This window comes from Sabethes cyaneus, chromosome 1, assembly GCF_943734655.1.
Source record: "Sabethes cyaneus chromosome 1, idSabCyanKW18_F2, whole genome shotgun sequence".
NCBI lineage: Eukaryota > Metazoa > Arthropoda > Insecta > Diptera > Culicidae > Sabethes > Sabethes cyaneus.
In genome coordinates, this window is record NC_071353.1 from 10780540 (window position 1) to 10852354 (window position 71815).

The 71815-nt window shown below is 41.3% G+C and overlaps 5 protein-coding genes across 5 annotated transcripts in view; 2 read left to right on the top strand and 3 right to left on the bottom strand.

Annotated features, from left to right (window-relative positions):
* The first annotated feature begins 13741 nt into the window (after nt 1-13741).
* LOC128732483 (F-box/LRR-repeat protein 7) lies at nt 13742-15534 on the top strand. Its single transcript, XM_053825741.1, has 4 exons — nt 13742-13834; nt 13964-14288; nt 14345-15335; nt 15399-15534. Exons 1-4 carry the CDS (start codon nt 13742-13744, stop codon nt 15532-15534), a joined length of 1545 nt encoding a protein of 514 aa, XP_053681716.1.
* Nucleotides 15535-22250: 6716 nt separating this feature from the next.
* LOC128743074 (WD repeat domain phosphoinositide-interacting protein 3) lies at nt 22251-23997 on the bottom strand. The gene is made up of 4 exons (XM_053839596.1): nt 23607-23997; nt 22791-23413; nt 22510-22732; nt 22251-22446 (listed from the first exon to the last, which is right to left on the bottom strand). The coding sequence occupies exons 1-4, from the start codon at nt 23671-23673 to the stop codon at nt 22340-22342; spliced, it is 1020 nt and encodes a 339-aa protein (XP_053695571.1). The 5' UTR covers nt 23674-23997; the 3' UTR covers nt 22251-22339.
* Nucleotides 23998-28455: 4458 nt separating this feature from the next.
* Nucleotides 28456-40664, top strand: LOC128733068 (unconventional myosin-Ib). Its single transcript, XM_053826653.1, has 19 exons — nt 28456-28786; nt 29104-29321; nt 29385-29500; nt 29559-29865; nt 29931-30500; nt 30574-30637; nt 30718-30731; nt 31124-31208; nt 31274-31368; nt 31431-31578; nt 31638-31987; nt 32053-32306; nt 32369-32701; nt 32767-33133; nt 33192-33278; nt 33349-33729; nt 33795-33947; nt 37453-37580; nt 37651-40664. Exons 2-19 carry the CDS (start codon nt 29217-29219, stop codon nt 37772-37774), a joined length of 3681 nt encoding a protein of 1226 aa, XP_053682628.1. The 5' UTR covers nt 28456-28786; nt 29104-29216; the 3' UTR covers nt 37775-40664.
* Nucleotides 40665-52946: 12282 nt separating this feature from the next.
* Nucleotides 52947-54994, bottom strand: LOC128744136 (nucleoporin Ndc1). The gene is made up of 3 exons (XM_053840942.1): nt 54859-54994; nt 54485-54798; nt 52947-54426 (listed from the first exon to the last, which is right to left on the bottom strand). The coding sequence occupies exons 1-3, from the start codon at nt 54871-54873 to the stop codon at nt 53034-53036; spliced, it is 1722 nt and encodes a 573-aa protein (XP_053696917.1). The 5' UTR covers nt 54874-54994; the 3' UTR covers nt 52947-53033.
* A 14575-nt stretch (nt 54995-69569) lies between these two features.
* Nucleotides 69570-71815, bottom strand: part of LOC128737576 (uncharacterized) — a 24359-nt gene continuing 22113 nt past the window's right edge. The window contains 7 exon segments of the mRNA XM_053832251.1: nt 69570-69793; nt 69850-70123; nt 70180-70461; nt 70517-70997; nt 71070-71285; nt 71365-71582; nt 71696-71815. The exon segment at nt 71696-71815 is cut by the window's right edge and continues 16 nt beyond it. Coding sequence (XP_053688226.1) covers nt 69570-69793; nt 69850-70123; nt 70180-70461; nt 70517-70997; nt 71070-71285; nt 71365-71582; nt 71696-71815 — 1815 coding nt within the window.

Consider the following 71815-nt stretch of genomic DNA (forward strand, 5'->3'; position numbering starts at 1 on the left):
GATGCCGGATGAGAGACCAGCGAAAACAATATTTAGCAGAGAACCCGACAGAGGCCGTCGGCTTCGAGGCAAACTCCATACCCGTAGGATGAGCGCTGTTGACGAGGATGCTAGAACAGCGGGTATTAGGGGCGACTGGAGAGTGGCAGCTCAAAACCGAGAAATGTGGAGACGGATCCTGAGTCGGCACCCAGATAACACAAAATCGTAATAGAAGGTTCACATTAAATCGTTTTCATGTCTATTTCACATTGGAATTGTACAATGATTAGAGTATGTCAAATCGAAGTGAACAATAAGTTGTTTTGCAGTCGTGCGTGTCATCATATACAATTCATGACTGTAAATTATAAAGCAGGATAGACAATTGCAATATTTGATTATTGCCCCTTTTATGACTATTTAGACTACTGTGATAATCATTTAATGCAACGTACCGCATTTTGCACTGTTAATCTGACACTAAAGTGGCTTTTAGTTTGATCTTCTAATGAGTATGACTTCTTTTTCCTTCTTCCCCTTCTTTTCACTTCATATTCTTTGAGCGAAATCGTGTGCGAGATTCGACTGTGATAATCGTGTAAATCGGGGTAGTCTAAATAGGGGCAAATGTCGCAATATATCTTAATCATATATTCAGGAGTATTTAGTTGCGTGTTATAAAAACTGCGCAAAATAGAATTACAAGTAGTTGTCAAAATTTTCGCACGTATATCGCCTCCACTTTGGTACATATATGTTCTTATATGGCGTGAAATATAACTTTTTCGTTCAGATATGATTTCGTATATCTCAGTTGTAATCGAGATATACAAACCAAATGATTTACTGGGCATGGATTCGATAAGCGGATTGTCGCCGGAAAAGTAAGTAAGTCAACCAGCGAAAGCATAATCGGTTTTATTGCTGGTTTCAGCAGAGTGTAATAAACCTGCTTGGGCTTATGGTCTGACTCTTCAAGAGGTTATAAAAACCTTTTAAAGAGTGGGCCTATTGGTCAAAAAGAAGTTTTATAGCGGTTATCAGAAGGTTCTAGTGCAGCTCATCCTTTTATTAGTGGTTTTATGTAATTGATCATGAGTTTTCATCTATAGGATCTTCATCTGTTGAACTATAGGAACATAAAAAAGCAAAGCCTAGATTCCTACATTTCGTTATCGAAACTTTACCTTCTGTTTTTATACGACAGACCTAACAAACATGTTCGTTGAATAACAGCTTATTAAGCGCATGGTTTCCCGGTAATTAGCTGTGCAATGGTCGAACAAGCTACTATTCAAGAAAAATGTTTGTTGGGTTCGCAGCCAGGAACATAATAAAAATGCTACTTGGGATTTTTCTACTTTTCTTACCATAGATTCCCAATTAGAAAGTTATTAATTCTACCAAAACAAAACTGAAGAAATAGGGGTTAGTGGTACAAAACGGGTAACTTCTCGTCATTTCCGTGCGTTCAGATCATCGCCAATCGATTTCTCGTGGTTGTTTACTCAAGAAAAGTCAGTTTTTACCCTTTACACACGGTGGCAAAGTTCATTTTTTTCGCTTAGTTAATATTTATAAGCTCTCCCTTCATTTACTTGCAGGGCTGAAACAGTGTTGTAAAACACTTTGGAAAAACTTGTCTAATGTTGTTTCTCGTATAGAACTACGTGTATGAAATGAAACTCGATGTTCAAGAAAAAGTAAACATTAAAAATGTAGGCTTAACCTAGGGCTCAACTATCAACAGATCTAGTGTGCATAGTTTCCTATACTTTCATATCACACTGCTAGCAGTCGAGTTGCGACTTACCGAACACATTAGCAATTCCGTCATCTGCCGAAACGGCGACAAATTAGATGACGTGAAATTCAATACTGCAACACATTTCGTGCCCAACGCCGATCGGTCCACGGACTTAAGCTCGCATTAGCGACTCATCCATCCGTCTTGGTTTAATTTAGTCGTTCACTTAACCACTTCGTCACCTACTGAAATGCTTTAAGAATGTGTATAATGAACTCATTACAGCAGTGCTGTTTTCCGAAGTGAGACCAGTTGGACAGGCGAGTAAATTTAAGCTACTCTTAATTGGCGATCAGCTGACGAAAGAAATCTGCAGGAAAATGGACGCTCTGTTAGTGAATCACAGCCGGCTCCGGAAGTCGTCACAGGTAGGCGTTACGTTCCTTCTGTAATTGTTTCACCTGTAATTCTGTCAATAACAAAAAAAAAAGCATGCGTCTTCACCTCAACCGAAGTATTTAACTTAAAGCTGTTTTCCGTCAACGCCGCACACACTAATGGATGTCAGTCGGCTCCGGATGCGCGATTCAAGATACAAGTTCAAGTGCTTATCCTGTCACTAATGGCAGTTTTGCAAAACGGGAGGGAGCTATCAAATTAAGAATATGTGGGGCAAAGTAACGGGATCTAAATTGCTGGTTGTTATCTACCTCAGATGCTGTTTCAGTACGACAAGTTTCGGACAGTTGACCCTCAACACCCTCATTGTTTTAGCATATTGATTTAAAATTGACGTAGAATACGACCAACAAAATATTTTTTCAAATACCTGCAATGCAAAATGTCATTGAATTGACAATACCAAACATCATTCATTTACGATTTGTGATAATTCCCAAATCCAAACAAAGTAGTCGATTTTTAGAAGATTAAATCTAAAACCGTAGACAATCGACATGCTTTGATTATAAGCAATTCCGATCCGATCTTCTAAAAATCGACTACTTTCACTGAGTGATCGGAATGGGAAGTTGTTTGGAATTACGTGTGTTCACGGTAAAACTATTTTATTAAATTTTAAACTATAAAAAATTTCCCGTGACACCGATTTTACTACGACTTTCTGAACCATTTTGTTTTCAGTATTTACACTAGATTAGTAGCAATGATGGTAAAAACAATTTACATTATATAAAATTGAAACGTGTTCTACGCAAACCGCCAAAGGTCTTGCAAGCCAACGATTATTCACATTCCGCGGTCGAAACCGAAACAATCGTATAGACCAGCCGTCGATAGAAAGCGCAATCTGCTGCACGAAAATAAATAAATCCCAAACGCTTTCTTTCAAAACGACGTAGGAGCGGATAAAATTGAGAAATAAATTCGACCGCCTACATTATACTCCTTACGACCAAATGAAATGTCGATCCAACAAAATCAAACCCGCATTCACGCCGCACACTATCTCCGCTCCACACCTCCCCGGTGCTTATTTCAACCGATTCGATCGAAGATAGCCAAAACATGTTCACATGTGATTGTACAGTTTTCTCGGCGGAAATGTTTTTCTTATTTTCAAATCCACAATTTTGCATTTATCTCACATGTGTATTGTCTTTTTTTTTTCGTTCAACCGATCGAAATCCTGCTGAGATTTTTCGAAGCTAGTTAGTATTCGGCAGTGAGTGCGTCGCAGTGCATACGATCAGTTGCTAGATCTAACTAACCTAGTCCTAGTAGTCGATCGGGTTCATCCTCTCGTTGTGGAATTAATCATTGTGGCACCCCGTGGTTTTAACGGTTAGTTCCATAAAGTGTAATCTGTCGTTGCAAAAACGAACAAGTGTAACTAATGCCGCCGGTGATTTACGAGGCACGTTGGCTAGATTCTTTCGTGTCCTATCACATGTCGCATAATCTGGTACACGCTAGCCGTCGTTGGGTTAAATTGGTACATGATGAAAAAAAATCAATTATTTTCACCGAATCACCGTCCACGCCGATGATTTCATCCAAATGGATGACCAAAAAACGCGAAATCAACCATTTTTTTCCGCTGACGTCATCGAAGTTTCCTTGCGCAGTACGAAAGAAGGGCACACCCTCCTGGCCGGGCAATTATCGGATTAAACAAGATATATTTTACTACATTCCAAGTGTGAGTGGAATCACTTAAATGATCAGACAGGCATCTGGAAACGAGCCAAAGCAGTGGACAAAAATATGGAAAATCGCGTTTTATCCGTGCTACTAGCGATAATATCTAGTTGGGTGGACAAAGAGGGGAAACTATTTAGAATATGTTTATTACTCCGCATGTCTATGTCTAGTCTCTATGTGAAATAGGAGCTCGATCGTACATTATTTAGTGGGTGCACATCGTGATCATAATCGAAATTTTTTGAATTCAGATCCTACGACAGAACGGATGTTTGATACACAAAAAAATGGTTTTTTTGCAGAAACTTCGTATAACAGTGGAAATTTTTGAAGATAATGCATAAGTTTCTTAATGCCTCGTTCATTGAAGTCCTGCAAGCAGAGTCTAATTTATATCTCGTGGTGAGATGAAAAATCTATGCAAGAATTTGCTTGCAAATTGTATTTAGCAAATAAAAATAAACTTTGTGGATCATACTTTATTGCTCACATTTTCTTTTGAATTATTCTGATTGAGTAACAAGCGAAGCGTTTAATTTTTCATCAACATGAAAAATGACTTTCACCTTGCTTGCAACAGATACGCGATTCAGATACGCGATCTAGCAAAATCATAGCTTGCGGATCGCATACATATTCATAAACTCGTGAGGAGAAAAAGCAACTAGCGGAAAGTTGACATTTTAAGTTAATGGTTATAGCAAAGGTTTTTTCCGCCATGTTTAATTGTGACTGGTGAATTTTTAATTTCACAAATATTATGATAATGTTTTACGTGGCACTGACTAAACTACCTTACAATTATTGCACTTGGATACGTTTATCACAGACTAACAGACGTAATACTGGAGCATAGTTTCATCGCCAACAAAAACGATCGTTTTAAATTTCCACCCAAGCCAAGACTCCAACAACAGTCGCTGTGCGAGAACGTCGTTCAGTCGTTTGTCTGCGTTGGCGCTGCTATTATATAAAATACAAGAATTTTTTTTTTCGAGACGCTTTGCGTAGGGCGAAGACTCCACCAGGTAATGCGAGTGTTTTTTGCGAGATTTAGAACAATCATTTGAACGACGTTTCGCTAGATAATTTGTTCGAAATATTATGTCTGTTAGTCTGTGCGTTTAGGTTTAAGACTAGCTGATTGCCCGATCTTACTTAGGCCCCCTTTGTCTCTCAACCACTTGTAGATATCTGTTATTGTAACGAAAATTGTCATAACGCAAGAAACAAAACTTTTTCTTTATTTGAATGTCAGCCACTTCATTGTCAGCTCCCCCTTGCTGTTGTGCCCCAGCCTCTTATAAATCGTTCTTCTTTTCAGTAATGAAGTAATTTGCGGTTTCGTCACCAACGAGAATGACATTTGCTGAGGATCGCTTATGTAGGAGTGAGAGGGGAGCAAACAGTGGAGGAGGGGATCCGGGAGTTTGGAATTTGCTGTTGTTGATATTACTCCTACTGCAAACAGCCTCAGCGCGGGCCTCAGCTAATGTCAAAAAATCTTTATATGTGTGCGTGGTGGAATACTTCATCCCTATAAAGCGAAACAAAGCCTTTTTTATGTATTTGAACCTCTCACTTGTCAATGGTCACCGTGTTCCCGTTTTTACGAATTCCATTTTATTGTCCAACCACTTTACAACTGCTATCGTTCCATATGCAAGAGAAACGCACCCATTTACCCATTTGAACCTTCCTCTCCCTTGTAAGAGACCGCCACCTCCTTTTGTCAATCCCCTTGCGCTGATTCTTTTATGTCAAAAAACATGTGGGCCAAGTTTGATGAAGAATCGTCCAGGCTTTCCAGAGGCATGGTATAACATACATTCATACTCACGTTCCTCGTCCTGTTAGCTCCTTCCAGGTCAACTCCCACTTCTGTAACGTTTTTGTTTATTTGTTTATGTGTCCATGTCATGGCAGAACAAAGGGATGAAATCAGAGATCTCCCCTGCTGACGGTTACCCGCCATGGCTTTTACCTGTCGCCAGGACAGGTTCTCGTCTACAGCCCGGATGTCGTTGGCTAAGCTGCGTCGCCATGAGCCTCTGGGTCTGCCTCTTCTACGCTGTCCTTGTGGATTCTAGTCGAGTGCTTCTCTGCAAACCTCGTTCGCTCCTTTCCTCAAGGTGTGTCCAATCCACTTCCACCTACGTTCACGAATTTCTGTTGCTATCGGCCGTTGATGACATCGACGATGGAGTTCCTCGTTGGATATCCCGTTATCACGTCACCAGGCACGAATGGTATATCGCAGGCACCGATCAATAAATACCTGCAGTTTTTGCGTTGTTTCCACTGATACGCACCACGTTTCGCAGGCATACAGCAGTATGGATTTAACGTTTGAATTTAAGATTTGGATTTTCATACGTAGAGTGATCTGGTTTGAGCGCTAAATGTTTCGCAGACCTGCAAAGGCACCCCTGGCCTTCCTGATCCGTGAGGCTATATCAGTCTTGGTACCACCATCGGGCGTTGTCTGGCTACCAAGAAATTGAAATTGCTGTCAATTGCTCCAACTAGGTAACCGCTAAGGTAACCGCTAAGCACTGAATTAAGCTTGAAAGCTGCTCTATATTTGCAAGTTACATGCTGCCAGATATAATTCAGCATTGTCAAAGCATAGCAGCTTTAAAATGGCATTCTCAATGCTGAACTAAAATTTACTTGAAGCACTATGAAAAGCTGATTAGATGCTCTAAGCAAGCTTTATTGCCGTTACCGGCATCAAAAGAGATTTTGAACACTGCTCACACTTGCAGGAAATCTCCTTGCGAACGTACGTGTAATAACAGAAAAAATGCTTCCCTCCCTTTTTATCTTACGCAAAATCCTGCACCGCCAATTGAATAAACATCAACACGAATCTATAGGGCATATGCATACGGATAATATGCAAGAAATATTTCTATACATGTATGCCATCACATAAAAAGAAAATAAAAGGTAGGTAATTCTCCCAAAGCGCAACTGATGGAAGAAATGTGAAAAACAAAATCTTTCCCTCCATTCCGCCTTGATAAGCAAATCAAACATCCGAGTTAAGAATTTCGGTAATTTAAGTAGAGCTATTGGCAGCTGACTTGCAACTACCGTTTACAGATCAACTGGTAAAGGCGTTGCCCTACTCCTCCACTCCAAGCCACGTAATCAACAGGATTGGCTGGCGGTTCAATTCTAAAGGAAAAAGAAAATAACAAAAAAGCAATCTTGAAACGTCAACAAAGTACGCCATATAAGCATAACAGAGAGGGAAGATAAAAAAAGGATGTACAATATATTTTTCGCATTTTTTTATGTTGACGTTTTGCCGTTACGCAACAGGCGTTACGTTTTATGACATTTGTATATCTCCAAGCACTAATGTAGCCGGATATTTCGCCAAAACCGGCTTTCTAGCAGCTTTTTAGAGGCATATTGAACTATGCTGCACGATATGGTGTGCACCATAGGCTAATAAAAAGCTAGATTTCTGCTTCTTTAAGTGCTCACTGGTTATTTGGGTATCTCAACGATGAGAAAAGAAGCGGTGATAAAATGCAGCCCTGTCTCACACCAGCAGTAACCCTTATGGGGTCGGACAAGGCGCCGTCGTGCAAAACCTTGCACGAGAACGCCTCGTACTGAGCCTCGATGAGATGGACTAGCTTATATGAAACTCCTCTACGCCTAAGTGCGCCCCAGATGTTTTCGCGATTGAGTCGGTCAAACGCCTTGTCGAAGTCAACGAACACCAGCAGAAGAGAGTCCTGGAGCACGTTAATCTGCTTCAATATAATGCGGAGCGTTGTGATATGGTCTACACATGATCGTCCAGCACGGAATCCAGCTTGCTGCCGCCGGAGAGTAGCGTCGATTTTCTCCTGGATCCGGTTGAGGATTACCTTACAGAGTACTTTGAGAGTAATACAGAGCAACGTGATGCCACGCCAGTTACCGCATTCCGTTAGGTCTCCTTTCTTAGGGATATGCCAATATGCCCTGCATCCAGTCCATCGGAAAAGTTGCGGTTTCCCATATATTGCTGAAAAGCTGATGCATCATCTGGGCTGACAAAGATGGGTCAGCTTTGAGCATTTCGTCTGAAATACAGTCTATCCCTGGCGCTCTATTGGATTTCATACTCTTGATGGCTGCTACAATTTCATCCAGCGATGGCGCCTCTGGGTTGACGCGATTAATTCGACGAACTGTAGACGTCACACGCTGCTGGATTTGTTGGTCTCTAACATTTGAAACTCGGAAGAGTTGTTCAAAATGTTCAGTCCATCGCTTGAGGTCAGTAGCTGACCAGCTCTGTCCTTTAGAGGCGTCTTTGTATTCATCCTGGCAAAGGCGGCGAGAAATATCGGCTCTCTCGGCCAGGCTCTCTTATCCCGTCGACAAGCACACTTAACAGCCCACTCCAGTTCGGCGTATCGTTGACGGGCAGCTGTCTTAGCCGATCTGGTTCGTGCTCGTTCAATGCCGGCTTTCGTCTCTCTCCGCTCGTCGATCTTCGTTCAACTTTCATCCGAAATCCACTCCCTCCGCTCGCTGCGTGCTTTGCGATCAAGTTGTTCGATCACCTCAGAATTCCCGACTTTCTCCTTCCGTCGTTGGACTAGATGATGGTCGGATGCGATATCAGTGCTGCATTTGTTGCGTACCTCGCTCAACCCCAGGTTTTCAAGCTTCAGGCGGCTAGCTTCCCTTGCAAGTTGAACCAGCTTGCCCTGCTGGGCAAGGGTCAGTATATTCCATGTTCCGATTCGTGTCCGTGTTTTCATACTAAAGGTCGTTGCCAATAATCCAGAGAGATTTCTTCTACCATTTTCATTAACTTTTTGTGTTCCGGTACAGTAAGCTGTTAACCTAAGGTCCTTATCTCGCTGACGGGGCTGCCATCTTAATGTGGGCGGGAGCCACTGTGCCACCTTTCCTGTTAGTGTACGACAACCGAGGTTGCGTACCCCAGCTGGCACCACGTGGAGGTAGGAATACGAGTTAGTGAACAGAGGTTATGGAATGCACATGTTCTCCCTTTTCCAGCCAACCTCTTTAACGTACCCAATGAAAATCCCTGTAACGGAAAACCCACCAAGCTTTTCTTTCACATGTCACCCCCCCCCCCCTTTCCCCCTCCCCAAAACCACCTATGACCCCCACACCTTCTTGTGTCCCAAGCATCTCAAAAAGGCCTTTTTACAGTGTAATTTATGACTGCTGTCGTTGCAGACATAATGTCTTTTCGTGATCTGAATCGCATTGCGTTCAAGCGCGCAACGTGCTGCAGCACTGCTGTGAATGAGCTTGTGGCAACACAAACTGGAGCATTCCGTATGGCAATTTCCAAATTAGCTGGCCCTTCAACGCTTAACTTCTATGATTCCTAAATCATTTACTTCGTCGTCCTCTGCGTTGTCGTCGTCGTCGTCGTCATAAATATAGAGCCGCAGTTCGTGCTGTTTCAAGCAGTTACCGCCATTTTACTTGATCTTGAGCTACTCGCCAGCAATTTCCTAGGCGTCTCAGAAGTTAAAGATCTCAGTCGAGCCATCTCGCATATTGAGCTCCTCTGTTACTGGTGCCAGTGAGATTGCTACTTAGAGAGAACCGTTTTCATCGCGCATCATCCAGCATCCTTACAACGTGTTCGACCCAGTGCCGTAGCAGTTAGCCAGATTGGCCCCCGCCAAGGGCACGCAAGATGAGACACTTCGTGTCCACTGGACTGGACGGAGCCGATCATCTCCCTTCTGAAGATAGGCGAAAGCATTAAACGTAAGCCTGGTTCCGGCTGCCTGACGGTGCTGCGCGACAGGAGAGTGCAACAGAAGTTGGATAGGAATACCGAGAGGAAGGTGGCCATATCATTCCGCGCTTTGGACCGAGCAAGCTTTGGAGATCGGAGCAAGCGGCCAAACGGTGAAGCTGGTCAAAATGGACATTTTTAGATGGAAGTCGGTGTCTGAACAGCAGGAAATCACCCAGAAGGTATTTGTGACAAACAGCTTTCTAGTGAATCGCAACGTCATGGTCATAATGGGTGACGAGAACTTCTTGACACTAGACGGAAATGATTGACAGGGGATCGAGTGCTTCAGCATTAAGTTTCCGAAGAAAGTCGATTTATGGTTGATGGTATATGGTAGAATGCAGATGGCAGTATGGGTGATAGCACGCCAAACCTAGCGCGGTTTGTGTCTTAGGTGGTGTGGTCATTCTAACAAGGAAGCTTTCAATGAATTCATCCCGGCCACCCAGAGCAATATGGGTGATATCACGTCAAGCCTGGGCCGGTTTGCGTCCTGTCGGAGTGGTCACCAGCACCACTAGTTGTATGCTCACAGATACAAAAAGAGAAGAGACGATTCAGGCATTCAAAACCACGGTTCAGAAAATCATAAGAATGGTTACCATTACAATAGGGCATTGTTGATGTTCGGAGATACTTCGTCCCCGAAGCTCAGCTCCTATGTTTAGGGAGTTTTATTCTGTTGAAACAGCAAACGACAGCAGGCCGTGTCGAAAAGTAAAAGTTTGTACGTTTGTTAAAAGTAGTGCAAATTGTATTGGCTCTGAATAGAGAAGAAAAGTCTAGTGTGTGGAGAAAGTAGCGTTCTAAAAGTGTCAAGAATTGTTAAAAGAGACGACACAATAGCCACTACAGTTAATAGTGGTTAAAAGATAAAGCAAAAAGGTCCTAGAGGGGCCTTTTTTATCTTGGTTCTAGTTATCCAACCGAAGACGCCGTTTGAACCGGAAGGTTATTTCGGCAACTTTATAACGGCGTTCTGGAGAGGGCAGCTTTTGGCCCGACAATTAATTCATCAGCCAACGGACAGCTTTTGTCCCGGCCAGCCTTTTTTCCGGCCAGCACGTCAGTCATTATTTCATCGCGGACAGCTCTTGTCAATTGTGGTTTCGGCCCACAATTCGTCAGCAATTATTACCTATGGTGACAAAGGTTATCGAAGTCATTGCTACGTGAGGCCAGCGCGGTGGTAAGCCGGTTAGAAATCGGCATTTGCGGAAACGAATTTGTAATCATGACTACGCCGGCGAGCGTAGGTCGATTAGGGATGGGCATTTGCGGTGATACATCGCCGTGATACAGCCGTGATACGCCGTTGCGGCCTGTACAAAATTAGTCACAACACCAGCACAATAAGTAACCTTTAGATTAAGAGAACACTAGCCAGTAAGAAGAAAAGCCAAAGCCGGAACAGGAAGGGAATAAAAGCTAAAACTGTAATTCACATCTTTTTCCTCAAATCAGAGACAGTTCCTTTTTGCACCATTTCGTGATTTCGTTTAATTAACTCGAAAGGAGTTCTTAGTTAGTCTGTTAGTTTGCCTACTGTGGTATAAAATTCACCTTTGCATAGAGATTTTGAGCTAACTGCGTGGACTGGTCCGTAATAATTCTGTCTTAGGTTGTTGCAGTTGTTGCACTGCATGAAGATTCGCTTTCCTTTGTTCCCTATTCGCGTACCGTGAGTACGTGGTGAGTTGCAGTTTAGCCGGGGTTGCCACCCGAACCTTCACTGTCCGCCCTCCCTCACCTCTCCACCGCTAGGTAGCTCTGGACAAGTTGCGAATTTAGAAAGTAACAGCCTATATCAAGAAGTATCACGTGAAGGAGGGTGTGGTATTTTGTTCGGACCAGGTCTCGGCCAATCATGCCAAGAGATCACTGGAGGAGATAAATCGGTTGAAGATAAACGTACCGAAAACCGCCAACTATCCCAACGTTCCTTGACTGCGACCGATAGAAAATTTTTGACGAAGGAATTAAAATAAAATCCTACAATCATAAAAATATAGCCATAACGCAGAAGTAGCTGATCGCCAAAGCCACGATTCCGACGTCTACCTTTTCATCGACCTTGACGAAGGTTTCTGTCAATTGCTGTCGAGCGAATGTTCGCTATCCTATCGCTGTCACCAGCATTTATCGCAAAGGTCAGCAACCATTGATGATACGTGCTACCAAGGCGAGGGAGGAGAGGAAGCGAGGGAATCGAGGGATCAAGTATTAGAAAGACGTTTAAACCCAAAGTTTTGCTTTGCCAGCAATGTTGAACACGAAAAAAGCTTTCGAAAACTATCTAAGTTAAACCTTCCACTTGGCGTCGAGAATTGACACTGGTCCAACAACCCCGTCGTTGCAATCGGTCGATGCCACGTCTGTTGAATATAGCGGGAGGAGTAAAATTTCTAAATCACAGTTCTCCAAGTATGTTTGATCATTATAACAATGGTTTTCGGAATAATAAAGCATAGTCTCGTACCAACTAATTGTAGGTAGCAGTTTATAATGAATCGGCTCCTTTTGATCGCATCAGCCACTAGGCATGGCACGATCACTTAGTTTCAATTTTGATTCATTTGACTGTACCACCTCAGTTAAACGTAATTTGAAAGATTTATCCATAGCGTATTTGTAGAGCTATTTATTATCTACAATATCGCTGGAGATCTCAACAAAGCTTTGCTGCATCTTTCGTGTTTACGGTGCATGACGGAGAAACATTCTTTTTTTATTCACAGGATGGACCCTTAACACGATTGTCTGTGTCACGCCTAATGCTTTTGCGAGCTCATTTTGCGTCCAATACAAGCCTTTACCTAGCAAGGTGTCCGATTCTCCAATCGTTCCCTCCTTGCTAAATATTAAAATTGCCGTTTTCAAAGTGTTAGCGCCACTCAAAACAATGTTTGGGTAGAGCATTGTCGTCATAAACTGAGATAATTTGGGGATGCTTTTTAATCAGCTTTTTTGAAGATTCTGTTTCTGAATTACTTACCAATTTATCATATAGAATTCGAAGCAAAACTTATGTCAGTTAATCCTTTTCCTGGTGCAAATCACCCCAACAATTAAGAAAAATAAACTTTGTTTATTAACTTGTTTCTACAGCCATTCATCTTCTCTAAACTAAAGGTTTTGCAATCGTCCTTTGTGTTCTCAAAATTGGTACCTAATCTTTGTGGAACTGCATTTTCGCTCTTTCCTAACGACATTGTTCGTCCCAACCAGTAAATACAAATCAGCCATCATTGAAACGAGCAAGTGCCATGGATTCCTGGAGTGCCATAGACATGTCGTCGAATTTGATCCGAGATGAAAGCTTTAGCAGCAACGTTCGCCGAAGCCGAACAGTAAGTACCTCCTAAGCCGCTCACCGTTTGCACAGCGAAAATAGCCAAATACTTACTGCTACCAACTGCCAGTATTTCTCACCCACCATCAGCGGTTAGCCAATATGGCCGCGAAATCCATGCCCTCCGTTGCGGTCAATGTCGTACCAACTTGTTGTGTTTGTTGTTATGATGTTTCGTTGTTGTGTTCGCCACTTAATTCCTCAACGAGTAGAAACTACAAAAAATGTTTATCTCTCTATTTCCAGCTCAACATCAACTTCCGCACGGTAAACAAAACGATGTGTATGAAACGTTCCCATGACAACACGCCCGCTGTCTCGGGCAACCGTGCCTCATGATACGCATGCGCTCTCACGTGACAGGAGTGCTCTCGTCAAACCGCACGCGCGTGAGGTTAAATTTAGGCCATATTCTCACAACGCACTACAAGCCAACCGAACATTGTAGCGCCAATTGCGTTCTGGTTGGCGTCTTAATTCATCTTCCCAAAACATTATTAATATTAGCCACTCTCAGCAGCTCAGCTTGCGAGAGATGCGGAAAATTCTGTCAAAAATTTTCACACTCACACTGATCCGAGACTTTTCCACGACAAAGTTTCCCCGAACTGTTGCCCGAAACCTTTCTGGACGATAACCGGGTCATTGTTTTCGCTTGTTCCTGCTTCAAAACCGTGTCTAATAGTGCCGAATAATGGACATTTCAAGTGACGTGTGGAATCAGGTTGCCCTCGAAGCATCGCAGCTGTATTTTACCGAGGATGGCAAGAGCCCCTTCGCCAATACGGTCTGTGTGATTGACACTACAGTTTTCAAATTGCTTTTTATGGACTAAAATACGTTTCTCAAATTATATAAGATTATTTGAAGCCAATTCATTGTGTTCTGTACTAATTGTACCACGTTCTACTTTCAGTCTATTGAAAAACTTCCGGATAAGGTAATTTTACACATCTTCTCCTACCTGAGTCATCTTGAGATATGTCGCATGGCTATGGTCTGTCGTCGTTGGCGTACGATCGCCTACGACACCAAGCTGTGGAAAAACGTGTCACTGCGCCCGGAAGTATCCGGATTGCACGTCGGTTCGTTGGATTCTCTGCTCCATATGGTTTCCGTCCGCTTCGGAGCTTCATTGCGTTACATCGAACTGCCGATTGAGTTGATCACTCACACCGTACTGCACGAACTATCCAGCAAGTGTCCCAATCTGACGCACATGCTACTGGACTTTTCAACTGGTAAGATGTCTTTGACATTTTCCTCTGGAATTTTAACTAAATTTCACTGACTCTAGCTATGCAGCTTCACGACTTTAGCGAGATGCAAGCGTTCCCAGCAAAACTGCGTTACATGTGTATCTGTCTGTCGGAGGTCATCTTTATGGAGGGTTTCATGCGTAAAATCTACAATTTCATCAATGGTCTGGAAGTACTTCACTTGATCGGTACCTACGAAAAGTGCGAAGAAGAGGAAGAGGAAATCTACGAGGTCATCAACGTTCATAAGCTAAAGTCCGCTACGCCAAATCTGCGTGTCATCAACTTGTACGGTATTAACTTCATCGATGACTCGCATATCGATGCGTTCAGTTCAAACTGCATCCAGCTGGAGTGTCTAGCCGTCAATTATTGCAACAAAGTCGTCGGATCAACTCTTAAGGCTCTATTGGCTCGTTCCAAACAACTCAAATGTTTGCTAATGAATGGCACCAATCTAAAATCCGAGTTCGTCATGCAAGCCGAATGGGACAAGTGTTCGGTTCAGGAGCTGGATATCTCCGGTACCGATTTGAGTAGCGAAAGTTTGATCGATATTTTGACCCGCATTCCTTCACTACGATTTCTCAGTGCTGGTCAAATTAATGGATTCAACGACACCGTACTGAAGACCTGGGCCGAAGGTGGCAACCCTAAAAGCTTAATCGCACTTGATCTAGACTCGTCAGACAATATTTCCGATGAAGCTCTGGGACGTTTCATCACTCGCTACGGTGGCCAACTGCAGGCATGCGTACTGTCCGGAATGACCCATATCACCGACGCTCTGTGGATGACCATTCTGCCTACGTTGGCCAATGTGAAAATCGTCGTGATGGGTACCACCGAACGGTTGATTGGCAACGTTCACGTTGATCAACTGATGGATACAATCGGATCGTCCTGTCCGAAACTGGAACGGCTGGAGCTACGCTGGGATCCGGAGAATCTCCGCTTTTCGGACAAGAGCCAAAAGGCAATCGATTTACTACGTGTCAAGTGCCCGAAACTGCGCTGCATGGTGCTGAGGTAAGTCTTGTAAGAGTCATGCCCAAAAAGTTTGGCGTTTGAAGGAGCTCGTTTTTCTTTCAGTGATGGTCGATACTACGAAACCGTGAAGGCAAATTTCGAACGTGCCGACCGAACCACAGTGGTGCGAACCACAACCAGCTGCCGCGTTTCGGCTTATCATGTGCTTAGCAACTATAATGATTTGATTTTCAATTGAATTGTTGATTATGCTCTGTGCAAAAACTAGTTAATCAAAATGCACTGGTTTATTTTACAATGTAGGGACGCAGATTAAAAAACATATTATACAATGACAAATGAACGTTATACGGAAGCGTGGAGGGAAAAATATATTTTGTAGTTTTTTTGTGTAAAATAGTGTGTAAATAAATCGGAATGTTATTCAGAGCTTCTCAACATTTCTATACCGAACTGAAAAACTACCACAAATGGTCACCAAGGATCCCAAATACAGCAGCTCGTCGACTACCTCAACTTGTTCAACTAGTTCAACTACTACTACATCCGTGGCATACCAGAGGTGGCTCGTTGATAGTTATCACTTCCGGGTAGAGGTTGTTATGTTTCGCTAGTAGGCTACTTCTCCGTCGAAGTTGCTGTTTAATCATTGTCTACCATCATCTACCAGCACGCAGCCGGGGTGGCTCTTGCCGCATCAGGAATTCCTCCCCACTATACTCGGTCCTGGACTCTTCTTTTTCTTCTTATTTGGCCTAACGTCTTATGACAAGGCCTGCGTAGCATAATTCCTTCATCTATCATGGCACCTGGTTTCCGGAACCAGCAGTTCCGCGGGCACCCAATACTCGCCGGATCTCGGTCCATCTGGAATTGTCACCTTGCTCGCTGTGCCCCTATTGGTCTTGTTCCTACCGGATCCGATGCGAAAGCCATTTTTGTAGGATAGTTGACCGGCATTCTGGCAACATGTCCTGCCCAACGTATCCGTCCAGGTTTAACCACTTTCTGAATGTTGGGTTCGACGCAGAGACGCACAAGCTCGTGATTTATTCTTCGCCTCCATTAGCTGTTCTCTTGCAAGCCGCCAAGAATGGTTCTAAACATCCGCCGTTCGAAAACTCCGAGTGCTCGTAGGTCCTCTTTTAGCAGTGTCTATGCTTCATGCCCGTAGAGGACAACCGGAACAGGCGGCTGGATATGAAATGCTGTATCCCGCAAGCTATACCTAAGATGGCAGACCCATCGGCGGGATGTAGGTATCGTAACCTCGGTGAGGTAGTATCTTATCTTATCTTATCTTATCTTATCTTATCTTATCTTATCTTATCTTATCTTATCTTATCTTATCTTATCTTATCTTATCTTATCTTATCTTATCTTATCTTATCTTATCTTATCTTATCTTATCTTATCTTATCTTATCTTATCTTATCTTATCTTATCTTATCTTATCTTATCTTATCTTATCTTATCTTATCTTATCTTATCTTATCTTATCTTATCTTATCTTATCTTATCTTATCTTATCTTATCTTATCTTATCTTATCTTATCTTATCTTATCACACAATAACGCAGCTAGTACTTGAAGGCATCCTGGAAAATGACGATTGCATGAATTGATCATTTTTCTTGTTAACGGCCAGGCCAACTGCGCAGCATGTACCGCAGAGGGAATTCTCAAGAATCAAGTGGAATTAGAAATGATAGCTAATTCCATTCAACTCATTGAAATCAAGCAAGGAAGGAAACGTACCAAACCAAGCGTACCTTCCGTACCAAACGCTTCCCTTGAAGATATTGATCAATTTACAGATTACATTATGCAGTATGCAGTTGTTACTCCCAACTCTTTGCTAGTAATGGTTAAATGATACTCCGAGCCCTCGGGGATGAACTCATGGTTTTAGACCAATAACCAGACTGAATAAAAGAGAAAGCAGATACTTAAATTATCCATGCGATACCAGATGCAGCCATTCGCGACCCCGGTGAGGCAGTATACTGAAAAACTCAATTACCACGAATAACGAAGAACAAAATTCAGGACGGAAGAATCGGTATAGGACACGGCAAGGGACCAGGAAACGATTAAGGGATAATGATTGGAAACTTGGTACCTGGAATGTCCGAACTCTCCATGAACCGGCACGGGCTGGCCCGCTTGCTCGAGAGCTGCAATAACGCGGAGTGGAGATCGCGGCTATTCAGGAAGTTCGGTGGCCAAATTCCGGAGAAAGGGAGTTCCGTGCAGTAGACCCTATTGCAGGCACTTCTTTCAAGTACCACATCTACTACATTGGCGGTAAAAAGACAGAACATGGAGTCGGTTTCGTAGTGTTGGGAAAACAAAAGCAACGAGTTATCCGGTGGAGACCCGTAGATAATCGTATATGCGTGTTGAGGATTAAGGGCAAATGCTTCAACTACAGTCTAATCAACTTATACGCACCGACAAATTATAAATCCGATTATGCTAAGGACGAGTTTAACGACAGGCTTGAGAGGACCTATAGAGAGTGCCCAAAACACGACGTAAAAATCATCATCGGAGATGCAAATTCGCAGATCAGGAGGGAGGAGTTCTTCCGTCCAGTCATTGGAACATAGCCTTCATCTGTCGACCAACGATAACGGTCTGAGGCTCATAAATTTTGCCACGGCCAGAGAAATGGCCATCTGTAGCATCTACTTTCTACGTTTGAATATTCGGAAACACACCTGGAGGCATCCAAATGGAGACTCTAGCTCTCAGATCAATCATGTCTTGATTGACGGTCGACACTTTTCGGATGTTATCGATGTACGGTCTTTTCGGGGACCAAATATCGACTCTGACTACTAGAGGCCACTCGTAGTGAGTAAGATTCGCTCAAGGCTGTCGAACACGGCGAAAGCTCGCTTTGAAAAAAAAACACTGGAGCCTAGCTCCATCGCCGACAAAAAATATCATTTCAAATTTCCCTCTAGCCAAGACGCAAACAACAGTCGCTGCGTGAGAACGTCGTTTGCCTGCGCTGGCGCTCCTATCAGATAAAATACCAGTAAATTTATAGCATAGCTGTTAGTCTGTGGGCAGACGGCGTAACAGTGGAGTACGCCTGGAAGCTTGACCAACGAATCGTAGAACAGCAGGTAGAAGGAGAAGATATAAATGGGCTATGGAGGAACCACAGACTAACAGACGTAACACTTCGAACAAATTTTCTAGCAAAACGTCGTTCAAATGATTATTCGAAATCTCGAAAAAAAAAACAGTAGCTCCACCTGGTGCAGTCTTCGCGCTTTACAAAGCGAATAGCTATAAATTACGCTATGCTATAAATTTACTCGTATTTTATCTGATAGCAGCGCCAGCGCAGGCAAACGACGTTCTCGCGCAGCGACTGTTGTTTGCGTCTTGGCTAGAGAGAAATTTGAAATGATAGTTTTTGTCGGCGATGGAACTAGGTTCCAGTGTTACGTCTGTTAGTCTGTGGAGGAACATCCAAGGTGCCATCGAAACAGCTGCGAGAGAGGTGGTAGGCACGACGCGTGGAAGACAGTGTAACAGCTGGTTTAATGCCGAATGGCAGAGTGACAGATGAAAAGAATCAGGCCAGGAGTCGCAAGCCCACTGCGGCAACGCGTCAAAACAGAGAGAAGTACAGAGAAACTAGAGCTGCGGAAAAAAGAATCCATCGTCTAAAGAAACGCGAGTACGAGGAGCACGTGCTCGCCGGCGCAGAGGAGCGATACGCCAGCAACGACACACGGAGTTTGTATAAAACGGTGAGATGCAGGAATTTTGCCATGCCTGTGCTGTGCAATGATAGTGCTGGCAACGTGCTTCCCGACAAAACGGCGGTAGCAGCCAGGTGGAAGGAGCACTTCCAGACGCTGTTGAATGGAGAGGTAAATGCGGAGATCAGCAGGGACAGGATAGGAATTGTAAGCGATGGTCAAGATGTGGAGCCACCAACACAGGAGGAGGTTAAGAAGGCAATCAGTGAGCTGAAAAACGGTAAGGCTGCTGGAAAGGACGGTATTCCGGCTGAACTTCTAAATGCGGGGAGCGAGCGGCTGTACGAAGCAATCCGCCGGATTATTGTCAGGATCTGGGCGGAAGAACAAATGCCGGAGGAGTGGTTGGATGGCCTCATTTGCTCAATTTTCAAAAAGGGACATCGACTGGAGTGTAAAAACTATCGAGGAATTACATTGCTCAATTCTGCCTACAATGTGCTTTCCCGTATCCTGCAGACTGCAGACTGAGCCCGTTAGCGGAGTCCTTCGTCGGCGAGTACCAAGCTGGTTTTCGTGAGGGTCGCTCCACGACGGATCAGATGTTTACCCTGCGTCAGTTGCTAGACAAGTTCCGGGAGTACAACTTGCAGACACACCATCTGTTTGTGCACTTTAAAGCGGCGTACGATTCAGTTAAACGAAATGAGCTGTGGCAGATAATGCTAGAACATGGTTTTCCGACGAAACTAGTTACGCTGATTCGTGCGACGCTGGACGGATCCAAATCATGCGTTAGAATAGCGGGTGAGACCTCAGCTGGTTTCGTGACGTTGATTGGACTGAAGCAAGGGGATGCACTCTCTAACCTGCTATTCAACATTGCCTTGGAAGGTGCATTACGGAGGGCAAACGTGCTCGGAATGCTCGGAATCAACCGTAGAGCAGTGGAAGAGGTCTTCAGGCCCTTTAAAAGGGAAGCGGCGAGATTAGGACTTACCATTAACACTGCCAAAACGAAGTACATGGTTGCTGGTAGGGAACGTGGGAGCCCAAGTGGTGTTGGTGCCGAGGTGGAGTTAGATAGAGAACGATATGAAGTAGTGGAGAGATCTATATATCTTGGTACACTCGTGACATGCGACAACGATGTAAGCCGCGAAGTGAAACGACGAGTTGCAGCCGCGAATCGGGCTTTCTACGGATTATGTAGCCAGCTGAAGCCCCGTAGTTTGCAAATTCTCACAAAACTGGCGCTCTACAAAACACTAATCCTCTCAGTGGCCCTTTACGGACACGAATCATGGACGCTAAAGGAAGCTGATCTGCGAGTGCTTGGGGTTTTTGAGCGGGATTTTTCTGCGATCTATACTTGGTGGCAAAATGGAAAATGGAGTGTGGCGCAGACGCATAAATCACGGGCTGTACCAAGTATACAAATATGCTGATATAGTGAAGGTAGTGCAATGTGGCAGACTGCGGTGGGCTGGACACGTGGCCAGAATGCCCGACGAAAGAGTAGCCAAAACTATTTTCAGCAGAGAACCAGGAAGAGGCCGTAGACTCCGAGGCAGACTCCGCACCCGGTGGGTGTATGCTGTCGAAGACGATGCACGTTCAGCTGGTGTTCGTGGGGATTGGAGAACGGCAGCCCATGACCGATGGTACTGGAGCACCATAATTTGTTCGGCGCAGGATCGGTAACGGACCGTTGCCACTAAAGTAAAGTAAGTAGGTAAAGTAGAATAAGGTGAAAATTGCTTCTAAGGCTTTGGTTGGGGTGAAATGGTGTATTTCCTCTTGTGTGTAAATGTTTCCGAAATGTTTGATGTTTCCGAGCCATTTATATTTGGGACCTCCTGTCTGCACTATTTAATTGTGAAATTTAACGCAGACTGCATTCTATTGGATATTACACTATCAAATTTCCCTCTAATTACTACATCGTCCGCGAAACAAATCACCTCAAAGCCTTTGTCAGTCAGGTTTTTAAACAGATCGTCAAAGACTAGCGACCACTAAGGTCGAAAGTATTCCACCTTGAGGGCGACCTCTAGATGTTTTGCTTGTTTGGGACATACCTCCAAGCAGGGCAGTAATTTCTCGAGTAGCAAGCATGGCTTGAATCCAGCTGATTATTTTGTAATTAACTCCAGGCTTTCTCATTGCCTTTTCAATTGAATAATGTGAAGTGTTGTCAAATGCTCTTTCAATATCAAGAAAGACTGCTTGTGAGATTTATTTAGTTGCTATAGAGCTTTCAATTTTCCCCACCAACACTTGTAGTGCGTCAATTGTAAATTTGTTATTTTGATAAGTAAATTGAAATTTACTTAAAGAATTAGTAATTCGATCCTTTGTTTTAATTTAGCGGTCAATTAATTATTCATTACTTTCAAAAATATGGACGGTAAACTGATTGGTCTGGATGACTTTGGAAGTGTCTGGTCGCGCCTTCTATTATTTGGAACGAAAATTACTTATGCGTTTTCCTCCAACTGTTAGGAATATGGTTTAGTATCAAGCTTGCGCGACAAACCTCAGTAATGAGGAGAACGACAAGCTGTTTACTCTTTTGAAGCATGATTGGAACAATTCCATCCATCGTTAGGGATTTAAATGGCAGAAGTCAATCACCTGAATATCTGTCCTAAACGCGACAGATCTAGACGGTTACGCGCGGCGTTTCCTGAGAGTCTATGGTAAAAGTTCGATTGCAATAACTGCTCACCAGAGTAAGCCATCAAGCACTAACGAGAAGTCTTTCTACGCGAATCGAAGTAACTTATGCACTAAACCAGATTCATTCCTCCTACCACACCAATAAGGAATACTTTCGTAATAAATCTAACACGACTGGGAGGCTCAACAAAAATATATATCGAAATAATCTTACTCCAATAAACTCTTTTGCTTCAGAATATGACAGATACAATAATTCTACGGTTAATTGCTAGATAGCTCTAGTAGGGTTAAAGATTAATGGTTATCATTTGTCCCGGATATACCGGGTATCTAAAGATATAGATATAGTATTCCATTTCATTCATCACGTTTGCAGAAATAGACAGTGTTTTAACCAACAGAAAAGGTCTCCAAAACAATAAAACTGTTTCCTTTACAGTTGCTAAGAGCTGCTGTTGTTTTGTTGCAGTTAATATATATATGCATATACCGTCAAACTATTACTGCTTCTTTTTTTTTTTTTTTTTTTTTTTTTTCATTGAAGACACCATTATTTCGCGACAATCACTTCAGTCACACAGTCTATGTAGCAGTTTTTGACAGTATTCTCACTGATAGAGAACGAGTTTTGGATTAAGTATGATCATCGGTCATTTCCAGGAATTGCGCGCACACTTCTCGACTACACTCTCCTTTGCTGTTGTAGACAAATTTATAGTAATGACCATCCGCACATATCACTAGAAAAAAAAAGAAAACGTTTCGAACACAAGACGAGATTTTCTACAGTGAATTACTCTCACCTATTACTGAATTGTTTTCAGAGCCGAATGCGCATATGCACGGTGGTCCTTGCGGGATCGAAAACTTGCAGAAAGACCATTGGCTGGTGAAATACTTCGTCAGCAGACTGCTAGACTCTTTGCTTCTTGGCTCATCAAGATTAAAAACATGAATCGTTCCATGATCCGAGGAGACTACCACGGCCGTCGATTGGTGGTTGAAATTGATACAATAAATTTTAGCCTGTTAAAAGAAATAGAACATTAGAAAGTTCACTTTGACGAAAATGTATCGATACTACCTGATTCGAACCACGTCTTAGTTCGGCCATTTTGTTTCCATTAGCCGTATCAAAGATCCTTATGAGCGTTCCTCTGTCACTGGCGGTAGCCAATCTGGTACCTTGAAGATTCAGGGCAATGCAACTGATGGCGGTTTCGTGAGCGACAATTTCCTGTGGTGCTTTTTCGGTGTTGGCTAAATCCACGATCTGCACATGCCCAGTACGGCGACCCGGGAATGCCAGCAGTGATTTGTTACTATTCGGACAGAGCACACACAGACCCTGTGGGTTTTGGCTCGTTTCAAACACGTGCAGCTGGGTTGGCGTTTGGGTGAACGTGTACACCTTGATTATGCCTTCCAGGACCACTACAATTCTATCTCGTCGCAAACGTATGGTTTTCACGGGAGCATTAAAATCCAATGAAATAGCCGGTGCCTTTTTAAGATCGTCCCAGACGAGCACTTTGTTGGGCGGATACAATGGCCGAATCCCTCCGCCAACAAACGCGAGATAGTTGCAGCGAAACAGCATCTCCACATGCGATATGCCGCCATCTGTGAAATACTGACGTTCCTTTTCCTTTAGGGGATCGGTATTATATATGCGGAATCCATTGTCGGTGGCGCAGGCGAAGCAACCTGTGGTGGATGGTACTTTTCATTATTTTCAAATTTCCAGGAATATTAAGGTTTCGTCAATTGAAACAATCGTGCAAAACCCGTTTTTTTTCTAATGTTATTAAACATCAAAATCTCCAGAGGGAGAACTCTGATTCGCCCATTAAATTTTTGTAAACAAGGCACCGCCACCTCCCGGTTGTTTGGCACTTACCTTGATCTTGGTTGAATCCGACATACAGTATCCCGTTGCCATACGTGTTACAGTCCAAAAGATTCATTCTATCCGTTCCGGGTTTTTTCCACTGCAATTTTTTTCTACCTGCACAAACGGAATTACTCCTACTTTTGGGCAGCGCTAATGACGACGGAATAAAACTCGCTTATCATATTTCTCGTACAGCGAAATTATTTCCAAACTTCTCAGGCGAGAATATTCAATTGCTTGACTCGATGCACTGACTAAATAGATGATATTTAATCTTACGACCCGCAGTTCCAGTAATCAGGAAAACAAAACGTAGCTACCGCTTTATTTCCAATTCAGTCGATTAATGATATCAACCAAAGAGATGATGCAGGAGAAAGTAATCTCATTTATTTATTCTGTCTGCCCGCCTGTAACGACAGCGAGCGACGTACCTGTACGCAATGCTGCCATATTTTCTTATAACTTTTCAACATAATTCGAACAAAATTCTATGATATCTGAAACTCGCATACAGATTCTGTAATGCTTCTGTATGCGAGGCTTATTATATGCTGAACATAAGCTGAATGAAAATAACTTTTGTTATGTATCATGTCCTGCCTGCATTCGCTATGTAAGCACAAATTGATCTCGAAATAAACAAATATAAATAAACCAAAATAGGGAAACAAAATAGAAATAGCTAAACAAATCTGGAAGCTCTGCTGCTTGGGCTAAACCAAAGTACGTTTAACTCAAGGTAATATATTCGCAGCTATAATTTTAAAGTCCCATAATATAGGGTAACCAACATAATTTGAACCCCATCAGTTACAGAGACTGATGTATTACAGAGGCGACTACTTAGACCAGTGTCAAACTGCGGCCCGCGGGCCACAGTCGCTGCGCGAGAGCGCCGCTCGCCTGCGCTGGCGCTGATGTCAGATATTAGACAAGTAAATTTATCCAGCTTTCCACGAGCGATAACGGTGGATATTGAACGCAAGTGGGCACAATCCTTTGACATTCATTGTAGGAGCGTCGAGTTCGCCCTGACAGAGTTACTATGTACCGTGTACCCCCGTTGGTATGACCTTCTTTAATCTGAACATTTTTAATCTGTACCCCGGTGGTATGAATGCGTTCACATTAAAAACCGATCAAGCGTCAGACACAATTGACGTTAAAGTGGACCGGTAAATTAAAAAAAAAGCAAAAAATCTTAATGCGTTTCCTCTTGCTCAGGAGCTTTGGCAATATAGCTCATATGCAACTTATCTCTCTCCAGCACTCAAAATAGACCATTTTAGACGAAACTGCGGAGCCAATTTCGTATTACACAAACCGAACCTTTAGAATTCGCGCATGTTTGAGATGTTTTCAAAACGTTTGTTTTCGTCAAATTAAAACAACAAGTTCATAGGGTACGCGTCTTGCGCGTGTGTGAAAATGAATAGAGTTACCAAATATTCAGATTAAAAATGAACTCGCCCAATCTGAACGAGCTGTTTTTCATATTAGCGGGGGTTGAGTGTATACATCACGGGGCAAATCACTTCAAATTTATTAAATATATTAAATATATTTATGCATATTTACATACTTTTACCCGGGTGCTAAATATATTTACCGGCATTGATGAATATTTTACGAAAGTTTCCACCTTTTTCATATCGATCTTGAGCTGTAAAGTCCCATAGAGCTTGCTAATTTGCGATTGTGTTGGTGATTTGTTTTCCCCCAGTTTGAAAAACGTCATGGAAAAACCAACATCAGCAGCAACAAATCGCGTGTACGTATACGCGGCATAGTATGCGTACGGTAGCTGTCAGCAATCTCAATAACAGTATGTGGCAAGAGTTGTTATGATGAGGTAGCGACAATGTCAAAATTGGAATGATAATTATCTGTCAGTGTCATCTTCTCAGAGAAGAGAACCGCACACGACGCTAACAGCGTCGTCATAGAAGAAACAGCGGACAACAAAAGTTTAGTGTTTTTTAATTGACTATAAATATTGTTTAATCTAATGATGGCTGAGTAAAAACAGTAAGCCGAAACGTAGTTTAAAAAAAAATTATAAACTTGAATTTTCACCGAGAAACATCAACCCGAAAGCCACAACATAAATATACGGTGATCAAAAAAAAAATTAAAACAAATGCAGTTAATTTAAGCATATAGGTATAGTGGTGTACAGGATTAAAAATACTAGTGAGTTGATTTTTCCAAATAAATTTATACAAATTTCAAACAAATTTTGCACATCAATGGATGCTCTTTTCAATCAATAGATACTACTGTGTTACCTGACTCACTGCGCATAGCGTTGTATTCGCGGTATCGTGTTGGTTCGAAAGGTTTCGAAAAATATCGCCCTTGTATCGAAAATATCGTTGATTTTGATCACTAAAAATAACGTACTTAAATGTTATATTGCAAGTGCTAGTAGTACGCAATAATTGTATTGTGAAACTGAATTGTTATTTATGCAACTTTTTACAAGTTAAATGCAATAACAAAAGCACAACTTACAAAAAATCGGTTGCTATCGATATTAGCTGCATTTGCGTTATAAACGAATAAAACGCATGGTGACAGATGTCATAAACAGATGTCTTATGTCATGTATCATGTTTTAATAAATAAATAAAAAATGACAAGCACTGGAAATCATATCGATTATATTTCCCATTCTCAAGCATGTTTGTGGCGCAGCTTTTGCATTATTTTTCGACCTCGTCTTGTTTTCCTAACCCACTAACATTGTAAAAACGATGCGATCAAGCTAATGACTTTAAAAGAAGCTTAAGTTTTAATTTTTATGCAATAATAATTATCTGAAGGAGTGCCAGCTAAGAAAAAGTTCAATTTCTCTTTTTCATATCGAATGCTCTATTCAGTTATTTTTTTCTGATTCAGATATATTGCACAATTGAAGCCAAGCAAACTAATAGTAAAATTTTGAGATTAATCATTTTGTTGTCGATATCCTTTTTCTTCAAAAGTGAAGTATAATAATAATTTTTCTGAACTCTTGTTTTTCAAAGATGCTAACTTTTGAACGCATGGTATTAATATCAAAAAATCTGCTATGAACACATATTTCATAATGTCAATTCAAAACAAATTTCGCATGTGGCTCTGAAGCCCGAAAGTTAAGGCCGACCGATTATAAAACTAAATAATCAAGTAACATAAATGACGCTTACAATTATTTCTGCACCCAATGAAAGAAAATATAATTATTGTACGCAATACGTTGTGAATTTTACTGGCAAATAAAGATTTTGAGGAATACAGAACGGATATTTAAAAATATACTCAAGTTAATTATAGATGTTCCTGAGAAATTAAATAATGATTATTCTGGCAGTAGAAAGGCTAGGTCACGCCACTAGGTGGATTAATTCGGGGTTTATCTATCAAATAAAAGCAAATGAACATCAATAATTCATCCAAATTTAACTCGGACAGAATAAACAATATTTTCATCCTCATCTTATATGCTCTCATTGAGCAAAAAAAACTATCAATCCACCAAATATGAAATGGTTCGCATTCTGAACTGATTTTAACCACTCGAGGAGAAATAACCATCGAACTGTCAAATTTTAACTAAAAAGTTAAAAATTTCGCAAAATGGTTCACAGCCTAAATGTCGACCAACATTTGAAAGGGGCGGATAAGCCAACTGTCAAACAGACCGAGCGAGAGTTATTTTTTGCTGGAGCAGCATAGGAAAATGAACTCTCACTTGTTCTATTTGACAGTTGGCTCACAGAAAACAGGAACAAATTTTTCGGGTATTCTTGGATAAAATTTCAAATTAAAATCATCTAATATGCTAGCGTCACCACCACTATATAGTAGTTTCCCAACTAAATGATTCTTTTGATTTGCACACTGACAACCTTTGGCTCTTCTGGCGCTAGTATATATGGACTATAAGCGTTATGATAGCGCCAGAAGCTGGCTGTTGTGAGTTTAGGGTAGAATTTTATTCGCCTTTAGCAACATCATCACTATAGTTTCCCAACTAATGTGACATAAGTTTTATCCAAGTGGGGACCTTTCGCTTGGATGTCTGTTCTCTGTGGTTGGCTTTTCCGCCCCTTTCAAATTGAGATTGCTGACAGCTACCGTACGCACACTATGCCGCGTATACGTACACGCAATTTGTTGTTGCTGCTGTTGGTTTTTCCATGTCGTTTTTCAAACTGGGGGAAAACAAACCACCAACACAACCGCAAATTAGCAAGCTCTATATGTTGGTCGACAAATATCTAGAATGGTCCACTCAAAATAATCCGCACATATAAACACAATCCGCCCAGAAGTACACATGAAAATCATATGCATGATATGAATAGTATGTGCAAATTTTAAAGGTAAATTTTAAAAACACATAAATGGTAACTGTTTGGCACATGAAGTTCATTTACTGGGCATATGGAAAAAATCTATGTGTGAAACACATGTCGACCAACATTTGAAAGGGGCGGATAAGCCAACTGTCAAACAGACCGAGCGAGAGTTATTTTTTGCTGGAGCAGCATAGGAAAATGAACTCTCACTCTTTCTGTTTGACAGTTGGCTTATCCGCCCCTTTCAAATGTTGGTCGACACATAGAAACTATTACGAAAAGTTTTCTCAGTGTCGGTCAAACTTCCGACGTCAGCCGCCTGGTTAGAAAAGCAACAAAAAGATTGAACACAACCCTGAATGTCAGTAGCCTCGTCCTCGCATCTCGCATCATGTCACACGCAATTGTCAAAATAATTTTCACATCAGAGTGTGAGGGGAGCGAGCAAACGTCTGAGCGCAGCAATGAAGAAAATTTAATAAGATTGGATTGTTCACCTTGAAAATTGCTGTTTTTGCCTGATTTATCACAGCTCAGCTATTGGAACTGCTGTTTATTTTTCTTCTTAAAAGGTTCAGTGATAGTGCAATGGAAGTCACCAACGCAGGAACAAATAATTCAATAGTTTTCACCACTAATCGCTCCTTGTAAATAGAGCGAGACTAATCATAAATGCAGAAAATACTATCAGCAGAAACGAAGGGTGTGAATCGACGTCGGGATTGCATACATTTTGGGGCTGCGCTTTTAGCCAAGAAAATAGTTTATCAGCGTTCGTGGTAGGGTCCCAAGGAGGATAGCGGACATCAGAAGCTGGTACCGCTGCGGAATGTAATGGTAAGCGTTATTTCTGCGGATATGGTTGCAATACCAGCATTGACTAATTTGAGCATCAATAAAACGCTAGTCGACAAACAGAGCGCACGCTAAAAGTTATGCTAATTTTATGCATCATGTAATCGAAAGACACATACATTTATTAACATTTCTTCGGCCTCAGGATCAGAATCAGCTCGATTCCCCTAAATCTCTCCTCTTAGGGGTGGACACTGTCAAAGAAATAAGCAAACGGAAAAATGTACGCCAATTCTTATCATAAACGAGCTTTTCTTTTCCAGTGATACATACTTATCTGTTTTCTTGTGTTTTTAAAGCTGCAAACTGAACTGACGGAAGACAGGAACGGAAACGTCTCACAAAAGCGGAAGTGAGTGAGAAGATAACTGATCGACTAGACCTTCGCTGGTGGCGTCGCTTAGTCGAGACGATGGAGCAGGAAATTGGAAGCTGGGATTCCGTATTGCTGGAAAATCTATCGGAGGATAGCTTTATCAATAATTTGCACCAGCGCTACAAGAGAGATTTGATCTACGTAAGATAATCATTTGCTGATATCCTTTCTTGCTATTAACGTTTGATACTTGCACTCTTTCAGACATATATCGGTACGTTTCTAGTGGCACTGAATCCTTTTAAGCCATTGGCAATCTACACGCCAGATTTGGTGCGCAAATATGCCAACAAAAGCCTTTTTCAGCTGCCTCCGCACATGTAAGTTCAGCAGTGACGAGCTGTGAATTTCATCTTAGAATCAACCCTCTTTTTTCAGATTTGCGCTTGCCAATTCTGCCCATCAGTTTCTGCTAAATTACAATGAGGATCAATGCATCGTTCTGTCGGGCGAAAGTGGAGCAGGCAAAACCGAGTCCGCCCGAATGATTGTCCACTTTCTGACGCAGCTGTCTGAAGTTAAACGCAGCCGAACGCCAATTTTTTCCCTCAAAGGCATCAGTCCGAATTCTCGGCAATCGACTCCAAAGCACAGCACCATCAATCGGGTGGGATCATCTTTCGAAAGTAATAGTAGCTCCGGAACAGGCCGCTTGGATAGCATCATGAAGTACAACACAAGCAGGGTGAATAGGGTTTATGTTTGTTCCACTTCAAGTCAGTATCTAAACAGCATGTCTTTTCTTTTTAGAAATGTTCTCACGAAAAAACGGTAGAATTCGATCTTATCTCGCATCACAAAAGCTCGGAAAATTTGGCCGCCATGATGAGCGGTACCGGCGGAGGTGGGAGTTTTTTGGCTAGTGTTGGAAGTACGCCCAAATGCTTAAAACATTCGAACCAGTCGATTAGCCGTTCAACCGAGGCAAATGAATTTCCCACAAAGTCTACGCTCAAGTCGGCCTTTGCGTCGTGTCCAAAGCACAACTGCACTAGCAGTGCCGGAAGCAGCCACATGGATCTGCATCGAATGTGCGGCTATTCGCCATCGCTGCAAAAGCGCTGCAGTTTCAGTCGATGCTGCCATCAGTGCAGCAGCAGTAGGTCGATTCACAAATCTTCCTCCTCGATTGCCCTTACGTACGATCACAGCATGTCGCCCTCCGTCCACCGTAAGCAGATCCTGAAGTCCATCTCGAAGGAAGTGTATCTGCGCGATTTGGAGCTAGCCAAGATGCGCGAACGGGTGGCGCATGCCGAGTTTTTCCTGGAAGCAATGGGCAATGCGAGCACGGCCAAGAATAGCAATTCCAGCCGCTTTGTGAGTTTCTCGGTGTTCTCGCTATTTACGGTGTATTAAGTCAGTGATGTGTTTATTGTTTTTGTTTTCGCAGGGTAAATTTTTTGATATCGAGTTTGACTATAAGGGTGATCCAGCTGGCGGACATCTGACCGTATGTAAGTATGTTTTGAGGTTGGGCTTCTGTTTTCGAAGATTAATGTGGGTTTCCTCTATGTTTTCCTGCTTACGAATCAAGATATGCTGGAAAAGGTAGGCTAATTTTAGAATTTTGGGATATTTCTAAGCAGATGTCGAGTTACTCGACTTACGCGTTGTATTCGTAGGGAGTTCCTACGGAAGGCGTAAAATCGAAAGATTTGAATAAGGAATCCAAATCATACTCGAAAAGTTAAATTGGCTATTATTCAATCGAGTGCTGTTAATTCTGCACCTGGGACTGAAGTAGCCATTTTTTCAGAGCTAACGGTTGCTTAGCAACGTTTCACGTGTTAAGTCAACAACCGTCATGTTTTATGCTGACTTTTAAATTTAGTTGAATATTTCAATATTTCGATTTTAATTCTATACCTACCTCCACCGATTTAAACCTTTAATAAAAAATGTTTCTGTTTGAGTAAAAATTAACTTTTCCCCGTTCACAGTCACGAATTACCACGCGAAGCACTGGAGAACGCAATTTCCATATATTTTACCAACTGCTGGCCGGTGCCGACATTCATTTGCTCAGTAAGTTTAGTGATTGCTTTCATTACCAGAGCCCTAGCAGCTAATATCACAATTCTTACTTTTAGAATCCCTCAAACTTCAGCGAAATATCGACAAGTACGAACTGCTGAAGTACGGTCTTACCAGCGAGGATGACCGGACAAATTTTGGATTTACTAAGGTACGTTACTTTTAAATGTTAGTTCTTGGTCTAAATAAGATTTGATTTCGTTCATTCAATAGCGTTCCCTGGAGGTGCTAGGATTTAGCCAGGAAGAAATCTATGCAATTTTTACTGTTCTGGCAGTGGTGCTTAAGCTGGGCAATCTTGTGTTTATTCCAACCACCAACATCGACGGTAGTGAAGGTTGCGAAATTTCTAACGAGTATGGTAAGCAGATGCTTGTTGAATTTTTACCGTTTAAGTTAATTTTCCTCTATTTTGCAAAGAATTGGACGAAATATCTAAGCTGCTTGAAATAGACTGTCATTTACTGTTCAGTTGCCTGACCCGGGTCGGTGAAAGCTGGGACCAGATCGAAACGGACGGTTCAGAACTGGATGCAACGTGTGCCAGCAAGATTAAGTTTGTAATTTGCCGCACATTGTATGGGCGGTTGTTCACGTTGATTGCTGCCCGAATCAATGAACAGTTGAAACTCAAACCGTACGGATGCGGTGCCGGAAGTACGGTTCGTGGCAAAGCTGTTGGCTTGCTTGATTTTTATGGGTTTGAAGTGTTGGAGAAAAATTCGTTCGAACAGTTGGCGATTAATTATTGTAACGAACGATTGCATCAGGTGCGTATCAGTGGTTGGCGACCATTTGGGAGCATTGGTAGCTTTAACGAATTTACTCTTTGCAGCATTTTGTTAAAAACGTGCTCAAGTATCAACAGGACCTCTATGTAGCCGAGGGCTTGGACTGGATCAAGATAGAGTACTTCGATAACCAGGCAATTTGTGAACTTATCGACAAACCATGCTACGGAATCTTACATTTACTGGACGAGCCTCAAGTTACTAATGATGGGATTTTGCTCACTCGGCTACACCAGTGCTGTTCTGGTCACACAAATTTTCTGGCTCGTGATCCCAGCTTGCCTTCTACCTGTTTTCAGTAAGATACTCTTTCTTTTCTTCATTGGTAATAAGTTTACAATCTACTTTTTTAATCCATAGAATTCGTCACTTTGAGGGACCTGTGTTATACAGCAGCCAGGGATTCGTTGAGAAAAATCTAGACGTATTACCGAAGCACATCAGTTCCTGTTTGTATCAACATTGCGAGCTACCGATTGTAGCCAGTCTGTTTCCGGAGGGAAATCCCAAACGTCACAGCACTGGTCGCAAGCCGACCAGTTTGAGTACAAACCTTCGCACGTCACTGCAAACTTTGTTGAAACAGTTGGAACAACGTTACAATCACTACATTTTTTGCATCAAACCAAACGAACTTAGACAACCGAAAATGTTTGAGCTGGGTTTGGTGCAGCATCAAGTGCGGTACATGTGGTATTTATTTTATTATAACTTTTATACCAACGACTATGTTACGACAGCTAACCACTCTTTCACAGCCTCATGCCATTGATAAACCTATGGCGTAATGGTCACTACTTCAACATGGCTCATGCACGCTTTGTGCAGCGATATAAGCTGCTCTGCCAATACACGTGGCCTCATTATAGTGGACCGACGATCGACGGTGTGGCGCTGATTATCCGAAGTGTTCCTTTGCCTGGGGCCGAATTCACGATCGGCCGTAAAAAGGTATTCATCCGCAGTCCGAGAACAGTGTACGAGCTGGATGAGTTTAGGAAGGTTCGGCTGAACGAGCTGGCGGTGCTAATTCAGAAAACCTACCGGTGCTATACCAAGCGGACACACTTTTTAGCCTTGCGTCGAAGTGCGCTAGTGATAGGAACTTTCTGGAAAACGTGGAGGGTAAACCTTTGGTTGATCGTTTAATCGTTAGCGTTGTTCAATTTGATTCTTATTTCAGGAACGGGAAAGGATACGAGTAACGGAGTTTAAAAAGCAAGCCCACTGGGCCGTGCAGGTTATCGGACGATTTTTTGTTCTTATTAAAGTAGGTTGAAATATTTTGAATTGATGATTAAGTTTATCCCGTTAATACTCTGAATCTGACGCTATTTTAGACTCGCGAGTTTTTGCTAACGTTGTTGCTCCGCCTACCGCACGATAACATGAGTCCCATCTGTCACGAGTGGCCATCGGCACCATCCTTTCTGGCGGAAACATCACAGCTGCTGCGGAACATATTCCACCGTTGGCGATGCTACAAGTACCGAAAATCCTTCGACCAGCCAGCTCGAAATCGAATGCGCGAAAAAGTTACTGCCAGCATTATTTTTAAGGATAGAAAAGTATGCTACTCTAGGACAGTGGCTCATCCATTCCATGGGGACTATATACGATTGCGGCAGAACGTCCAGTGGAAACGGGTTAGCTGCGAACATAATGACCAGTATGTGGTGTTTGCCGACATCATCAACAAAATCGCTCGAACCAGTGGAAAGGTAGAAGAAATCTAACTTTAAAATCACGGCAAAAAATAACATCACAATTCTGGCAATTTCTACAGTTCGTTCCCATCCTCTTGGTTTTGTCAACCAACTCGATGCTATTGCTGGACCAGAAGACAATGCAGATCAAGTACCGCATACCGGCGTCAGAAATTTACCGTATGTCGCTTAGTCCCTACTTTGACGACATCGCAGTGATTCACATACGAGCCGTAAGTTTATCATACCTATGCAGACTTTCAAGCACAACCACCATAGAGTGCGTTAGAATTAGCATTTCACGTTTTAGTGCTAGCTTTGAGACACGATCGGGCAAATAGTTGAATGATTTTTTGCGTGTGTTTTCTTTCCCGTACTGCTTGCGAACTCGCGCGCGACCGTCACCCGCTCGACCCGTGTGTGCGTGTTTATTTGTATCCCTGCCCCGTATTTGTACATTGATCCCTTATGATAGGACAATTACAGTTCTAACATGTCGGATCGATCCGAGTCGCCCACCGGCTGCCTATTTCAGGTAATTCAATTTTTCGCTTTGGTTAGGTTAGAGTTTGCTTCGATTTTATTCACTTTAGTAGATGCATGTCTTTCGCAATTCAGAGTGAGTCGATATTTATGATACAAACACACTCTCTTTCTTTGTTTTCTGAAAAAAAAAATCTTTCTGATTGCACAATAATGCATAATAAAGTTTACTGCATCCTTAGTGTTTGGGACTTGTTTAAGTAAAACGAAATTGGGGCCACCAAAATAAGGTTATTTGGCATTTTCCAATAAACCTTTATTCTAAAAAAATCAAATTTTTAATTTATAATATAATTCATTGTTCGAAGCAGCAATTACTATGCTTTAATACGGATAGTCTATCTTGCAAAATTTAAAATCTTATAATGCTCTTCTATGTATTGAACGCGAAACGTGCGGGGAAGTTTCTATTGAAAATGATGTTTTCGATGTAAAAAAGGAAACTAAGTGGCACTGCGAATAAGTGGCATGTCAAAGAAAGAAGAAGAGAGGTCGCTGCAAGAAGGGTAGTGACGATTCCAGCGTCAAATCCGACCGTTCGACATCTCTGGAGAACAAGCTGAAAGCAATGGAGAAGAAGCAGAAACGAACGGAGCAGGTGCTGAAAATGGAGGTGTTAATTAAAACATTAAAACAAAAGAGATGGAGTTCAACCGGTTCATCGAGATGAAGCGGATGCTGATGGAAAGGCAGTTACTCGAAGAGGAAGAAAAAAAAATTAGAGAGATGCAAGAAGCCATTCTGTAAGCGCGACAGGAACCGCTAGACTGGATGATAAAGGAGTTGCAAAACTCATTTACGGACAAAATGAAGGCGATTAATGAAGCGATTGAAGCTATCCGCCTTGAAGAAATCCGTTCATACCGGTGAAGTAATGTCAGGAATAGGTAAAAGGCGGGGTCCGAAGGTGAAAAGCTGACAAAAGAGAATCTGGGCAATCTCGAAGAAGTTTATGAAGAAGATCACGCAGAACACGCAGTGACAGCGAAGAAATTCAGCGCGAGACGCAGATTCGGAAAAAGTAAGGGTATGAAGAAGAGTACAGTCTTAGCTTAGTGAAGTCCGATCGATTGAGTCAACACATGCAAGGGCAGGCCCAAGCTGGACGGACCAAAACGCAATTGGCAGCGCGAAATGGGGTAAGTAAGCAGTAAGGTAAGCAGTTACCAAATTTCTCGCGAAAGCCGAGTTGTTCTTCGGAATGTACCAAGCGTCCAACGAAGCCTGTATAGCTACAAGAATGCCTAAAAGGTCCCTAAAAGGTTCGAGGGTAGCTGCTTCTACCGAACGAAATCAGTTCCGAAAGTAATCGAAAGGTTTCGCCAGTTGTTCGGTCGTTCGAAACAACTCCTGCAGAGTCATATGGAGAAAGTACACAAGCTGGAAACACCGAGAGCTAGAAAGTTGGCCACATTCAATCCCTTCGGTATAGCCGTCGAGCAGCTGGGCGAATACTTAGAGGCGGCTTTTTGTACTTTTAAGTAGGAGTTGTTTGATCTGGCACCATTTGCCACCTTGGGAAATATTTAAGCTCAAAGTAGTACTATTTTTCATCAAAAATGCTCAAAATCTTCGAAACTGCAGAAAATCGCGTATAATAATGTTCTACGAAAACATTGATTTTAGCAAGATAGACAACTTTCTAGAACACTACGAACACGTAAAAGTTGACCAGAATAAGTCAGGGCTTAAAAACTGTTTTAAATGGTCTTTTCACGAATAACGCTTCATAGATAATTTCAATGAAGAGATACCAAGTATGGTGTCTTTGACAAAGTTGTTTGTATTGATATTTACTACAACTTTGGTAAAAGTACCAACCCTGTATCACGAATATACTAGAAAATAAATTTTGTATCTCATTTTTAAGGGAATTAATTACCCAAAGATTTCTCTCACAAGAAGGGGCTTGATATACCAAGAAATGTTCCTAAAGGCACTATATGCGAAAAACTTCACGTTTCGGCGCAATATCACACGATTACGTATTTCGCTGTTTGGACCACTGTGCTGTGCAGTGAAATGCGTTCTCCTCAGACCTCCTCTCCTCAGACAGACACCAATGTCCTGGACGTTTGTTTGACCAACGTCAAGACGTTTATCCTGGACATTTTGTACTATTTGAATTGCAAAATGTATCATAGTGAAGAAGTGGAAACCTCGTCAGCCACGCATAATACCGGTTGTCCTCAACCGTATACCCGCCATCAATTTTCCACCACAAACAACCACAAAGGAACCAATAGCAAGACAAGTCTCGAATCATCAGTGGTTATCAACTTATCATAGTTCAACCCAAGGAACACACTTCATCTTCTATCCGTCTGGCCTTTACGCACTGTCTCAAGATTGGTCTACAAAGTAAATTGAGCGCAGCACGAAGTGGGCATTCCGGTAGTCGACAGAAGCTGTAAAGCCTAGAGTCGCAACCTGGGAGGCGGAAGGCACCCTCGAAACCCAACAGCTAGTGCGCAGAATTCATAACAAGAACCCGTCATCAAACCCAATTAACCGATTGTTACTAAGCGTCATGATTTAAAACTATTAATTATCACTTATCAGAGATCCCCGTACTGGCCATGTGCTCATTCATAATGCAGACACCCTCTGATTTTTTTCTTCGAATCCCACTTGAATTCACCAAAGTATTGCAATATATACCGACATTCAGAATTAAACGTGACCGCTCAAGGTTCAGTTTTATCGTCAGGTCTAACGTGATTGGTTGAAATCCCATGTAAATTGACTAAAATTGTTCGACTTTATGTAAAAATTCCAGCAGTTAGCTAGAAAAGTCGACCTTTTTTGTAAAAACCATACCATAGCCACATGCATTATAAATCGATTGGTAAGTGAACGATTAAAATACCTTCAGAATTGGCTGAGTTCAAAATCCTTTTTTTTTGTTTCACCATCATAATTGCTTTCGCAGCATGCCACCCGATTGAAGTATGACATATTCCTACGTCAAAAAAGTTGGTTGAAGGTTGCGTTTATTAGATCTGAAAATACGATCAGCTGGTTTCACGGTGCGGTTGCCACATGCCACAGATACTGATGGAAAAATTTAGAAGATTGAATCTTCATTGTACACGAGTAAATTAAATTAACACCACAGCATGCCCAAAGTCACAATTTAAAAACAAAGGTTTAAACATTTTCTTTTAAAAAATGCCAATCTGATTTTAATTGCAGTCCGAAATCGGCAAAAAGAAGGGTGACTTTGTCTTCCAAACAGCGCACACGATTGAGATCGTAACCAAGCTGTTTTTGGTGATCCAAAATGCTACAGCCAAATCGCCGGAGATCGTCATCAGCACTGAGTATGCGTTAACTTCGAGTGATGTCAAACTTGTAGCCGCAGTTCTGATTGACTTTTTCCGTCTCTCGTAGGTTCGAGGCAAACTTTGGTCAACAGACGGTCGTGTTCACCTTCAAGTGTGCAGGCCTAACGGACAACCCGTACAGTCAGACACGGGTTCAGCGCAAGGGCAATCGGATGGAGGTCATTGTGTAACAGCGGGCCACACCAGAGGACGGAACTAGTGGACCTGCCGGTCGCCCCGAACTGCTGACCGGACTATTCGATTACCACGATGAGGACGGGATGGAGTTCGGCGTGCGCGGATTGGAATTTGATTGAGGCCATAAAAGGCCTTAACGCGTTTGGAATTTTTCGAAGCTCGACAAACAAAGCTTGCTCGCAGTGCTAAACGCAGTTCGAAGCGGTGAGGGAGATAGTTTTATGTTTAGAAGAATGCCTATTAGTGAATATATGATAGATTTAACGAAAATGTTTAGGATGTTTGTAGCATGACAAAGATTCGTGAATAGTTAGAGGGTAAACGCAGAGCGCATGCTGCGTTACATCAATTAGCGGTAACTTACAGGCAATTGAAAGACAAGAAAAGCTGGAATTTGAAACCAAAAACGAACAGTTTTAAGTAAACTCAGTTGGTTTGGTAACAAAGTTTGAATACAATCATAGAATCTACCCTTTAAACTACGAAAAAGCAATTTCTGTAAACACGCTCGCAGACTGGTAATGGCCATCCGAGGTTCGCCATCAATCTTTTCGGATCAGGATGCACGGGTAAAGTCCTGTAAAATGAAGTTTTCATTTATGCCAAAAATTAAATTTTAACCTAGGACTCAATTTTGATATTGATTTTATCGGATACTTTCAGCCATTTTGACGAACGAGATAGCTAAAAAGAAAACGTTAGAGACAACATTTTTTAAAGCCGACAAAAAGTGCTCACAATTTTTCACGAACGTTGATCGAGTTTGGCATTTTAACGTATAAAAACACATTATAAAAAAGGTAACCTAAAGCAAATCAAAACAAAATAATAGAAAAATAGCAGTCGAAACACAAACCATATAGATTTAACGGCGATTGGAATCAGCGGCCCATTTTCTCTACAGTAATAAAACTTAACTCTAGGTAGCTCAATTCGAAACTAATCGAAACGCATTTAACCGAAGAACTATCGTAGTGAAAATGTTAACTAAATTTAAGATACAATTGTTCGTCGACTTCTTGGGGCAACGCGCGCCGAGTTTCAAAGTCAAACCAAACAAAGTTAGCCGATAAGAATTAATTGGGGCGAAGCGCAAGCCAAACGACGGTTAATGTCGAGCTAGGGTATACCACAATTGTCGCCGGTAGCGCCGGTATTTAGAACATAGCAAAATAAGGTTGATAACATTGAACAAACGAACGGGTCTGCATTATTTGGGTTTGGCGTTTTTCGAGCAGCATTTTAGTTTTATTGAATAGTTAAAGATTATATTTGTTAAAGACTACAGCTATCTGATCTAGATTTGATCCCAGAGCTTATTTGCCTTTGTGTTTAAAAAAAAAGCCAACATTCCGATGGACCTAAAGTCAAATGGTGCAGACCCAACCACTACTATTATTAATCGCAGTTGTGAATAAATTTGATAAAATGTGAGAACTCAAAGACGCTTATTACATTGACAAGAATTAAACAAACAGTGATGAAAGCTAAAGCAGAACGTCATCGCCATCTAGGAAATAAGTAGCGAATTGAAACATATGAACAACCAGAAAAAAAATCAATTATTATCGAGCAAACCTTAAGCAAACACTACCAAATTGTTACAAACACATTACCGTAACCTTCTTTTGTCCCCGACAATGGCCGGACAAAGTAAAGTAAAATACCTCTAGTGGAGTGTTGATTTCGATGTTGTGTCACAACCGAAAAGTAGGTATCAATCGGGCAATCTGTTTAATTTCGCTCGTTTCACGGCGTGCCAAAGAAGACGATAATCCGGCACGGTATAGTGTACTACATACTTAGAGAGAATAACTGTAAACAGCATACATTTTTACTCATACACATGGTACGGGTTCTTTAAAGATATGTCATCGTTTACGAGTATTCTGCGGAATTTTGTGCCAAACGAAAGTCTTTTCGCTCATTCTAGGTTCTAACAACGTTCGAAGAACCGTTTTGTGCCGTGCTAAAGTCAGTCACTCAGTAATTTTTATCCGTTCGTTGAATATTTAACAATTTTTCTATATAGATTTTTCTATTACACATTAACTGATAAGAAAAATAAATTATAACAATAGAGTAGAAATAGTTACGATTGAGATTATTGCAATAAACAAATACTAGTAGTCGAAAAAGTAGCCAATTAACCGAGAATACATAGAAAGTTATATATTATATATAATAACTCACTGCAAAAATTAAACACACACGACGATATAGTTAACAGAGCGGATCAAACTGGATGGGTAGCAAAAAAAAGTGTGCCAAATATTACGGGCCTATTATGATTATCTAAGAGACATCACTACTATCACTGATGGCAATGTGCCATCAACAATTCCCCTGCAAGTTAATTTCAACGAGAGAGTATATTCGTTATCTGTTATCTTCTCAACATTGACCAATAGAGATTTATTTAAAAGACTCATTGCTTTCCGGTCTAAGTCTAACAATGAGGTTCAACGGAACGAATTTTGCATTCTACCGATTAAAAGTTGGTATGGTTCGTATATTAAAAATAAGGTTTCACTATTTCCAAGTGAAATTCGTTTTGAAAAATAAAGGAAGAACACAAATAATATAGTTTTTGTGTCCATTTTAGTTCTCAGGGATAGTTGTTAACCGACAGGTATTGTCTCACGCGGGAATCGGCAAAAACCAATTGAGCTATGGCAAGTCGGACGGGGAAAAACGTTTTAAGGAAATTGAAAATTTTCGTTCAGACTAACATACGAATCGATCAATTCAAACTTACTTTTAGGAATAAACCCCAAAAGTTGTTTTTAATATCATTATAACACCTTCAAACACACCACAATAGCAAATCAGACTAGCTGTAATAAAAATCTTAATTATACTGACATATCTCATCCATTGAACAACCACAGAGTAATAAAAAATAACACTAGAAAAGCTAATCCGATCTAAACATGGTAAAGTGTTGAACATTAGTCCGAAATGCACGTCTTCTGCCAAAATGCATCGAACCTAGTACTACAACAGTGGAAGCAGCACTATACGATGAAAACCTGTATGGCGTGCAGCCGGAAGACCGTGATAGTGGCGGAAGTGACCTCGTTGTCAAAATTGAAGGTGAAGTTAGAGAAGCCATCCAGCGGCTGAAGAACAACAAAGCAGCGGGAAAGGATGGCATTGGAGTGGAACTTATCAAAATGGGCCCGGACAAGTTGGTCAGCTGTTTGCGTCAACTGATTGTCAAGATTTGGGATACGGATCGACTACCGGAGGTGTAGAAAGTTGGGATTATTTGCCCCACTTTGCCCTATCTACAAAAGAGGCGATAAGCTGGATTGGGAGAACTACCGAGCGATCACTACCCTAAATGCCGCCTAAAAAGGGCTGTCCCAAGTCATCTTTCATCGACTATCCATAATAGCCAACAGATTTGTGGGAATCTGAGCCCCCCGTATAAAATGCACACTGTACAAAACGCCAATTAGACCGGTTGTTCTCTAAGGACACGAAACGTGAACAGTGCTAGAAGATGACCTACGAGCACTCGGATTGTTCGAACGGCGGGTGCAGAGAACCATTTTTGGCGGCGCGCAGGAGAATGTGAGAGAATGATGTATGAAGGCGAAGAATGAACTATACGAGCTCGCGGGTCTCTGCGACAAACCCAGTATTCAGAAAGTGGTTAAAGCTGGACGGATGCGTTGGTTGCTAGAATGCCGGACAACTATCCTGCAAAAATGGTTTTCGCATCGAATCCGGTAGGAACAAGACGAAGAGGGGCCCAGCGAGCAAGGTGGCAAGACCAGGTGGAGCGAGATCTGGCGAGCACTGGGTGGACCGAGCTGTCGTGGACCGAATTAGATGGAGAAATTATGCTACGCAGGCCTTGTCATAAGATGTTAGGCCAAATAAGTAAGTAAACTTTAATAAATCCTTCCTCTTCGCAAAACTGTGTCGTTTGTTGTTTATTTCATAGTAAATTTTGGAAATGTCACAATAATTACCTATATGAAAATTGTGAACCTTGCTACATAGACATCCCTATTTTATATTTCGAACGAAAGTGATTGGTATTCTTCATTCCGTCAGCAAAATAAAATGGGCAAAACAATTCGTTCGAAACACATCGAACGAAATAAAGATGCGTTCAAAATACAGAATTTGGATGAGAAATTGTTTGTTTCATTTAGGTAATGCCAACAATGCCAATGCACACCTAATTTTATCAATGTAGCATATTTTCTCAGTTTTCGAATGGTGGTCTTAAAATGAAAATCGTTTGGGGAGCCCATGGTGAAAACAGCGATTTTTCGATACAATCCAATATAGCGCTAAATCCAAGATGACCGCCAAAAAATTTTTTCTCCATTTGAATGTTTCATTGTAAATTTTGGGAATATCACATCACATAGATCTCAAAGTTTGCTAAAAATTCAACATTTTTTAAAACTTTCGGGTTCCTTGCCGAACGAGGGGTCCACTATTACGAGGTATTAAAAGTGCAATTCTTATTTTTTACCCATTTTCAACCAATCAGGTGCAAAAGTTCCAATATTTGAAGACCTCGTGTCAGTAGTGGCCCCGTTTTAGCGAGAATAACTCAAATATATGTTATAAAAAAATTGCATGGCTAAGCGGCAGTGCAGGTTGCGAAATCCAAATTTTTAAAAGTGGAAAATATTTTTGCAGCCATCCATTTATATGGTAGAAATATACCTAAATAAGTTAAAGTTGCAATACATTTTGTGCACGTTTACGCTTTATACTGAGTTCACGGTCAAATAAGATCGAAGTAAGCCGTGACCGTGAATGGACAACGAAAATTTTCATGTCCGTTTTTTTAAATTTATTTTACGAGAAAAATAACATTTCGTGTTCAAAACTAGTGTTTAGTTTTGGATAAAATAAAGTGATTGTGCACGTAGAATGTTATTCAGTATTTCGGTGGAGAGTCAAACCATCCTGTTGGTTGGTTTCATGGGCGTAGCCAGAAAAATTTCTTGGAGGGGGTTTTACAAAAAATCGGATATAGCCTAACCCTAGCCCTAAGAACCCTAAGAAATGGAAAATTATGTTCAGTTAAAAGCTATTTAGGTTGAAATTGAGTGTTCTTCATTTGACAAAAAATCGAATTGAAAGAAAATCAGACAAATGTTAAAATTTTGCCTCTCAGTTGACATCGAGGTATGTTGTGTGTTTAAATCTCGGCTGGGAGAGATAGGGTCGAGCCTCTTCGAGACGCGGCCAAGGTCGAAACAAGCTAACAATTTTGCATGCTTTTCAAGATCGCTCCTGAGGGGGTAATTCGACAAGCGGATGTCGAAAAAAGAAGTTTGATTTTCAGTAAATGTAGCAAACTACGCAGGCTACGCGTTTTGATATTAAAACCAGAAACTTTGTCACCCATTTGGCCATTTGCGCTAGACTGAAAGCGGAGGCTAGGAGGATTGGGTTTAAAACAAATGCGTCGAAGACCAAATACCAGAAGTGGTAGATGAGCTCATGCATGTGGGATCGCTGGTGGCCACGGACAGCAACACAAATGAGGAGATCCAGCAGCGTATTCAAGCAGGACACCAAACCTACTAAGTACAACGGCACGATCAAGAGGCATAAGCCGCCGCACGAAGCTGACAATGTGTAAACCCCCTTCAGGACCGATAGTTGTTAGGGATTTGACAATGCGCACTGACGACATACGCGCACTTGTGGACGGTGGACTACAACTTCAGAAACGCCTGGGAAATGGGCGACGAATAACTCAAGATCGAGTTGAATGAAGCCTAAAACAGCACGAACCATCCTCTAAGCCGCTGACGACGACGACGAAGATCGTACAACCAGCCCCGCAAATTTTCTTGTTTTCTAAACCAAGACCCGACATAGTCGAAACAAATAAAAGACGCTGACTTTCTCTTACCTTCGCATCATACATGAAAAGACTTGTCTCATTTGTTGAACAGAATGTTTCAACCAAGCGCCAGCTGAAGTTGACGACTGTTTCAAGTGACGACAACTGAAAGTCAGGCACGAACACGATTTGTCGATGTTGACTAGGTTTAATATTACATGCGTTATATTGTAGGAAATGTTACTCAAATTCAATTCATTTACACTCAGTGTACACTCACACACACAGTGCAAAAATTTACACTCTAAAAAATCGACACGTCGCATCCACGTGAAAAATCATGTAAACCTCTGTACAGCAACTTACGTGAACTTCATGTACCAGTTAATGGGAAAATTGATAAAATTTACCGGGATTGCACGTAAACTGGTTAGTATGAGTGCGAGTTACCAACAATTCACGTGAATGTTACATGAAAAGTGTGATGGATGAGAATTACCTATGTTTTCACGTAAATTTGACGTGCTGATTTTTTTTAGTGTATACTTTTACCGATACTTGATATACGGGTTTGACAAAATGATCGGGACAGGCAAAATTTTGATGAAATTCAAACGGCCATAACTTCCACAAAATTGAACATTTTTAGATGAAACCAATTGCATTTGACAGGGAAATTTTCCTAGGTTTCCTAAAACATTTCAAAATTTGCAATAGTCAGCGGACACCGGTGATATTCCGGGTTGTCTGGGGGTATGTCAAAAACTGATTTTCTTAATCACCTGTATCTTGTTTTGTCTTGAAAATTTATTATTTTCATATTTTATTCCAAAACTAGATTTCATTTTCAGTCGATTGGTCGAAAACGAACGGAAATCCGACGAGAAACAACCGAGATTTGGCAATTTCAGTTACCCGCCATGGCTTGGACACGTGGCGACGCGCAAACGTATTTCATAGATAACAAGACGATGGTTGGATGCGATATCAGCGCTGCGTTTGTTGCGTACATCAAGAAGGCTCCTTCGCCATTTTCGGCTGAGGCAGATGTGGTCGGTTTGGGTTTTCTGTTCGGCCGTCGCCGGAAACCTACGTGACTTTATGTACTGGTCTATGGGGTAAGAGCGATCCACCAATGACCATGACGCCGCCGTCGCCGGAAACCTACGTGACTTTATGTACTGGTCTATGGGGTAAGAGCGATCCACCAATGACCATGTTGTTATTACCACAGAGTTCTGTAAACAGCTCTCCGTTTTCGCTCATCTCTCCTAGGCCATGGCGTCGCAAGACGTGTTCAAAGTCCGCGTTGTTTGAGCCAATCTTCGCGTTGAAGTCGCCCAAGTGGATTTGGATGTCCCCCTTCGGGATTTTCTCAACCACGCTGTTCAATTGGCGGTAAAAGCTCTCTTTCTCCTGCAGGTCGGCAGCATCTGTTGGCGCATAGCACTGGACAGCTGTTAGGTTTTTAACCCGTGCTCTGAATCTGGCAACGATTATTCGCTCGCTATCAATTCCCACTCCCACTCAGTAGGAATCCAACTCCTCTTTCTCGAGTAGCATTTCCACCTCGCATGCCATTAGCAAGACTTGCCCGGATGATGTCTCATGTTCGCCAGTACCCGGCCAGCGGACCTCGCTTAGCCCCAGAATTTCAAGCTTCAGGCGGCTATAGCTTCCCTTGCAAGTTGAGCCAGCTTGCTCTGCTGCGCAAGGGTCAGTATATTCCAAGTTCCGATTCGTGTCCGTGTTTTCGGGCTAAAGGTCGTTGTCAATAATCCAGAGAGATTTCTTCTTTCATTTTCATTTACTTTTTTGTGTTCCGGTACAGTAAGCTGTTAACCTAAGGTCCTTATCTCGCTAATGGGGCGGCCATCTTAGTGTGGGCGGAAGTCACTGTACCCCCTTTCCTGTTAGCGTACGACAACCAAGGCTGCGTAGCCCAGCCGGCACCACGTGGAGGTAGGATTAGGAGTTAGCGAACAGAGGTTATGGAATGCACATGTTCACCCTTTGCCAGCCATTTTTCATCCAGCGTCAAGCAAGCGAATTGCATGGCAGATTCTGGCGCAACGGATCATATGGTCAAAGACAAGTTTTTATTCGACGAGCTGCACCCACTGGCACGAAAAGTGTACATTTTTGTTGCCAAATCTGGCCAAGTTTGCAGGCACAATCCGTGTCGACATGCTCATCGAAGGAAAAAGAAAACCGTCAGTGGTAAAGGATGTTTTGTTCGTGCCTGAGTTGCAATGCAATTTATTTTCTGTTCGTAGGGTCGAAGACAGCTGTATGACCGTGAAGATTGCTGGAGGAAAAGTGACAATTCGGAAGACTGAGCGGCTTGTTTGCGTCGGATACAGAAAACGCTAATTGTATACCCTTGACGTGTATTCTCGTGATGACACGGGATCAGCAGATGTTTGCGCCATGACAACGAAAATCAACAACTTCGATTTATGGCATCGAAAGTATGGCCATCTAGGAGAGGTTAATCTGAAGAACCTTTGGAAGCACGATATGATTGAGACGGCGGTGAAAATTCGAGAGTGGCCCGATCGATGTATATGTGAAGTGTGCCTGGCAGGTAAACAGACGAGACAACCGTTCAATGATGTTGTTGAGAGACGATCATCTGGCCCACTAGAACTCATCCATTCTGACGTATGTGGACCATTCACTCCGGCTATGTGGAATAGGAAGCGTTTTTACGTATCGTTTATGGACGATTACAGCCATTTTACGATGGTCTATTTGCTTGAATCGAAAGATGAGGTGCAGGAAAATTTTGAACAGTATTGTGCACAGGCGACGTCATTCTTTGGCACAAAGGTATCGAGACTCAGATGTGACAACGGTAGGGAGTATACCAGCAAATCGTTCAAAAAAAAGTATTGCCGCGCTGAGGGAATCCATATGGAGACTACTGTTCCGTATAGTCCACAACAGAACGGAGTTGCCGAGCGATTAAATCGCACTCTGTTGGATAAGTCTCGCTCCATGTTACTAGATGCTGGTTTACCGAAATCATTGTGGGGTGAAGCTGTGCTCACTGCTGCTTACATCCTGAATAGAAACCCGACTGCTGCTCTAGAGAAAAGGAAAACCCCGTTCGAAATGTGGTACAATAAGAAACCTAACGTAGATAAGATGCGGGTATTTGGTTCAACCGCTTTCACATGGTTGCCACAACAAAAGCGTGGTAAATTGGATCCAAGAAGACTACTTTTACATCTCGTGATGTTGTTTTCGACGAGAACAAGAAGGCAGTGCAGAATCAGGAACAGGTAAAGGCGATCTATGATTCAAACGAAGGTGAAATTGATCTGGAGGAGGATGATTTGTCCGCGCCGGCTGGAGCAACAAAACCTGAACTATCTGAAAATAGTGATTCTGACGATACAGAATGGGACGAAGCTGCCGGCGCGCTTCCTCCACAATCAGAAGTGAACAACTGCCCTGCAGAAATGTCCACGAGGCAAAGTGGACGGGAGCGCAGACTCCCCGGTAAGTTTATCGATTACGTTACTGGCTTTGAAACAAATACTGGCAGTTCGTGTCTCGCAGCGTTCGCAGATGATCTTCCGTCAACAATCGATGGGCTGAGAAAGCGAGCAGACTGGGTTTGCTGGAAGGCGGCCATCGAGAGTGAGCTGGAATCGCTCAGACAAAATCAGACATGGGAACTTGTACCCAAGCCTGCAGGAAAGCATCTTGTCGACTGCAAGTGAGTCTTCGAGATAAAGTACGACGATGCCGGAAATGTGGATCGCTACAAGGCCCGCCTTTTGGCAAAAGGGTACTCACAACGAAAAGGGTTCGATTTCGACGAGACGTACACACCCGTAGCCAGAACTATTACCGTTAGAACGCTTCTGACGGTGACGAACAAGAAAGGATACCATATGCACCAGATGGATGTTTGTACTGCCTTCCTCATCGGCGTACTGAAAGAGGAAATATATATGCGACAACCTGAAGGTCTTGAAGGTGTCAATTCGGGTCTCGAAACTACGAAGAAACCGTACAGGGAGCTTATCGGCTGTTTGACGTACCGGGCACTTGCGTCACGTCCAGACATAAGCGTTGCTGTGAACTTCTTTAATAAATTCCAATCGGCACCAACGAATGTTCATTGGAACCACCTGAAGCGTATACTACGGTATTTTAAAGGGACCGTAACTATGGGATTAATCTACGATAAGCGCAGTGAAGAACAACCACTAGTTGGCTTCGCAGATGCTGACTGGGGCAACGACAAAGAAGATCGACGATCCGTTTCCGGAAATGTATTCCAGGTTTATGGAGCTACTGTCTCATGGATGACTCGGAAGCAACCAACTGTTTCACTCTCGCCGACTGAAGCGGAGTACATCTCTCTGAGTCAAGCTGCTTGTGATGCGATCTGGCTCAAAAATCTACTCATCGATCTTGGAGTCACGTTTCACAACCCTATACCATTATTCGGAGACAACCAATCTTGTATCCGCGTCGCAGAGGAGCCAAGGGATCATAAGCGGATGAAATACATCGACATCCGGTACAACTTTATACGGGAGAAGATTCAGGAGGGTCTCTTGAAAGTATTCTACCTACCTACGTCGGATCAACTTGCAGATATCTTTACAAAAGGACTGGCACGAGGAGCTTTCGAATACTTGCGGAACAAACTCGGATTATTGGGTTGAGCGGAGGTGTTAGTTGCATAATCCTAGTGCAGCCGTTACTAACAGCAACAGATAGACACTCGTTGTGTTACTCCTGAAAAGGTTACGAACCACTGTAAGCATTTATTATATCTTCTTCTTTAATTAGCCATCTTTCAATAAACACATGCTAAACTACGCTCTGCTATCTATTTTATCACCATTTGGCTTCTAAATGACACTGTTTAACTTCCATCAGTCTTTTTTTATTAAGCCGAGGTGATTTGATATGTCGCATTATGAGTTATCCTAAAATACAAAAATGTCCCCAAAAACTGGGTTTCGGATGTTCCAATATTAATGCTCATGCGGCCATTTGCCTTCAACATGTCTTTATTATACTTCCAATAGTCTTATAATATCAATGTGATGAAATTTGACGTGCCGCAATATAAATCATTCTAAAATTCAAAATTGTCCTCAAAAACCGGGTACTGGATGTTCCGAAACCGATGACGAAGTGGTCATTCGGGTTCAAAATGTCCCCATTGTACTTCCAGTAGTCTAATTTTATCAAGCCAATGTGATGTGATGTGCCGCAAAATGAATTACTTCAAAGTACATAAATGTCCACCGGGACCTGGTAGTGGGTGTCCGGAACCGACACAGAACTGGCCATTAGTCAACAAATATTCCCTAACATATTTTGGGTGTCAGATTTTGGCCATACCTTTCAAACGAGGTAAAGTAAACGAAATTCGGATTGAAAATGGATGAATGAGAACAATTTCAAAACTTGGGTCGACCCCAATGCAATGTAACTTTTTTTGCTGTGGCTCTTCTAGATGTCGCTGAAAGCTGAAATTCGCCCACAATGCTAATTTTCCAAAGTTAGGAAAAGTCAGAAAATTTCAAGTCTCTAGCTCGTTCCGTTACTGAGTATCAAGCTTTGTAAGTATGTCGATGGGTCGAAAACGACCCCAAAGCACTAGGAAGGTTAACCACCTGGCAAAGTCACCTGCTTAGCCAAAAGGTTTGCTACCTTTACTGAGAATCGAACCTATCCTTTCGATATCTGATCGTCTGATCACCTTAAGAGCGATGTTGAAAATCATACAGGATAAGTAGTTCTGTAGCTCCCTCGCCGCGTCTCGAGGAGATTCTATGGACTTTAACAGTCTCTCCCAGCCGAGATTCGCACTTACAACGTACCTTAATGCCGGCTGGGAGGCCAAAATTTTAACTCTATTATTTCAATTTGATTTTTTTGTCTAATGAAAAACGCCAAAATAACTTTAACTGAAAATAATTCCTCATTTCCTGAATAAACTCCTTACGGTTAGGCTATGTCAGATATTTTCTTGTAACCGCCTCAAGGAACATTTCTGGGCACGCCCGTGTTCGGAATACAATAATAAGTAAAAGAGAAATGATTCTCAACCGGCAGCAACGTTTTTGTTTGCAAATTTTCAGGACTTTTACAGAACTGGTCATAATTTCGTTATGTTTCAAAAATCAAATATTTTGCTATTTTTTTAGGTGTAGACAATAGAAATACCTTTCCAATGATGTATAAACATTCATAATTAGAACATTCTGATTAAATTTTATAGATTGAAAACAAAATTAGTCTCAGCCTGCAGCAGTCTATCCTATCTATCTATATGACAGAAAAAAATAAACTTTTACTCCAACTCTCGTTGTGTCAAGACTTGTTTTCTATACAATTTCAACAACCTAAAATCGAATAAAAAACGTAACAAAATCGGAAAAAAACGTATAATAAAATTGGAGGTAAACAAAAGCGGGAAGCGACAAAATCGGGTTACCACTGTATTTGAAGTGTTAAACAAGAGTATCAAAACAACTTTTATAAGGATCGGAGCAATGGTTTTTGTATTATAGGACGATAATTACCGCCGTACTTTTCCTCCAAATGACTTAAAAACTTGCTGCAAAAAATGATTTCACGAAGAAAAAATAAATAAAAGATGGTTTTTGTCCTCTTACCGTATTATTTTTTAACGCGGGCAATTTACACGATGACTGTAAAATGCGAATTGTTCATTGCTATGACATAGCAATCGCTAATACTACTAACACTACGGATACTGAAATATGCCATAGAACAGTTCAATTGTTATGCAATTATTGCAAAGCAATTAGTAATATCAATTAATTTTTGACTGGTTTTCTGTGCGATTTCTAACGTCTGCACTCGGAAAGCCAACACACTCAGTATACATAAACACAATATTTATAATGGATTTCCGGCCGATTGGATCTGGATCAGCGTCCTGGTATCAAATTAAATTGATATATAAATATAAGAGGTATGTGACAATACGAGCTGTCATATACACTTTGGACTAACACATCTACACGAGTTCTGAGATTTCGAGCATTTTGTATGGAAAATAAGTTATTTTTTTAAAAAAATCGTTGGATACACAAGATTTGCCAGTTTTTTTCTCACAGCTTTTATGTTTATGCTTAGAAGATTATTTCTAACATGTATTTTCATGGATATAGCGAAGTGCATCATTCCAAATTGCAATCGGAAAATTTTTCGTCTAAACGGTATCAAGATGTTTCAGAGAAATGTCCTTATATCACTTTCCTACGAGTAGTAAAACAAAAATGAAATTCTTTAAAATGCTCCGACATGATTGGACTGTTGATTATCGTCTAAGACTGTTTTGTAGCAATCTAAGATTACTTTTTATGGTTTTCTACGTAGTTTTGAGACAAGAGCATATATCAAACAACGTGAGCGGGCAAATTTATGATAAAAAGGTATCATCACAGACAAACAGACGAGACACTCGCGTAAATTCCATCGTCCAATCAAAAACCACTCATTTTTCAAAAAAGCATGTTTCGCAACATGACCACACCGCGACGCGCGAGTGTTGCTTCGAGATTTCAGTATAAAACCATACAAATGTAAAAACCCTACAGCATAAAACCGTGCAAATGCAAGCTACTCCGCGACATGCATAACAGAGGGTGCTAGTGTGCAAGCAAAATGTGTAGGACGATGGTTTTTAAAGGATTTTCTTCTATGTGTCATGTCAGTTCGTCAGTGGTATCATCTTGGCACAGTATATGAAACACGTCTCGGATATGACCAATTTGACTAATCGGACTGAAGTCATTTCATGGTAGAATTTTCTCATCAATATTAAAAAAGTAATTTCTAAAAATGACTTCAATTTAAAGACTTTCAAGCAGTAGCACAAGCTCGACTCGAATAAAACTATTTTCTTAAAGAAGACATCAAAAGCAGATATTCAAGAGCATCATGCAAGCAAAATGTTGGATGGAACGTGTTTTAATTTAAGCAATATACCAGGCTTAGAAGCGTTTTGATCGTGAAGTATTAGAAACATTGTTTCATTCTTCAATTGCACATCGAAATAGTTAGCAAAATATGAATAGTTAGTTCGTTATTTTCCAAAATTAAAGAAGGCTACAAGTGCAACTGACGTTAAAATATATTCCTTACATTTCATTGTAATTGTTCAAATATTTCTCTGGAGTAATATAGCTGCATTCATTAATTACAATTATTTTGGTTTTAATTTTTATACAAGTTCCACCATATTTCAGAACTATTTCTTCTTCTTTCTACACACACTAATGCAACCCTCGATGGTCACATACCTGGTATATATCAATTTACTTTGCTCTTACCGTTTTATTTTTTAACGCGGGCAATTAACACGATAACTGTAAAATGCGAATTGTTCATTGCCATGACATAGCAATCGCTAACACTACTAACACTACGGATACTGAAATATGCCATAGAACAGTTCAATTGTTATGATGCAACTATTACAAATTCATTGTAATTTGTATAGTGTCAATTAATTTTTGACAGGCTTTCTGTGCGATTTACAACATCTGCACTCGGAAAGCCAACACACTCACTGTACATACACACAATATCTATAACGGATTGTCGATTGGATCTGGATCAGCGTCCTGGATATCAAATTGACCAATTGACCTGGGCCACAAGCACAAGGTATGATACTGGCACATGGTCTATGCCAAGCCAGTCGTCATATGTATTATCTCTGCTAGAACCACATTTTTTCCAGTTTTTAATGGGTTAATATAAATAATTAAACAAAAATTTCTATAAGAGTTTTTTTTTATATTAAAATGGTTTTAACCTAGAGGGTCATTCAACAGTCTGCTAAAATCTCGATATGATATGCTAGACTAAAATAGTATATATAAATATAATATTCATCTTCTATATTGACTTTGTTAAACAAATCAGCAATGTTAAACATTTGTAACGTTCAAGAATATAAATGAAATATTTCACAGTCAACAGCTGTGACGGCTGAAGCAAAATACCATGGAAAAATCATATTTACCTACCCATAGTTAAATCACACTTAACCATGGTCTTAGCCAACAAAACCACAAAACAAAAAAAAAACCACACTTATGAACGGAATGAAAGGGCCCCTAATAAGTGAAACTTTATCAAAATTGTCGCGAATAAATCAGTTAGGTTGTCAATGTATTTTCACGATTCTTCCCAGATCCGTCTGTTACCCTAATAAGATTTCAATTTCAAACATCACATATAGGTTGTATCAACGGCTATCTAGCGAAGAAAAAAAAACATTTTTATTTTCATAAATATATTTAGTGAGTCATCAACCGTACAACCGTCTAACGTTGACACTGAGTAATCCTTAGAAAACCCAATAAGGAAACAATGATAACCGAAAGCCCATCCCCTCGGTGTCACTACACCTCCATGTAGTTAACGAAGCCCTGCAATATATCCAGATCGTGCGGGTCCAGTCTAAGGTCGGCGAGATAATCCGCAAAGGCGTGCGTGATGCGGTAGAGACTTCTTTTCGTGGCCGCCTTGAGAGCGAGATAGTTGCGATCGATTCTTTTCACGTCCAGCTGAATTGAGCTGACTCGGTCTACTGCTGCCTTGAGTTGCAGTAGCGTTTTGAGAATGATCGGCAGATTTTTCTGCACCACTCCGAACTTGTCTTCGGTAATAGAATGCGCCGCCAGCGAGGCCAGCGCCTGGCTGATCCATACGATTTGCTGCAACTGGTCGGACTCCAGAATGCACGATTGGGGTTTCACTTTTTCGAAAAAGTATCGATATCCTGGGATGGAACGAAATAACGAATTGAGCTGACGATCTACAGTCTGGTGAATTCCTCCGGTCTGCGGTTTAGAAGCTTCCACTGATCCAGACACTGCATTTGATAAACTACGAATGCCAAAGCTTTCATTATATTGTTTTGCCACAAGTTTTTCTGCTTCCATTGAGGCAGTGGGCCGCAGCTTAGCTACTTCCGGGCTCACTTTTGGTTTTGCATCTTGAACTGATTTGCACAATTCCATGGAAAACTCTCGTATAAGACGAATGCATTCATTCGATACGCTGTTCCAGTTGTACGCGTGCCCTCCGGGGATCGATAGAGCGTACAACTGATTACGTCGGGTGGGATCACATTCTTCAGCAATCGAAAATAAGTTTAGAGCTGCTAGTTGTTGAATGATGGGAAACTGCTTACATCCCAGAGCTTCAACCAGATAAACCTCTGTAGATTTCTCCAATGGGAATTCCTTATATTCCGTCAGGAACAGGCAGATCATCATTTGCATTAGTTTCATATTACTCAATATGTGCGAAAATAAAATCCAGCAAAACAACATAACGCGTACATCAAATACAATCGACCAGAACGATCCCAGAGAGGATTCGTCCGAAAGAGAAACTCCATCGAACAGATTTGCCAGTTTATATCGCAAATATATGCAACTGAAGATATAGAAAAAGCTTATATAAAGCATTGTTGGCACAAATGATTGGAACAGCGACCGATATAAAATCGAGTACAATTGTGCTCGGATTTGCAAATAACGCGCCTGTTGTATAACAGGAAAGTGTACTCTAGATTTGTCGAATCTGTTTTTAAGAAAGTAGTAAACTCCCGCTACTGTTCCGCCAAGCAGCAAGAATAGATATTTCTCATTGAGAATGTATGTTCCATTTTTGTTTGCTTGAAACAGCATACTATAATCCTCTCGCAAGAAACGCGTATATAACCAGGCAGTAAGAAAGCCGATAGCAGAATTTACCGTCAACAGTGCCGTTTTATGAGTTATTGATCTGAAAGGATTGACTGTGATTGTTGCATTGTGAGCAAACAAAAGCAAAAAAAACCTACCGTAGTAATTGTTGAAATCGTGTTGCTGGACATTCTGCTCCTGCGAAGTAGGATTTAGCCAACACGATTCCGTATAAAATTATCGCACTAATCAAGGGCATAGTATAGAGCCATGTTGATATAGAACACAAAAGTTTAAGCGAATTCAGCATCCATCCGATAGGATGCAGTAAGCTGACGTTGACTAGCAGCAGGAACACAATCAGAAGTGCAAACTGGACCCCGATGCTGTAAACTATGGCGTAAATAAATCGTTCCCCGCAAATGGTTCTACATTCCTTCTCTCGACATGGAACCGGTAACAGATCAGTTCGCTGGAAAAGACAAGGCACATGAACTCAAAGCAAGCGGCGACCGCGCTATTGCTAACTTACCTCGAATGTCGACATTGTGCAGTAGATACAAATGAACTAGGGCGATACTTAATTAATAATTTTAAAATAACTTAACGTATATCATCAGGGTACGGAATCAGAATCGCGCGGTTGAAGATTTTAAAGATATTTCGAGATTTTGCATTCGCGTTCGCCGGTACGGACGGCTTCAAAAAATGACAATTCGCGCTGCGGCTACAGTAACAGTATCCAGCGATGCCAGTTATACTAAAAATATCTAGCAAAATATAACCGACTGCTCGAAATAAAAAACTGATCGAATATCGATAAAAAAACCATAAGGGCATGTGCAGCAGGATTTTTGTTTTACAGGCCGGACTCGATTATCCAGGGATTCGATTATCTGGGTTTTTAGACTCGATTATCCGGGTGAAAAAAATAATTTTTTTTTTCGCTGATTTATTTTAAACCCAAATGTTATAGTTTTCATGCTACACGATGATTCCAACTAGACAAGCATTGATTCACCTCTCTAAAGCTACAAAATTCCTTCCTTATATCCCTTTTATCGGCGAACAAAACAAAAATAAATCGTGCGATGATGAAATCAATTTTTTTACTTAAAAATCATCATCACCATCATCATTATCATCATCACCATCATCATTGTAATCATCAGTAAAAAAATTGCAGAAAAAGTATTTTATGACTTTAGGGGAGATTGATCAATAATAAAAAAACATTTATAATACCTAAATATTGAAAAACATAGCATACAAAAAATAATATTGTACCAAAAAAAATCATCAGTGGAAAAAGTCGTAAGAAAGGATTTTTCTGACTTTTGGGAAGATAGATCAATAATAAGTAAAACATTTCTGATACCTAAAAGTCAAAAACCTTGACATACCAAAAAAAAAAATTTGTACCAAAAATGATGATTCGATTATCCGGGCTGAAAATAAAAATGAGCACCCGGATAATCGAGTCCGGGTTGTATTCTAAATTTTAAAAGGCCGTTCCCAATGCATACCCAAAAAAAAAATTTTGACAGGAGCTGTTTTACGCATCTACCGACGAAATAGGGTGTCTAAGAGATCAACCTACTAATCAACCTACGTCGTTATTTCCGTCACCCGATGAATTGGGAAATTTAGTCTTTTGCCGTAGGTTGTCGATTAAATCAACCGACAATCGTAGTGGCTTTCATGGTAACCTCTCCTGCATTGAATGTCAAAACTGAACTGTGCTCTTCAGAAAGTTGTTCCCATCAGCCGCCATTATCGCTCGTGGTAAGCTGGATTAAGCAAATAAAGAACTCAAGAACTTATTCTCACCACTTTTCTGCACTTCAGAATTTTCTGTTTACTTATTGTCGAATGCCCGGAGGTAGACGATGATATTGACAGCAAGAGCTGCCCAGTAAAAAATTCCTCCTACTGTGCGTGCTGCGCGCGGGGTTGCTGAGCTACCATGAGTCGCGCGAACCGAAGGGTTGCAACATTACCCCCCCCCCCGTACACCAAGTGCTTGGTTTACTTACCTTCGCGTCGCACCTCATGAACAGCAAGCTTCTTCGCAGGACGCTCATAGACGCCCGTCTGGGTCTGAACCGCCGTTGATCGCACCTGTTCCTCTTGTCTAAGACTACGATGTCGTCCATCAAACTCGACAGAACTTCGTTATACCACCTCGTTCGTTTAGTTGGCTCAAGAAAGTGGTCACGTACCGGTCGTCGCCCGAAGATGTGTACGTCAATTCGTGATGCGCACCATGCACCCCGTTGACTCATCTTTCTGAACTCCGACCCAAGTTCCTCGCTCGCCGCTTCAAGTTCATTATCTGCTGCAGTGCAGTTTGTGCCGTGATCGATAGTGATTTCTCTTGGTATAGCGCGCCGTGCAATGAAATACTTAAACGTAGGTGAACCTACTTGATCAAGTAGCTGTGTAATTGCTATGTTTACCGCCCGTATAGCCAAGCACGTGATATGCACCCCATTCAGTTTGTGCTACCACCGCAATCATGGGACCAAAATAATCAGTGCCGAAATCCCAAAAACGTCGTGTCAATGTCGCCAATCGCATCTCAAGAACAATATCGCTCGTGATTGCTAATGCCTATCTGCTCGATTCGTGCGAACAAATCCTCCAGGTGGAACACGTTTAATCTTAGCCCTTTGAGCAACTCAGGCCGTGTTTTGGAGAAAACTTGTGTATGAAATCGGGTAAACTAACTTCGTAATGTTTCCCTAGGAAACTGTCTTCGTAGCGACCACTCAACGTTTGAGAGATTGACTGCAGCTTTTGCTGCGCAAGTGATCCTATGCTGGATAGTAAAAGCTGTTCCGCTTCGTAGGTACCAAGTCTGTCCGATGGAAAGTCAAGTGCGACCTGCTGCAACCTTTCATCGGAATGCTCGCTACACGGACACGCTTCGACGATGTGACTGTGATACCCTATAAAATCGCTACTTGTATTCGCACCACCATGGACAACCCAACCTAGACGCGTTTTTGGCGTTGGCAAGGTTGGCGTTATCGGTTCCGATTAAGATTCGCGGTTGAGCATTCTCATATGACTCAATTGGGATACCCTTTAAGTGGGAATACTGTTCGCTCAGCTTTCGCATGTCTACTCTTTGATGGACAAAAATCTAGACTGGCCACACCATCTACTCCTTGCAAGCGTTATGTTTTCTGAGTCTCTCCTGCTCCGGACACTTTAATGTCGAGCTTCAGCGAGCTATTTTCCAAATGGCTCTTATTGCCAGTCCATTTAAGATGCAGTGGTTCTGGTTTCCCTTGCAGCTCTAACTCCCGGGCTAGCGACGCATCGAGCAATGTAGTCGAAGAACCGTCATCCAGAAAGGCAAACGTTTTTATTGATTTCTTCGAGCCATGGATGACAACTGGAATAATACGGAACAACCCTTGGCTGATCACTTTACGATGAGTGTTGCACTCACGTACGGAAGTATTCTGCTCGACTAAGTTGGAATTTGAGCTGGAACGGTAAACTTAATTACCGTTCACCGAACACGTGCTGATTTTCCGACCCATGCCGCCGGGAGGGAACTGCAAAGGCTGGCCGAAAATGGTTGATTCGGACCGGCAAGTATTAAAAAACAGCCGTTTTGATCTTCCGGGTCTGATCCGTGTAGATTCTTAGCCGACGCTGGCTCGATGCTGTAGCCTGTAGTAGCGGTTGACAAGCGATGGGGCAACGTGCGGAGAACACGCTTTCGTGCCGTTTCTCCGATTCTGGCGCTAGAGAAATTTAAGCCGTCTGGCTCGCAGACAAGAAAGGTCATTAGCCCTATGGTTGGGTTATCGCCCTGCACATGTCTCACCTTATACACTGCTAGCATTTACCCGAATCGGATTTCGCACACTTTATTCACTTCGCACGTTGCCTAGCTTTCTAATCTGAGAATTATAAGAAACTTTAGCACAAGAAAAACTTCCCGAATTTTAAACTTGCTACCTTTTTTGTAGCCAAATTCGAATCGCGATAAATCACTTCCACTGTGTTCGGCGGTGGGGAATGAAGTGATCATAAGTTTCATCCTCAGAAAAAGTAAGGAATCAAGATACTTGCGGAAATACCTGGCCGAAACCACTTCGGGATTACTCGTTAGTTCCCTAACTTGATCTTTCAGATCGTTTTGGCCTACGCAAGTCATCTACTGTGTTGCCTGACTTAGTGATGTCCGTTAATCGTTCGATTAATTCAACAAATCGAATAACTATAAAAATATTCGAATAATTTTTAATCGAATACTGCCAGCACGAGTAGTTGAATTAATCGAATAGTTCAAAAGAAATAATATGAATGCGAATAATCCCCGAATAATGGCCGCTAATCGTTCATAATCGTTCGATTAGTCGAATTAATGAAAAAATAATCGAATTCCACTAGCACGAATAGTTAAATTAATCGATTAGTGCACACAGCGCTCGCCGATTCATCGGTAATCGAATAATTGGGTATTTTAATTTTCCCAAAAAAGTTGCTTTTTTGCCTCATTTGATAGCCCGTCGTTTTCTGAATCTAACAGTTCTTTTTTTATTTCAATTAAGTGAATATTTGATGAAAAAATTAATAAAAATCAAAAATAGAATGATTTGCTGTTTGACAGATATCAACCAAACCAATTAATTGAAATGATGTCAGAAGTTCTCTTCCTCTCTTCTATCTTTCTGATAGAGCTTTTCATTTTGACCGAGCTTTTGACAGCTCCCATATGAAACCTGTATCGGCTGATGACCATAGTTTATCTATCCACTGTGTTGTCTAAGGCGAGCTGAGAAGAAAAATGGTTTACTTATAAGCTATCGTCTTATCCCAAAAAAATTTTTTAAATGAAAAAAATGCTTTTTTTATTTCTTTCACTCGTCAAATTTGAAAAATTCTTCATGTGACTTTACAGTGACATCATATATTATCATAATATGTGAAAATTTAAATACCGCTAAAATACCCAATTGAAAATTTCGGACATCACTACACTAGCCCGACTCACTGCGAATATGATGCGTTGTGTAGTGTTCGCGGAATCGTGTTGGTTCGAAAGGTTTCGAAAAATATCACCCTTGTATCGAAAATATCGTTAATTTTGATCACTAAAACTACGTACTTAAGGGGAAACCGAAAATGGCTCAAGGATGGCTGGATAAATGGCTACCGTTCGATGCATGTGTTGTTTTGTGCCTTCAAAATGCATATGTATTGCCAGAGTGCGAAATCAGAGCTCCCAGTGCTGTTAGAATTTCCTAAATCTTGTCATTCCATTGATCGACCCGGTATATATCAACAAACGCTCAGCAAAACGTAGGGTAACCAACCTATTTTGGACCCCATCAGCAGCTGTACATAATTTGGACACTTCCATTTGATTTTGCTGTAAGTGTCCAAATTATGTACAGCTGCTGATGGGGTCCAAAATACGTTGGTTATCCTAATTACTAATGGAAAATAAATTCATCGGATCCTATAGATCATTATGTGTCCAAAAAAGGTATAATCTGTGTAGTGAACAGAAATCAGTTTACGCACAGCCTTGCGCTCGTCTTTGACTGATGCAGTGCCTTTCGGTCCGAAAGTGCATTCAGCAGAAAGTCCGTACAGCAGAGTACTGCTCCGCCGGTTGTGGTTCCACCACCTTCGGTTGTGGCAGTGTCTTTCTGCCTGAAAGAGCCACTGCCTTCGCTGCCTGCTGCTGCTCCATGGTCCAGTCCAGTCCAGTTAGATGCTGCTCCTCCAAAGTTCGTCACAAGAATGAGCATTCATATGGATGACGTCCGTTTATATAGCATCGCTCGGCAGCTGACGCGCCGTTGCCATATTGGACTCTAATACGTTGCATTGACAGTGTTGTCAGAGCAGACCGAAGTGAATCGCTTTGTTATTATTTTTTGTTCATGATGTTTATTCATCATTAATTGTTATTATTATTCTTATCTCCCACATTCTCCGACTTCACTACTCTTAACGAAAATTGTGTATCAATTGATCAATGTCGAAAAGTGTCATTTTTCTAATGCTTTTTTACACCTTCAATTTTGATTTTGAAGTCGGTTTCGCAACAAAAGAGGAACAATATTCAATGTTGTTTAGCTGGAAATCTGCAACTAATCTTCAATTTATAAGCTGCCAAACTATACTAAACTTGTAAATTAGACTGCCCTTTCGTCAGTTAATCTTTAGCATAATATAAAAGAAATGTTTTAATTACAATAGGCCGCCCTTCCGTCGATTTCTTATATATTCTTCATCGCCCTTCCTTCGAGAAGATTTTACTGATTCGCCCTTCCGTCGGTTGATAGTTTCAACTATTAATACCATCATTACACCGTCCTTCCACCGGTTAATGCATGGGTAGTCTCAAGAAAATCTACTAACGGTCCTTCCGTCGTATAAAAAAGCCCGTACATTTAGAAAACTTAACCTACCGCCCTTCCGTCGAATAGTTATCAAGATAAATTTCACTATTACTCCGTCCTTCCGTCGGGTAAGCTGTTATTTACAATGTTACTAACCGTCCTCCGCCGGATAGTTGAGAAACTGTATTCGATCATTACACCGTCCTTCCGTCGGTTACTGCGAAATCAGTCATCTCTATATCTTTTAAGAAGATCCACTAACCGCCCTTCCGTAGGATAGTTAAAAAAATACTCTACCATAGACCTTTCCATTTATGTGTGTGTTGGTGCTTGAAATACAGGCATCAGCTCTTCCCTAAAATGAGGCAAATATCGCGTGCTTCGTGTTCGCTAGTGTGTGTGCTTGAGCTGTCAGGAAGCTCTATTACACCGTCCTTCCGCCGGTTAATGCATGAATTCTTATCATTTTATTCAAAAAATACTAACCGCCCTTCCGTCGGATAACTAAGGAATGTATTCGATCATTACACCGCCCTTCCGTCGGATAATGCAAAATCCACTAACCGCCCTTCCGTCGAATAGTCGAAAATATTCTCCACCATTACACCGTCCTTCTGCCGGTTAATGCATGGATTCTTATCATTTTATTCAAAAAATACTAACCGCCCTTCCGTCGGATAGTTAAGAAATGTATTCGATCATTACACCGCCCTTCCGTCGGATAATGCAAACTCCACTAACCGCCCTTCCGTCGGATAGTTGAAAATATTCTCCATCATTACACCGTCCTTCCGCCGGTTAATGCATGGGTTCTTATCATTTTATTCAAAAAATACTAACCGCCCTTCCGTCGGATAGTTAAGAATTGTATTCGATCATTACACCGCCCTTCCGTCGGATAATGCAAACTCCACTAACCGCCCTTCCGTCGGATAGTCGAAAATATTCTCCACCATTACACCGTCCTTCTGCCGGTTAATGCATGGATCCTTATCATTTTATTCAAAAAATACTAACCGCCCTTCCGTCGGATAGTTAAGAAATGTATTCGATCATTACACCGCCCTTCCGTCGGATAATGCAAACTCCACTAACCGCCCTTCCGTCGGATAGTTGAAAATATTCTCCATCATTACACCGTCCTTCCGCCGGTTAATGCATGGATTCTTATCATTTTATTCAAAAAATACTAACCGCCCTTCCATCGGATAATGCACACTCCACTAACCGCCCTTCCGTCGGATAGTTAAAAAAATTCTCCACCATTAAACCGTCCTTCCGCCGGTTAATGCATGGATTATTATACTATATCGCCAAAAATTCACTAACCGCCCTTCCGTCGATCAGTTTCTATTCTAATTCCTCTGGTAAAACCACAAGTGCAGTACCGTCTTTCGGCCGGCTAGCGTTATACTGAATCAACTGAATATCTTATCACGAGGGAGCTTCATGCTACGCCATTGTAGTGAACAGAAATCAGTTTACGCACAGCCTTGCGCTCGTCTTTGACTGATGCAGTGCCTTTCGGTCCGAAAGTGCATTCAGCAGAAAGTCCGTACAGCAGAGTACTGCTCCGCCGGTTGTGGTTCCACCACCTTCGGTTGTGGCAGTGTCTTTCTGCCTGAAAGAGCCACTGCCTTCGCTGCCTGCTGCTGCTCCATGGTCCAGTCCAGTCCAGTTAGATGCTGCTCCTCCAAAGTTCGTCACAAGAATGAGCATTCATATGGATGACGTCCGTTTATATAGCATCGCTCGGCAGCTGACGCGCCGTTGCCATATTGGACTCTAATACGTTGCATTGACAGTGTTGTCAGAGCAGACCGAAGTGAATCGCTTTATTATTATTTTTTGTTCATGATGTTTATTCATCATTAATTGTTATTATTATTCTTATCTCCCACATTCTCCGACTTCACTACTCTTAACGAAAATTGTGTATCAATTGATCAATGTCGAAAAGTGTCATTTTTCTAATGCTTTTTTACACCTTCAATTTTGATTTTGAAGTCGGTTTCGCAACAAAAGAGGAACAATATTCAATGTTGTTTAGCTGGAAATCTGCAACTAATCTTCAATTTATAAGCTGCCAAACTATACTAAACTTGTAAATTAGACTGCCCTTTCGTCAGTTAATCTTTAGCATAATATAAAAGAAATGTTTTAATTACAATAGGCCGCCCTTCCGTCGATTTCTTATATATTCTTCATCGCCCTTCCTTCGAGAAGATTTTACTGATTCGCCCTTCCGTCGGTTGATAGTTTCAACTATTAATACCATCATTACACCGTCCTTCCACCGGTTAATGCATGGGTAGTCTCAAGAAAATCTACTAACGGTCCTTCCGTCGTATAAAAAAGCCCGTACATTTAGAAAACTTAACCTACCGCCCTTCCGTCGAATAGTTATCAAGATAAATTTCACTATTACTCCGTCCTTCCGTCGGGTAAGCTGTTATTTACAATGTTACTAACCGTCCTCCGCCGGATAGTTGAGAAACTGTATTCGATCATTACACCGTCCTTCCGTCGGTTACTGCGAAATCAGTCATCTCTATATCTTTTAAGAAGATCCACTAACCGCCCTTCCGTAGGATAGTTAAAAAAATACTCTACCATAGACCTTTCCATTTATGTGTGTGTTGGTGCTTGAAATACAGGCATCAGCTCTTCCCTAAAATGAGGCAAATATCGCGTGCTTCGTGTTCGCTAGTGTGTGTGCTTGAGCTGTCAGGAAGCTCTATTACACCGTCCTTCCGCCGGTTAATGCATGAATTCTTATCATTTTATTCAAAAAATACTAACCGCCCTTCCGTCGGATAACTAAGGAATGTATTCGATCATTACACCGCCCTTCCGTCGGATAATGCAAAATCCACTAACCGCCCTTCCGTCGAATAGTCGAAAATATTCTCCACCATTACACCGTCCTTCTGCCGGTTAATGCATGGATTCTTATCATTTTATTCAAAAAATACTAACCGCCCTTCCGTCGGATAGTTAAGAAATGTATTCGATCATTACACCGCCCTTCCGTCGGATAATGCAAACTCCACTAACCGCCCTTCCGTCGGATAGTTGAAAATATTCTCCATCATTACACCGTCCTTCCGCCGGTTAATGCATGGGTTCTTATCATTTTATTCAAAAAATACTAACCGCCCTTCCGTCGGATAGTTAAGAATTGTATTCGATCATTACACCGCCCTTCCGTCGGATAATGCAAACTCCACTAACCGCCCTTCCGTCGGATAGTCGAAAATATTCTCCACCATTACACCGTCCTTCTGCCGGTTAATGCATGGATTCTTATCATTTTATTCAAAAAATACTAACCGCCCTTCCGTCGGATAGTTAAGAAATGTATTCGATCATTACACCGCCCTTCCGTCGGATAATGCAAACTCCACTAACCGCCCTTCCGTCGGATAGTTGAAAATATTCTCCATCATTACACCGTCCTTCCGCCGGTTAATGCATGGGTTCTTATCATTTTATTCAAAAAATACTAACCGCCCTTCCGTCGGATAGTTAAGAATTGTATTCGATCATTACACCGCCCTTCCGTCGGATAATGCAAACTCCACTAACCGCCCTTCCGTCGGATAGTCGAAAATATTCTCCACCATTACACCGTCCTTCTGCCGGTTAATGCATGGATCCTTATCATTTTATTCAAAAAATACTAACCGCCCTTCCGTCGGATAGTTAAGAAATGTATTCGATCATTACACCGCCCTTCCGTCGGATAATGCAAACTCCACTAACCGCCCTTCCGTCGGATAGTTGAAAATATTCTCCATCATTACACCGTCCTTCCGCCGGTTAATGCATGGATTCTTATCATTTTATTCAAAAAATACTAACCGCCCTTCCATCGGATAATGCACACTCCACTAACCGCCCTTCCGTCGGATAGTTAAAAAAATTCTCCACCATTAAACCGTCCTTCCGCCGGTTAATGCATGGATTATTATACTATATCGCCAAAAATTCACTAACCGCCCTTCCGTCGATCAGTTTCTATTCTAATTCCTCTGGTAAAACCACAAGTGCAGTACCGTCTTTCGGCCGGCTAGCGTTATACTGAATCAACTGAATATCTTATCACGAGGGAGCTTCATGCTACGCCATTGTAGTGAACAGAAATCAGTTTACGCACAGCCTTGCGCTCGTCTTTGACTGATGCAGTGCCTTTCGGTCCGAAAGTGCATTCAGCAGAAAGTCCGTACAGCAGAGTACTGCTCCGCCGGTTGTGGTTCCACCACCTTCGGTTGTGGCAGTGTCTTTCTGCCTGAAAGAGCCACTGCCTTCGCTGCCTGCTGCTGCTCCATGGTCCAGTCCAGTCCAGTTAGATGCTGCTCCTCCAAAGTTCGTCACAAGAATGAGCATTCATATGGATGACGTCCGTTTATATAGCATCGCTCGGCAGCTGACGCGCCGTTGCCATATTGGACTCTAATACGTTGCATTGACAGTGTTGTCAGAGCAGACCGAAGTGAATCGCTTTATTATTATTTTTTGTTCATGATGTTTATTCATCATTAATTGTTATTATTATTCTTATCTCCCACAATCTGGAAATGGTTAATAGTTATTTGGTTGCGCACATATTTCGTTGCACTATAGCGCTTTCCGAAAAAACAGCACCACGGTCTCAAAGTTTCGCCACATCAATGAGCTTTTAAAGAGCTTTCTGCTTTTGCCACATCGATATGCTTAGAGAATGTAAACAAACTAACAGCTGACCACCAATCAAAAACTCGCCTTCAATGCAAACGGATTAATTGGCCATCCTATTGAAAGCATAGGATCAATATAGGATTACTGCTGCAAATCTTAGATGAATCGGAATGTCTTGATAAAGAAAATAAACCATATTTCGGGATGTTCGCAGTCGGTGCGGTTGGCTGCGGATAAACTGTGTTTATGTTTGCAAGCTCTGCCATTTGACATATATTACCAATACTAATGCAACATTCAAATAAACGTTTAGGTTTTTAACGAACACATGAGATGTACAGTACAGTGTGTTTCGCTCTGTGTGTTGTGTTATTTTGTCTTACCTTATTTATAATCTTTCATATGAAACTCGACTTTATCGAAAAAAAAAGTTCCTCTGTTGAGAAAACTGTTTATGAAAATATGCACTTCAAAATCACCTCAGCATAAAACATAAATCATACAATACACACACAACACTAATCTGATTCCGTATCGCAGCTACATAAGCCTTTTAAACAAAACCGGCGGCAGTACTTCACTTGAAATTCAGTATTTAAATATATTTTACTATTGCACAACCATATCTAGAAGATTTTTCATCAATATATAACCGAAATTGATAGATATTTGCAAAACATCAAAGCACACAAGCACCTAATTCGCATACGCACGAACGAAACAGACCCAACATGCACCGAGGCATGCACTCAAGAAAACGTAGAGTACGTAGAGCTTGCGTAAACTCTTGCGCAATTTTCATTTACAGAATTTTCCACGAAAGTTTGCTTTTCAGCTGTTTTTACTCATATTAGTCTTTTGGTCTGAAAATCTAGTAAATTTTATTTATTTGACTTTCAAACATAAAGTGAAATGCATGCCGACTATAAATCAGATGTTTCCTTAATTATTCCGGTAAACGAACGTATCGATTTTTAGAGTGCGTTTATCTCTTGCGGCAGAGACGATTTTCGTTTTCTTTCTTTCCCCCATTCCTTGTAGTATAGTGTCCGAACTCGTCATTTTTTCAGTGATGCCATATGAAACAAACAAACGGATTTTGGTAAAGCTTTCGAGTGACTCAAGTTTTAATGTTTTTGATACTTGAAAGATTAGCAACGTAAACGTATGCGACAAGTGCGTCGTATGCTCGATTCGCGTCTTTTTGTCTTTTTCTTTTTGTACAATTTTTTGCGGTTGTGTATTGTTATGCTATTTATTTGCCGGTGCGAATAAGATTTATTATTACAAAGTGAAATGGGACGGAAGCGGAAAGCACAGCGAGCTGCTCTTCTGCGTGAACAAAAACAACGCACATTGGCAGTAGAAGAACATTCTAAAGATTATAAACCTTGTGTGTTTGTTTCAGGTATGTTTAAAACATATTTTTAGTGCTACCGTCCGTTGTCTATACATATTATGATTCGCGAAGCTTACGTGTACCTAATATCTATAATCTCTTCAATAGTATCAAATTTCTTCAAATCTCTTCAATAGTATCAAAATTCGTTCAAATATTTGTCTTCATCGTTGTTAAACAATGCTATAAGTATAATTTTAAATATGTTTCTATGTAAATGAAAACTAAATTTTCGAAAATAGTAATCTGATTAAAGTCTTAAGAATGCAATAGAACTCTGTTATATTCACTAGTTCGATATATTATTTATTTATTTATATATGATTACAATACTTCCCATATCTATAACATAACTCTTCAATATACATTATAAACATACCACGTATTTAGTTATTTGTCGTTGACACTTCCTACTCTGTTCGGGAACCAATACAATTAAGAAGTGATGATTTCCTAATGATCACTAATTTCACCTTAAACGTTATATTTCAAGTGCCAGTAGTACGCAATAATTGTATTGTGTAACTGAATTGTTATTTATGCAACTTTTTACAATTTAAATGCAATAACAAAAACATAACTTATAAAAATCGTTTGTTATTGATATTAGCTGCATATGCGTTATAAACGAATAAAACGGTTAGTCACGTTTTATTTCAATAACACGTATATTCGCAGTGAGTTACGTAAAGCCTTCCCTTTTCTTCAACTTAACTCGCGTTCGAAGCAATCTCACTCGGGCCACGTTATGTATGAGTTATTCCACGCGAAGTGTCCGAGCCCCGTGTAATCGAGCTTCATGAATTTGAATCAAAATTCACCAGATTATTCGTTTTGGGTCAGAGACCAAAAATCGAAAATTTGGTGCCGTTCGGAGTTCGGACATTCCCTCGATTAATGGGAGCACCTCCATTTTTAAGGAAAATACCCTTCTTTGTCAAAACCTCTTACATATTTTCTTTTGCTTATATCTCCGCAAGTATTGGGTTTAGAAAGACACTATTTTCACATTTTTGAAGGAAATTACCCAAGGAATTCTCTACGCAATGTAAAACTACTTTGCCATTTCGGGAAAGTATTTATACAATATATAGCAAAGTTTTTCTTAACAGTGTTGCCAGCGTTTCAGTTCTTCGTTTGATTTATAGCACTAGATGAGGAAACGTTACTTCAAAAAGGCGTAAAATATACGTTAGTTGTTTGATCATAGCCTTGTATTGTAGGAAAAGCAAATAGTATTTAATTTTTCATTTATTTCATATATGCTGCATATTTGTTCAAGTTATGAATTATGCGTGGAATTATGTATTTAGAAATTATTTTTATATTATCCTTAAAAAAATCTGCCGAACACGATGAAGTTGAAATTTTTTAGATAAAATTGTCTTCATTGAGAGAAAAATGTAAATTTAGTTTTCAAATTGAGTTTGGCAGCACTGGTGCTCAAAAATAATATCTTTTTCGAATTCCTTGGATGAATTCCTTTGAAAATGTGAAAATAGTGTCTTTCTAAACTTAATATTTCCGGAGACACAGTCAACCAAAAAAGTATTCGGACAGCAGCGCATAAATTTTTCTTTTAGTAATTTTGCACAGTATTTTTACAAAGAATAGTAACACATATTTTTTAAAACAATGTTTAACTAAAGCATATTTAGATGCACAACAAAAATTCGGGGAAAAGCTTACCGTTTTGCAGATAGGGTACATATAGTTTGAATTGCTCAAAAATGCAACCAAAAAAGTATTCGGACAGTTAACTATTAGTTGAAGCAAATGTCCTTTCTCGCTCAACTACTACCTTGTAGGACCATTTACATTCTTGATGACCTGTTTTAATCTGTTTGGGATTTGGATTTGGGAACAATTTTTCAAATATCGTGTATAATAAATAAATAAATAAATTCTGGAAGCTATGAGTTTCTATGTCTCAGCGTGTGTGTGTATTGCCTCCCCATTGCACCCCTTCTTGCTGAACAAGCTTATTTTCAATGTATTTAGTAAGTACATGATAATTATTATTAAAATACGAGTCTACGTATGATAAATCGATATAATTCAGTCCGCAATGCGGGGTTCCTCAAGGAAGTAATTTAAGACCACATCCTTCAATGATGTCCCTTGATTCTACCGAACAGCTGTGTGCTGAGCAATGCGAATAATTTGAAAATTTACTTCGTCATCCGCAAGTTAAATTGTTAACGTCTACAGGATATGCGTGACAAGTTTACCAAGCAGTGCAGGCCAAATCGTCTCGGAATTAGTAGAGCGAAGTGTTGTGTGATATCTTCTCGCCGTCTGAAGAATCCTGTGTTGTTCAACGACTGTATCGACGGGACTGTTTTGAATCGCGTACCTTGTTCGACTTCAATGTGGCCATGAAAATCTTCCGTCAACGTATTTGAAGAAGCTTGGGATATTTTATACATGACCACATGCAGTCCCATGATTTTAAATAATAAACAAGAGAATCACATTTCGAAAAATAATTCATAACACAACGTACTGTAGACATCTGCAGGGAAAGACGTTTATTAGATAAACTTTTCAGTTCTCATTATTATCTATCATACGGCTACGATATGTTGGACCCAGGGAATCATTATTCAATCAGTAAGTTGACTACCAAACGTTCATAACTCACTTCAAACAGTGGCAACATTTGACGAAACATATTATCACACAATCCACAATTATTGACATTTGATTGATTAATTGCTACTGTTGCGCTAAGGGAGCAAATGTCGATATTGATATTACGCTAAATTTCTCCTCACATTGATATGCTCAACAGATAATCTGCAGAAATTCCGGCTCTGTTACGATGCTCGGCTTGTATATGGGAATGGCCGTGTCCGGCGACAGATGTTCGTAAACGGTGTGACCGAGTAGCCAGAAAGTTTCCATGTTTCCTTTACCCTTGACCTCCACCGATCCTCGCCGCTTAATTTTAAATCCACCCAGTTTGTCGAGCACCTCTTTTGTGAGTTCGGAAATGTGAATTTTCATCGCTGTAAATAATGGACAGTTAGAAAAAGGTTGCACAGTCCCTTCGCTAGGTACTTACGTTCACCGGTGGATTCCATTCTCGAGGCTGTGTTAATCGTGTCACCAAATAGGCAATATCGAGGCATTGTCGTTCCAACTACTCCCGCCACACACGGTCCAGTGTTGATACCCACTCTGATTTCGAGCGTTCGATTCTTCATATGCGGTATAATGAATCCGGAAATACCGCACAGGAGATCAAGGGACATCATCGCAATTTCACCGGCATGTTTGTCTCCATTACGCTGTGGCAGGCCGGAGACTACCATATAGGCATCGCCAATCGTTTCCACCTGGAAAAGCAATAGGTCATAGTTATTCTTGCTACCTAAAAGTTCATTGGGTCAACCTTGTAAACATCGTACTTCAATATAATCGAGTCAAACAGCCGATAGAGAGTATTTAACATGGTGACCACTTCCATAGCACTACTGACGGCTGAAATATACGTGAATCCAACAATGTCGCTAAAAAATATTGTCACCGATTCGAATGTCTCCGCCGGAACTTGCCGCTGCTGTTTCAGTTGACGCACCACAGCTGGCGGAAGCATTTGATACAATAAACGGTCAGCTTTGCTTTTTTCAGTGCGCAGTTCTAAAGTTCGAGTCACCAGCTGCGTGGAAAAGTCCTAAACATGGATCATTTAACATTTTGCTGCTCTAACCATTAACTAGCAAGCATACCTGGATTGTATTAGTAGCATTTATTATCATCAGGACTAGCATGGGACTGATAATCGCTATCAACAACACCATGCCAAAGGAAATCAACTGATGCAGGCGCGCGTTTTGCATATCATCTCGCACAGTCGCCTGGACCATCAGCTGTAGGTCAGTCTGAAGGGTTTCGAGATTCCTTATGAAGCCATGCACCGACTGGTAGTACACGGCAAAAGCATCTTCGCGCTCCTCCGTGGATGAGTTGACCAGCACGTGCCGGCGCCATTTGTTGAGCACATGAAACACTTTGCTTTTCGTGATCGTAATGTTGGCCATAAAATTTTCCGCCACTCGCAGGTGGTCTATGGCAGCAGCATCCCGTCGAACAAACTGGGCGAAATCGTCCAGATTGAGACCGCCACGAATAATGAACTGCAGTACCAGAATAGTGGCGATGTTTATGTTTTCGGTTGCTTCGATTATGTTTTTGTAAACCACCAGTTGCCTGCGGGAGAGTGAGAATTTTCTTTAGTGACATTGCAGGACATTGTGGTGCACTTTTACGATACGATGTTACCTCCAGACGGTGCCACTTAGGTAAAAACCTACGCTCCGACTGATTTGATCCACTAGATGTCTGTTAAGGTCGTTGTAGGGCTTAAAGTAGGATGTACACGACGTTTGATTGGCATCTTCCGATGTTAAAAAACTGTAAATATTGGACGCGTTAGAATTTTTATTGTTTATATTAATGATTTCTCGTGAATACCTTAGTAGCAAATTCCTCGTATCGCTTTATAAATTTAAATCGCCAAAGGCGGGGTCAAAGTTGCTTATCGTTTAGTTTTAGAATGAGAGTGTGCTTTACGTACCTTAAACCACCCACAATCGTCTGGTTTGTTGCCTCGTCAAACTCAATGCTTTTGTCCCTTTGGCTATCAACAACGAGACGATCAAGAATTATGTCGGTTTGACTGATTGCGTGCTCTACATCGGACCGATTCTTCCGCGTTAGTACGAAATATGCTAAAAGTCTTCGTTCTTGCTGTACGGCACTTACCAGGACTGCCATACTGGTTGTCATCCGAATCTAGAAATTTAAGAACAACCGACAATAAATATAAGATTTAGAAAACCACACTCTGCAGAGGCCACGCTTTCGAGCAGCCGCCACTCTAAGTAGAATATAAATTATTACTGTACTTCTTCATCTACGCGCTTCGCTGTCTCGTATTTATCTGTCTGTTGGTAAAGTAGAATAGCGTTTTGCACTACAACGGCCACAATTGGGATCAGCAGCACTAGCATCATGTTGCACATGAA

Excerpts from the sequence above, each read along its gene's own strand:
- LOC128732483 (XM_053825741.1), top strand. The coding sequence starts at position 13,742 with ATGGACATTTCAAGTGACGTGTGGAATCAGGTTGCCCTCGAAGCATCG. Across the intron at positions 13,835-13,963 it reads AGAGCCCCTTCGCCAATACG|TCTATTGAAAAACTTCCGGA; the intron begins GTCTGTGTGATT and ends TTCTACTTTCAG. Across the intron at positions 14,289-14,344 it reads GCTACTGGACTTTTCAACTG|CTATGCAGCTTCACGACTTT; the intron begins GTAAGATGTCTT and ends CACTGACTCTAG.
- LOC128743074 (XM_053839596.1), bottom strand. The coding sequence starts at position 23,673 with ATGAATCTTTTGGACTGTAACACGTATGGCAACGGGATACTGTATGTC. Across the intron at positions 22,733-22,790 it reads TAAGACGTGGTTCGAATCAG|GCTAAAATTTATTGTATCAA; the intron begins GTAGTATCGATA and ends TTCTTTTAACAG. Across the intron at positions 22,447-22,509 it reads TGAAAACAATTCAGTAATAG|TGATATGTGCGGATGGTCAT; the intron begins GTGAGAGTAATT and ends TTTTTTTTCTAG.
- LOC128733068 (XM_053826653.1), top strand. The coding sequence starts at position 29,217 with ATGGAGCAGGAAATTGGAAGCTGGGATTCCGTATTGCTGGAAAATCTA. Across the intron at positions 33,730-33,794 it reads TCGCTCGAACCAGTGGAAAG|TTCGTTCCCATCCTCTTGGT; the intron begins GTAGAAGAAATC and ends CAATTTCTACAG. Across the intron at positions 37,581-37,650 it reads GAGATCGTCATCAGCACTGA|GTTCGAGGCAAACTTTGGTC; the intron begins GTATGCGTTAAC and ends CGTCTCTCGTAG.
- LOC128744136 (XM_053840942.1), bottom strand. Across the intron at positions 54,427-54,484 it reads CGATTTCAACAATTACTACG|ATCAATAACTCATAAAACGG; the intron begins GTAGGTTTTTTT and ends CAATCCTTTCAG.